Source organism: Musca domestica, unplaced genomic scaffold (assembly GCF_030504385.1).
Source record: "Musca domestica strain aabys unplaced genomic scaffold, Musca_domestica.polishedcontigs.V.1.1 5, whole genome shotgun sequence".
In the NCBI taxonomy this organism is placed as follows: domain Eukaryota; kingdom Metazoa; phylum Arthropoda; class Insecta; order Diptera; family Muscidae; genus Musca; species Musca domestica.
The window spans coordinates 7,867,532-7,933,186 of NW_026712346.1; the positions used below are offsets into that span (position 1 = coordinate 7,867,532).

At 35.0% G+C, this 65,655-nt stretch overlaps 1 protein-coding gene and 1 long non-coding RNA gene across 5 annotated transcripts; one reads left to right on the plus strand and one right to left on the minus strand.

Moving 5' to 3' along the window:
- Nucleotides 1-20,510: 20,510 nt before the first annotated feature.
- Nucleotides 20,511-24,737, plus strand: LOC131804853 (uncharacterized). 4 transcript variants are annotated; one of them, XR_009343361.1, is made up of 4 exons: nt 23,588-24,096; nt 24,150-24,274; nt 24,351-24,533; nt 24,599-24,737. It is a non-coding gene; the product is annotated as an uncharacterized LOC131804853 (long non-coding RNA). The 4 variants fall into 4 exon arrangements; XR_009343362.1 differs by having other exon boundaries at nt 23,588-23,941; nt 24,002-24,096; nt 24,150-24,533; XR_009343360.1 differs by lacking the exon at nt 23,588-24,096 and adding an exon at nt 20,511-20,904 and having other exon boundaries at nt 24,150-24,533.
- A 5,076-nt stretch (nt 24,738-29,813) lies between these two features.
- Nucleotides 29,814-30,526, minus strand: LOC101894677 (mediator of RNA polymerase II transcription subunit 11). The gene is made up of 2 exons (XM_005191056.4): nt 30,367-30,526; nt 29,814-30,314 (listed from the first exon to the last, which is right to left on the minus strand). Exons 1-2 carry the CDS (start codon nt 30,455-30,457, stop codon nt 29,875-29,877), a joined length of 531 nt encoding a protein of 176 aa, XP_005191113.1. The 5' UTR covers nt 30,458-30,526; the 3' UTR covers nt 29,814-29,874.
- Between the last annotated feature and the right edge of the window lie 35,129 nt (nt 30,527-65,655).

Consider the following 65,655-nt stretch of genomic DNA (forward strand, 5'->3'; position numbering starts at 1 on the left):
ATGTATTATAAACTTTAAAAGATTCCCCATTGATTTTGGCTGGCTATTACACGTACGTAAAAAATAAAGATTGCTGCTTTGTTGTGCACGAATAGAAAATTAAAAATACCTGCACTTTTTGTGCACGTAAGTAAAATTACAGAAACCTGCTTCATTGTGCAGATAAATGCAATGAAGCTACCTGCATTTTGGGCATTGCTGCACAAGATGTCGTGCAATTTTTGATTGTGCAGGTAAGCAAAAAATACTGTATTAAATCTAGAATAAATTTATTTTTAAACAATTAGGATACATATTTTATTATTTGACAAACTACCTGTTGAATTAGATTCTGTATGTATGTATGTATGTATATATATATATATATATATATATATATATATATATATATATACATACATACATACATACATATATATATATATATATATATATATATATATATATATATATATATATATATATATATATATATATATATATATATATATATATATATATATATATATATATATATATATATATATATAGACAAAGCTTATAGAAGTGAGTTTTTTTGTGCAAAAAGAAAGTTCAATTCATTACATTTTTACGCAATGCCGAGAGTTTCGGTGTAATAGCGGTGCAAAGTAATGAACACAATACTGAAAAAATACGCCGGAGGAATTTAACAGTTGCTTCGGACCGAATTCCTGTGCCTGCCCCTAAAATATTAATTAATGATTAATTGATTAAACAGCATTCCACAATACATATTTCACACATTTTAAAATTCCTACATTTTTGTACAAAATCCTTTTTTGTGTGTTCTTTTTGTTTTTTCTCTTTGCTTCAGTTTATTATTCTTAATACCACATTGTTTGGTTTTCACAGATGAATAATTTTTATTTGGCGAAAAAAGTGATATTCCAGAAAATTTACTAATTATTTTGAATAAAAAGATTAAAAATGTAAATTTAATTGTGTATTTGTCATTAAGACAACATTTTTATTACTTAAAGCTATTTTGAGAGTGTTCAAAAGTCACAAGTTTCCATAAAAATACAATTTCACTTGCATAAACAAAAGTGGTTTCTAATCGAAAAAATTTTGCGATTTACATTTTCTGATGAAGCTAAATAAGAAATTAAAATCACTTTCGTACCGAACTCATTCTTATGACATGCCGATATATATTTTTTGACTATTCATTGTACTGTGGATGCGCTGATGCTGCTAATGTATTTTTTGCAATGATGAATGCAACACATATGCTCTGTATCCATAATAAACTACTAGTTTTGCAACTATCTTCGACTTCATTCTTGTAGTTCTGGAACAGACCAATAATTTGTTTTTGTCTCCATTCCCAAAATTGTCTTTCTGTATAATTACAAGTAGAAAGGGTCCGCCATAAAACGTTTTCTTAATAAATTAATGCATATTTCGTGAATGATAACAGCACAGAAAACCCGCACGCAAATATTGACAAGCCGATGCACCCAAAACGCGTCGATATTTGCAGCTGATTTTGTTGCAGGGGCATTATTGTGCCATTTCGTAGGAGGTTTCCAGAACCAGTTTTCCGTCTTGACCACAAGTGGAATATCAGAAAATTGGAATTTTGCTTCCACCAAAAGCTGATTTGGAGAACATGTTATATGCCGAAATTCTCGTTAGGACTTCTAATTTCATTTGACATATAGTTCCTTTTGGACGTTTTTTAATGGAGATGATCAGGTGCCGTTTAATGTTCCTTGGGGAAGTCAACATATTATTGTTAAATATGTTTATGTTCAACAATTTTCGTTTGCGATATTATGTGTGGTATTTATAACAGGTGTATCAGAATTAATTATCAAACAACATTTATTTATTTTATGGATATTTTCAATAATAAATTTATAAATACTTTTTTTTTCAAAATTTTAATAATAAATTTATAAGAATAATTCTTCATTGAAAATTTTCAATTCCAAAATATATTTGACAGTTCATTGTACCAGCAGCTGTGTCGATGAGACTACCTGTATACTTCTACCATGGTAGTACCAAGGTAGATCTAACAGGTAACCGCATCGGCGAATTGCTACAACAAAGCAACTTTTGTTGTACCCTCAAATGTCAAAATTGGAATCTAAGGCGAAAAACATAGATTCGCCATGACAAAGTTGCGGCAAATTTGTTTCAACCAATCAGAAACGAGGTGTTTGTTTACATACTATTTTGTGTGCCTCTCGTCGTAAACGAACGTCGCACTTTATATTCAATAAAAATATACAAAAAATGGTTTTTAAAGAAAAAAAAAACATAGCACCAATATAGTTCTATGCAAAATCATAGACATTCGCTTCATATTCAATAGAAATAAACCGAAAGGATATTAATTCAAGGCACATTAAAAAAAAACGCCTAAACGCCGCAGTTCTGGAACTGCAAATGGCAAGAGTCGAATTCTTGCACTACTTCCCGTGATGAGCTTTGGATGAAAATGGTCCACACAAATCTTATATGTTGGGGCTAACTTAATTCCTCAAGCTGCACTCCATTCTAACCTCCTTCCTTCATCTTTAGGAACAATAAATAGTGTTAAATTTTCATCACAATATTTCTTATTGCAAATCGAGCACTTTTTAATTTTCTTTTATTTTTTTACTGGTTTCACTCTAAACTTGCTCTTAAATTATTTGAAATATTATAAAAAGGTACTTTTAGGGAAGAAAACATAAAAAAAATTGTTGTTGCATTCATTTAGGGCAAATTCATCATTGCAACAATTTGCTTTGATATTTAATGGTGCCGTCAGCTGGGCTGATGCGATTACCTAGTACATCTACCTTGGGTTGTACCATTTCACCAATGATAATCCCCATGGTATAATTATTATAGGTATATATTATTAGCAGGTAGCAAACCCCAACTGATTTGAGTCTATAGTAATACTACCGTCAAATTTTATATGGCGTTTTATGATTTACACTGTACGGCAATGTAAACATATTTATTTATTTATTTCTTCCTGCACAACAAAAAGAAAAAACAAAAAGAACACACAAAAAAGGATTTTGTCCAAAAATGTAGGAATTTTAAAATGTGTGAAATATGTATTGTGGAATGCTGTTTAATCAATTAATCATTAATTAATATTTTAGGGGCAGGCACAGGAATTCGGTCCGAAGCAACTGTTAAATTCCTCCGGCGTATTTTTTCAGTATTGTGTTCATTACTTTGCACCGCTATTACACCGAAACTCTCGGCATTGCGTAAAAAATAATGAATTGAACTTTCTTTTTGCACAAAAAAACTCACTTCTATAAGCTTTGTCTATATATATATATATATATATATATATATATATATATATATATATATACACATATATATATATATATATATATATATATATATATATATATATATATATATATATATACATATATATATATATATATATATATATATATATATATATATATATATATATATATATATATATAGACAAAGCTTATAGAAGTGAGTTTTTTTGTGCAAAAAGAAAGTTCAATTCATTATTTTTTACGCAATGCCGAGAGTTTCGGTGTAATAGCGGTGCAAAGTAATGAACACAATACTGAAAAAATACGCCGGAGGAATTTAACAGTTGCTTCGGACCGAATTCCTGTGCCTGCCCCTAAAATATTAATTAATGATTAATTGATTAAACAGCATTCCACAATACATATTTCACACATTTTAAAATTCCTACATTTTTGTACAAAATCCTTTTTTGTGTGTTCTTTTTGTTTTTTCTTTTTGTTGTGCAGGAAGAAATAAATAAATAAATATGTTTACATTGCCGTACAGTGTAAATCATAAAACGCCATATAAAATTTGACGGTAGTATTACTATAGACTCAAATCAGTTGGGGTTTGCTACCTGCTAATAATATATACCTATAATAATTATACCATGGGGATTATCATTGGTGAAATGGTACAACCCAAGGTAGATGTACTAGGTAATCGCATCAGCCCAGCTGACGGCACCATTAAATGTCAAAGCAAATTGTTGCAATTATGAATTTGCCCTAAATGAATGCAACAACAAATTTTTTTATGTTTTCTTCCCTAAAAGTACCTTTTTATAATATTTCAAATAATTTAAGAGCAAGTTTAGAGTGAAACCAGTAAAAAAATAAAAGAAAATTAAAAAGTGCTCGATTTGCAATAAGAAATATTGTGATGAAAATTTAACACTATTTATTGTTCCTAAAGATGAAGGAAGGAGGTTAGAATGGAGTGCAGCTTGAGGAATTAAGTTAGCCCCAACATATAAGATTTGTGTGGACCATTTTAATCCAAAGCTCATCACGGGAAGTAGTGCAAGAATTCGACTCTTGCCATTTGCAGTTCCAGAACTGCGGCGTTTAGGCGTTTTTTTTTTTTTTAATGTGCCTTGAATTAATATCCTTTCGGTTTATTTCTATTGAATATGAAGCGAATGTCTATGATTTTGCATAGAACCATATTGGTGCTATGTTTTTTTTTTTTCTTTAAAAACCATTTTTTGTATATTTTTATTGAATATAAAGTGCGACGTTCGTTTACGACGAGAGGCACACAAAATAGTATGTAAACAAACACCTCGTTTCTGATTGGTTGAAACAAATTTGCCGCAACTTTGTCATGGCGAATCTATGTTTTTCGCCTTAGATGCCAATTTTGACATTTGAGGGTACAACAAAAGTTGCTTTGTTGTAGCAATTCGCCGATGCGATTACCTGTTAGATCTACCTTGCTACTACCATGGTAGAAGTATACAGGTAGTCTCATCGACACAGCTGCTGGTACAATGAACTGTCAAATATATTTTGGAATTGAAAATTTTCAATGAAGAATTATTCTTATAAATTTATTATTAAAATTTTGAAAAAAAAAGTATTTATAAATTTATTATTGAAAATATCCATAAAATAAATAAATGTTGTTTGATAATTAATTCTGATACACCTGTTATAAATACCACACATAATATCGCAAACGAAAATTGTTGAACATAAACATATTTAACAATAATATGTTGACTTCCCCAAGGAACATTAAACGGCACCTGATCATCTCCATTAAAAAACGTCCAAAAGGAACTATATGTCAAATGAAATTAGAAGTCCTAACGAGAATTTCGGCATATAACATGTTCTCCAAATCAGCTTTTGGTGGAAGCAAAATTCCAATTTTCTGATATTCCACTTGTGGTCAAGACGGAAAACTGGTTCTGGAAACCTCCTACGAAATGGCACAATAATGCCCCTGCAACAAAATCAGCTGCAAATATCGACGCGTTTTGGGTGCATCGGCTTGTCAATATTTGCGTGCGGGTTTTCTGTGCTGTTATCATTCACGAAATATGCATTAATTTATTAAGAAAACGTTTTATGGCGGACCCTTTCTACTTGTAATTATACAGAAAGACAATTTTGGGAATGGAGACAAAAACAAATTATTGGTCTGTTCCAGAACTACAAGAATGAAGTCGAAGATAGTTGCAAAACTAGTAGTTTATTATGGATACAGAGCATATGTGTTGCATTCATCATTGCAAAAAATACATTATCCACAGTACAATGAATAGTCAAAAAATATATATCGGCATGTCATAAGAATGAGTTCGGTACGAAAGTGATTTTAATTTCTTATTTAGCTTCATCAGAAAATGTAAATCGCAAAATTTTTTCGATTAGAAACCACTTTTGTTTATGCAAGTGAAATTGTATTTTTATGGAAACTTGTGACTTTTGAACACTCTCAAAATAGCTTTAAGTAATAAAAATGTTGTCTTAATGACAAAGACACAATTAAATTTACATTTTTAATCTTTTTATTCAAAATAATTAGTAAATTTTCTGGAATATCACTTTTTTCGCCAAATAAAAATTATTCATCTGTGAAAACCAAACAATGTGGTATTAAGAATAATAAACTGAAGCAAAGAGAAAAAACAAAAAGAACACACAAAAAAGGATTTTGTACAAAAATGTAGGAATTTTAAAATGTGTGAAATATGTATTGTGGAATGCTGTTTAATCAATTAATCATTAATTAATATTTTAGGGGCAGGCACAGGAATTCGGTCCGAAGCAACTGTTAAATTCCTCCGGCGTATTTTTTCAGTATTGTGTTCATTACTTTGCACCGCTATTACATCGAAACTCTCGGCATTGAGTAAAAAATAATGAATTGAACTTTCTTTTTGCACAAAAAAAAACTCATTAACAGAATATTTTTCACAAGTTACACTTCTACAATGTTTTCTTATCATGTGTTTTGTTTTGATTCCTCATTCATTCGTTCTTTCATTCCCCTAATGTTGAAATATTGAATATATAATGTTGCCATATTTACACTGAATTGTAGTTCATCAAATCGTACGAAATCGGAAGAAGCTAAAACAAATTCGTACGATTTTTAATTGCGAAATTCAAACCATTTCGATGCGTTTGTGTTACATGCCTGTATCAGGGCATGTGATTATTATTTTCGTATTTAGCTACTTCACAAAACGTAAAACGCAATTTTTTGCGGTTTGAAACCACTTTTGTTTTTGCAAGTGCAACTGTATTTTTATGGAAACTTGTGACTTTAGGTTAGTTTAAATGATGCTCGGTTGTAGAAAAACAACCACTACACGAGAATAGAATAGAAAGAAGAAAAGGAATGAATAGTGAAAAGTGAAGAAAAAAGAATTTGTATAGAAAATAGAGAAATTAGTAGGTTTGTGTCCACGGTGTGTTAACGTATCATCTTTAGCCATTTTAGTTTTCTGACAAACTGAAGAATGACTGCTGACTCGGTGTCGGAGAGGGAGGACAATCCGTCAGAATTTGCTTACCCAGTAGCCTATGTCTCGCTCCTTTGAGAGTTGGGCAGTGGCAGAGTAAGTGCTCCACCGTCTCAGTTTCTTCCTCGTCCTGACAAAGTCTGCAGTATTCAGTATCGTCACCCCCATTTGGATGTCATGGCCTTAATGTTGTAATTAGGCCCACCACAAGTTTCAAGTCCAGCTTCATCATGGCTATAAGTGACCTTGACCTCCTTTCGGAGATCACCGGCCAGATCTTCTTGAAGACATTACATCTCCTTCCAGTTAGCCAGTTTTGCAGTACTTGGAAGAAGTGACAAAGGGGTGGCTTCACTAAGCTCTCAATCTCTAGATCTACTGACTCAGATCCGCGCCTGGCCAATACATTGCCAGATATGTTGCAATGTCCAGGGACCCAACAGAGTTTAACAAACGGTTTAACCTTTTCCAGAGCATTCCTGCATTCCAGAACTACCATAGAGTTGATTGTAAAAGAATTCAGAGCGTTCTGGGCCGCTTGACTATCGACAATATAGTCACCGGTCCATCCAGTTCACTGATTCTATTTGCCAGCAGCTCTATGGCCTTCTTGACAGCAAAGATTTCTGCCTAAAAAACGCTACAATCATTGTTTAGTTTGAAGGATCATTGGATATTTAGATTTTCACAGTAGACGCCGGCTCCCATTCCACTTTCCATCTTTGATCCATCAGTATAAAGGCTATATCGTTAAAAGGTGGAGTGTCACGAATCGAAATGTCTCTGTTAGGTATAGGGAAATCAAGTAGTTCAAAGCTGTACCTACGTGATATATAATCGCTAGCTATAGCATGACTATAATTCCCACATATTTGATTGACCCAGTTCATTGGGTCACAGAGCACACCTAGCAGCTTGTTGTTCTACAAATAGACCTAACGGTTTTTAATTGAGTAGGGTGTCTAGTGCGAATTGGGGTGTGCTCCTAAACGCGCCTGTCATTAGTAGCGATGCAACTCTTTGGACTTTCTCAATACTTTTGTTGAAGGTGGTTTTGCCACCAAACAAGTTCCCCATAGGTTAGAATTGGTGAAGAGTACGAGCTCACTTTTTGATGGGTTCACGCCAAGACTATTGCAGCGTGCCCATTTGGAGAGTTTAACGGGAGCTTCCTGCATAAGATCTGAAACATTTTGCGGAAATTTCCCAGCAATCAGCAAGACAACATCATCGGCGTAAGCCACGACCTTTGTCCCACCCTGTTCCAGTTCGATTAGAATTTCATTTATCACCAAATGCCAAAGTAGTGGTGATAGAACCCCTCATTGCGGGGTGCCCCTAGTGACCGTTTTCCCGACAGAACACTCCCCGATGCTTGAGTTGATGTTTCTGCTGCTGAACATAACATTAATCCAATTAACTAGGAGTGGTGGTATACTAAGTTTTACTAGGAAACTGTGAATTGCCTCGATTGTGACGTTATTGAAGGCTCCCTCGGTTTGGTTTCCCAGCCTTGGGAATATAAGTGACTGTAACTTCCCTCCACAGTGATGGAATGTGAGAGAGACGCAGGCAAGCCTTTAAGATTGCCTCCAGAAATGGTATTATTACCGTCGATGCATGTTGTAGCGTGGCTGGAATAATGCCATCCGGTCCCGGTGACTTGAAAGGTTTGAATGATTTTATAGCCCACAAAATCTTGGTAGCGCTTACAATCCTCTCAGTCAGACTTAAGGGCTAAGTACAAAAGAAGCTTGAAGTCATGGCACGGCCTATTTTGTGACATTTTATAAAGGAATTACAGAGCCGCTCTAAAATCTTGCCGTCGTTTTTCATTATAATTTGGCATTAATATGCCTAGCCATGACTTCAAGCTTTTTATGTATTTGCAGCCTTACATCCTGGACTCAGTAAAGCAAACCCAAGACCTTCGTTTGGTCTTCTTGATCTCACTGTTGTACTTTTTGAAAGCTGATTTGTAAGCCTCCCAGTTCTTATTCTTATGTTCTTATTGGCCCTATTATAAAAGTGCCTGCTTGTCTTCCTAAACTGGGCTAGGTCTTTCGACCACCAGGCAGGTTGGTACCTTTTCCCGGGAAGCTAAGCGGACAACCTCTTCCATATCTCCCAATCACTTTAGTTATCAAATTAATACTCGCCAGTAGGTCTCAACTTCCCTGCAGTATGCTCCTCAAATTTATACCATCGAGCCTTTCTCGGATTCCTATGCGGTTTTTGATGCATAGGCTGTTATGTTATCTGGACTGTTATCTTCCGATGGTCCGAGAAGGAACAATCGGTGGAAACTTTCCAACTCAGTATGAGTGACTCGTCCAAGTTAGTAAAGGTGAGATCAATGACCTCCTCCCTATTCCTTTTTTTTTTGAAAAGTTGGCTCATTTCCCCTGTAAAGAAGTGCAGCAATTGCGGTGGAAATCATACTACAAACTACAGCTTAGCCACAAAAAGGCCTGCAAACTACCGGGTACGGGAGAATCCACAATTTAATATCAAATCAGCTGATTTCCCTGAGCTAAACAAGAGGAATGAAACCACCGCTCCTAATTACGATCTCCCTTCACAGAATATGCAATACTTACATTCTGATACTTTGAGAAATGATTCACCCAACCATAACAATCCAAATATAGAATCATCTATCGAAAAACTAATCGTTACCATGAATTCTTTCATGACAAGTATGCAAAGCATGATGCAAGAAATTGTGAGAAATCAATCTATGATAATGCAAATAGTTTTAAAACAAAAATAGATAAAATTCCTATCTGTTCTTGGAACGCAAACGGCTTAAGCCAACATAAACTCGAGGTCGAAAAGGCCTTCAGACCTGCAAAAACGTCCTGACTTAATTGACTTTGCAGTAACGAAGAATATTAAGAGGGAACAAATGTCCGTGGTACCTTCGTGTGACTTGTCTTCAGACCATTCCCCAACTATAATAACATTAAATGATGTTCAACTCGCAACTTCCCCGTATTATCTGCCAAATAAATATACAAACTGGATGAAGTACAAAAAATATGTCAGTACACATGTAAATCCTAACACTTCTCTAAAGTCCGGAAAAGAAATTGACAATGCAGTTAAAATATTTACTTCAGTAGTCAACACAATGCAGTTAAAATATTTACTTCGGTAGTCAACACCGCTGTAAATGTTGCCACTCCCACTAAATTTTCTAAACCAGAAAAAAAATTCCTACAATCCATCGGCCGTTCGAAAACTCGTTTCTGATAAAAGGAAGGCCAGAAGAGAATGGCAGAAGCACCGCCCACCTAGGTTTTGGGAAAAACTAAAAGAATGTGAAAAACTCTTAAAACAAGCACTCAGATTAAACGGAGAGCGAAACTTAAAAATATTCGTAAATAACCTGGATCCCACAGAGAGAAGTGACTACAGCTTATGGAAAGCCACAAACAACTTGAATAGACCTATCGCTCAGGAATCTCCAATTCGCCTAGAAAATGGGACTTGGACAAGAACTACAGAAGAAAAAGTAAACGCATTTGCCAAACACCTTGAATCGATATTTACCCCAAATCCCGGACTATCGACAGTTGTTCAACCTGTAATTGACGACATTGTTTCGAATCCCATACGATTTTCTCCTAAAGAAATCGAAAGTTTTATAGCCTCGACGAAACTAAAAAAATCCCCGGGTAAAGATAGAATTACTCCAAACATGCTCAACAAATTACCAACACCGGCCGTTAAACTATTGTTATTTGTATTTAACAGCATTCTTCCTGGCTAAGCCTAAGGGTTTTGGTCTTCTCGAGAAGGGCGGACAGCAGTTCACTTTGTCTTTGTATGCTTTCGCATACCACGTCTCCGTACGTCAGCAGAGTCTCGTCCCCACCCACAATTTAAATCTTGTCCGGGGACGTATTCCGTATCGGTGCCTCCGAAGAGGCGGTTGAAGTGTTGTCGGTGTTTGTTTTGTTGTTTGTCGGAAGAGGTGACGAGGTCCGCCATGACATAGCCTCCATATCATGGAAAGGACTTGGGACCTAAGCCTAATACTCGTCGAGGCGCCCAGGCATCGACGAGGCAACCGTTCGAATACAGTCGGTACCCTGACTGCAAACCTTGGAACACTGATGGGCACGGTTTATGTAACACCCCAGTGTTAGTGAGTCCGTTGCGGTGAACATGTCCATTAACTGGATAGTTTAGGAGCGCCAGTGACTTCGCCTCGTCCAGTCCATGGATCATAGGCACTCGGGTATTGAGTCCGAGACTTTCCCTGTAGAAACTGCTGAACTGTTCGCGATTGCTTATTTATCCGTAAACTGTGGACGAGTCCGATATCATTTAGCTATGCTTCCGCGAACGGCGGACATTGTGACTTTAAAACACACTCAAAACACTTTTAAGTAATAACACGTTTAAAAGCAGTAAGTTCGGCCGGGCCGAACTTTGAATACCCTCCACCATTTGGAACGAATATGGACATTTTCAAGTCCTTAAAAAAATCGACATTTACGACGTTTACCTACATAGGCCTTGTTTGTCATAAGCCATTACCATATTCAAATCCTAAACTTGAACGGTGAATAATGTAGCTAAAATCATCAAAAAATGGAGTATAGGGAGGTACCGTTATATCGGAGCTGTGCGAAGACCTGGACCAGCATAGACAATTTTCTGTCACAGGCTATAGCATCCATTACGAACGTCAAACACGACATCTCAAAAAATTTCGGTGGGTATTGGAACTACCGAATATAGGGAGGTACTGTTATATGGGGCCCATACGAAGACCTGTACCTGCATAGACAATTATCTGTCACAGACTGTAGTTTCCATTACGAACTCTAAATACGTAATTTGAAACACTTCCGTTAAATAATGACGCTAAAATCATGGGGGCTATACGAAGACGTGGACCTGCAAAGACAATTTTCTGTCATAGGCTGTAGTATCCATTACGAATCTCAAATACTAAATTTGAAACAATTCCGGTGAATAATGTCGCTAAAATCATCAAAATACCGAATATCGGGAAGTACCGTTATATGGGGGCTATACGAAGACGTGGACCTGCACAGACAATTTTCTGTCATAGGCTGTATTATCCATTTCAAACTTCAAATACCAAAGTTGAAAGAATTTCGGTGAATGATGTCGCTAAAATCATCAAAATACCGAATATCGGGAGGTACTTATATATGGGGGCTATATGAAAACGTGGACCTACATGGCCCATTTACGAACTTAACCTGCCTACTGGAAAAATAAATACGTGTGCAAAATTTTAGCCTTCTATCTCAATTCGATCGAAAGATAGCGTGATTACAACAGACAGACTGACAGACAGACGGACATGGCTAAATCGACTTGGAATTTTATGCTGATCAAGAATGTATATACTTTGTTGGGTCTGACATGAGTATATTTTGTTCTTTTTATTTAAAACAATTAGCAAATTTTAATGGTTTTAATTGACGAAGCCAATTGTTAACATGGTGGTGCCACATCATTGAAAACCACTTTTTTCTGCAAACAAAAATTATTATTCAGTGAAAACCAAACAATGTGGTATTACAAATAATAAACTGAAGTAAAGAGAAAAAACAAAACAAAATTAGCACTCAGAAAAGAATTTTGTACAATAATGTAATTATCTTAAAACATGGTATTCGGCACTAGAAACGATTGTCATCGATTTTATGGAGAGAAACCAGGGGCAGGTTTCTTGTTCTATGAAAATATGAAATGAAAAATATTTCCTTTATAAATTTTTCATTGACATTTCTTTCCTTTATAAAAGTTTTCATTTCACATATTCATAGAACAAGAATTGAGGCCCAGGACCTAGCGAGGGGCTATGTCAAATGTGATCGAGTGGGTGCCGTAACATGTTGGTCACAACTTACCGAAAAACAAAATTCCTCGGGACCCCCACCATAGATTGCAACGGGTGGAAAAATACATGGTCAGACTGGACAATATATGCTAAAAAATTTTTGTCACAATAAAAAGGAAAAAGTGGTGGTGGTTCTTTCAACAAAAATGTGCTCAGTGAAATTGAGGAATCAATTGCATTGATTCTTTTTGCACAAACCACTATTTTTAATAAAATATTTACACTTCTAGAATGTTTCTAATCATGTGTTTTGTTTTGATTTCTCATTCATTCGTTCTTACATTCCCCTAATGTTATTATATTGAATATATAATGTTGCCGTATTTACACTAAGTTCGTGGTTCACCAAATTGTACGAATTCTGAAGAAGCTAAAACAAAAACGAACTATTTTGAATTACGGAATTTAAACCATTTCGATACGATTTTGTGACATGCCTGATAGTACAACGTGGACCTATACAGACAGACGGACATCGTTAAATCGATTTAGAATTTGTTGCTGATAACGATTACTTACACTTTATGGGGTAAACGACTTATATTTAGAGGTGTTTCAAAGGGAATGACAAAGTGGAGCGTGGTTCCAAAGTGGAGCGTATAAATCCCCCTTTTAAAGGTCGAATTATTCCAATTATTCTCAGGAAACAACTAACTACGACTTTTAAACTATTTTTATTCATAGTTAACAGCAATCGTTCCCGTCTGCATGAAAAGAATCTGAAATAGTAATGATTCCGAAGCCTGAAAAAGATCTAAAGGAAGTTAAATCATATAGAACATGGCCCAGAAGGCGAATTACAGAAAATACAACTCTGCAACCCACGTTTATTGTCAACATATGTTATTAAGGCGAATAACTAATAATTCGCCTCGACATAGCGGCGAATATCTGTTTTGACAATAAGTAAATTGTATTTTCGTGCGAAATATAAACAAAAAAACAGGCCTGGAAAAAGGTCTCATATGGATAGCTCCGACAAAACTCTTGCGCAACTGAATGATGGAAACCAATTTAGATAATGAGTAGAGAATGTGAGGGAAAGATATATTTAAAATACTTTAATACAAAGTATTGGTGAACTAGACAACAAAGAAGTAATCAATTTTGACTCCACACAGATTTTGAATCTTTTGATGGAAAGCCTTGGGCATTGTAGAACTAAAAAGCTAAAGTCATATAATCATATGTTTACAATTTTTTTTTAAATTTATACCTTTAACAACATCTCATTGTCAAAATCTATATTCATAAAACCGTGGTATATACACATAATCAGAGATGGGAACTGCATTGAAATTTGACAAGGTAAATTACAGAAAATACAGAGCTGAGAATGCTAATTTGAAATGAGATTACCATTATTTCATGATGATTCATATTTGCCCACAGCTTTTCTTTGGTGTGAATAGAAAAAAGTATAAGGCCTTTATTATGATCAAATTCACAATACACAGCAAATCACAATTCCTTAATTTCATATTAAGTTTTAAAAAGTTATATTTTTTAAATATATGACAAATATTTTTTGACATGTTGTAATTGTAAAGCGAATCCACATTATGTTGACAGCAAATTTAGGTATATTGGGCCACGATACAGACAAATTAATTCAAAACAACAAAACTAATATATACTCAGTTACAATAAAAGCAAGAATCTACTCGTCATGCAATTTTCTTCGATAACATAACGGGAATATAAAAAAGTAAAAACTTTTACATTCTTGTAGTTCTGGAACAGACCAAATTTTAACTCCCCATATTATATCTAGTAACATTAGGCTGGAAATACATAAAGCGCATATTTGGCTGGCTTAAGTCATCGGCTGGCTTCTTCGTAAATGAACAAAGGAGTTTTAGGTTAACCTAGTTCGATTTTGGCCCCAGGCTCCTTTGTTCATTTCCGAAGAAGCCAGCAGATGACTTAAGCCAGCCAAATAAGCGCTTTATGTATTCTCAGCTTTAAGGAGCAAGTACATAAAAAGCTTGAAGTCATGGCTAGGCATATTAATGTCAAATTATAAAGGAAAACGACGGCAGGATTTTAGTGCGGCTCTGTAATTCCTTTATGAAATGTCACAAAATATGCCCAGCCATGACTTTAAGCTTCTTATGTACTTGCGCCATTATTCTCGACCAATTCTTTCATGGTACAATAAAGACAAGGTAGGGCATAGCAATCACCTGAATACAATTTTTTCTTCTGATAGTCTTGAAATGTCAATACAGTTTTTGTATGTGTATGTGTTGTTTTGAATAATAAACAAAATAATTTTGAAAATTTTTAATTCTGTTTTTATTTATATTTACAGCTTTTGGGAGACCATACTTTAGCTTTTTTGGGATGGAAAAGATTTTTTTCTTAAATAAAATATTGGGAGAAAAAAAAAACAATTTTTGCATTTCTTATTGGTAAATTTCATTTCAATTATTAATTATTGTACCATGACAAATCAAAAATAATAAATGTCAGACAACTACTAAAATTTCTGGACATCTTACACCATTTTCATTTCGGAAGCGACAACTATAATTATACACAATTGCCTTTTTATAAAGATTAATTTTTTGTTTTGAACGACATGCTACAATAAGATTTCAGAACTTTCAAAATTGCCCACTTTATTCGCTCTCATGGTATAATTTGGTACTTTTTGTGCCCCTATTCTGTCAAAACATATACACAGTTTGTATAGGTGTGTGTATTGTTTTGAATAAGAAATAAGAAGTTAGAAAAGACAAGTACTTACCGATATTTGGCAGAGCGCATAATGAATTCTACCTTCTTGGCCTAAAAATTTTCTATACTAGAACGGCTATAAAGAACGGTTCTTGTAAGCCAGCATGTACACGAAATATGCCGTTTAATTAACGGCGCTTCGTATAGATGTCAGTGTGCGATAGTATCTCTCTGGCTTTCCATTTCACTGCATTGACGGGGACTACATGCTTAAGCCACATTTTTAAACGGAATTGTTTATTATCCGGTACTAACAACCTAAAATAAGTTCCTCACTCGAATCGTTCGTATTCAAATGTATTCGTTTTTGATTTTTTTTATAAAAAAATTTAAAGCTATCTGTCATTTCATTTACAGGTGCACCATGTTACATAAGAAACGAAAATATCCACAAGGACCTAAACATACTTACCATTGAAGAAGAAATAAAGAATATTTGCCGAATGTACTTGAGTAAACTATCCGCGTAGCCAAATAGTTTGGCCCTCCAACGATAGACTGCGTAGACATGACACTCTTTCTACCACATAGTTTATATTTGTCTTACTATTTCATTATTTTCAGCTCTTGTCTGGTCAATTGAACGTTTTTCGTCGCCCACTGTTATACTTCTATAGGTAGTAGTATGCTAAAATTAAAGATGCTTCTGTGAAGAAATCGCTAAGTTTATTACTGTAGTCCGTGAGATGGTTAGATATAACGGTATCTAAATAAAGCAACATTGTATTCGTAAGACTATTTCGGTAGTCCGCGAATAAATTAGATAAAACTGTATACAAATTAATCTAAATTACCTAGTCAATTAAATCACGGATATAACTGCATCCACCAGCCCACAAAAAACACACATCTATATCTTGAAAACAAAAAAGATAAAAAATAAAGCATGTAAAAATATAGGGTAATTGTATCATTATTATACAAGATATAAAAGCTTATTGTTATTTTCATCAAAATATATGAAAGATTCAATAAATATACAATTATTAAAAGAAAAATATCGCCATCCACAACCATTATGTTTCAATTTTTAATTTCAGATTATTAGGAATTGTGCTACTTGCCCTAATAAACTCCGAACTTTTAATACCCTCCATCATTCGGACCACTACTATTTCTGCTAGGGACATCGGTTGAAAAAGGGCTTAAAAATGCCGTAACGCGGACCTGTATAGACATTGTGTCACAAGAGGTAGAACCCATTACAAAATCTTTCAACCGAATTATAAACTATTCCGTTTAAAAATGTGGTTTAAATTCCTAACATTTTACGCTGATTAAGAATAAATGTTGAGTATTTCGAAGAGTAACAAACTAAATAACAAAGTAAATATACCCTCCATAGTATGGTGGAGTGTATAAAATTTAAATATATAAAGAATATAGTACTGTAATATGAGTCCGCATAAATGTCTTGTCCTAAAACATATATATGTGTATTCCCTGTCATAGACATACCATTTCGGCGCCATTCTGTAAGAAACAGCCAATTTCTTTTAAAAACGATAGGTATCTTATCACAGGTGCCATATCACAGCACCTGCCGATGTTTGCTATTCTTAACTTTTAGCGGAATCTATCAAAACTCAGATTTTGTGTTGATTTTATAGTGGGTTCTTTCTTCGTAGATTGCCTGAATGTGTACATGTTGTCTTTTATACTCGATCATGGCAGAAGAATACCACGCACCAAATATTTGATATCCAAGCATGTCATAAATTACAATCGGAATGGTTTAAAATACGCAATATTTGTTTTATCTTTTTCAGATTTTGTAGATTGTTAAGTGTTTACAACGGTACCGCCCACAATATGAAATTGTGAAGATTTTTGTCTCCTCTATCACATATATAGGTGCTAATCGCTTCTACCACTTCTTCATTTTCGTATTCTACAATTGTCAGGACCACTGTTATTCCATTTTGAGGCCTGATGTCCGATACTGCAGCGGTAAGTCAAAATTCAGATTTTGTGGAGCTTGTTCTTCTTCTAGAAATTACCGGCCAGAGGTCTCAAAGACCTTGCAACCGGCTTTGAAGTTCATCTCTACCTGCTTCTACGATGAGAGACTTTTTGAAGCACCAGATGTAATAACTCCTCGGTGGTTTGAAAGTCTCATCAATGGTTAGATCAATAGGCTGCGGACCACCCCGAGCTAATTCACTATATACTCGATATAGTGGTAACTCCAAATCATGGCAGAAGAATACCATGCACCAAATATTTGATATTCAAGCATGTCATAAATTCCAATCAGAATGGTTTCAAATACGCAATTTTTGTTTTATCTTTTTCAGATTTCGTTGATTGTTAAGTGTTCACAACGGTACCGCCCACAATATGAAATTATGAAGATTTTTGTCTCCTCTATCACATATATAGGTGTTAATCGCTTCTTCCACTTATTCATTTTCGTATTCTACAGTTGTCAGGACCACTGTTATTCCATTTTGAGGCCTGATGTCCAATACTGCAGCGGTAAGTCAAAAGTCAGATTTTGTGGAGCTTGTTCTTCTTCTAGAAATTACCGGCCAGAGGTCTCAAAGACCTTGCAACCGGCTTTGAAGTTCAACTCTACCTGCTTCTACGATGAGAGACTTCTTGAAGCGCCAGATGTAATAACTCCTTGGTGGTTTGAAAGTCTCATCAATGGTTAGATCAATACGCTGCGGACCACCCCGACCTAATTCATCAGCCACTTCATTCCCCACTAAGTTTCTATATTCTGGAACCAACAAATCTTATGTGGCGTTTCCACTGCACTTGATTTGCTCTCTATTCGTTGTTTGACCCTTAACTATGAAAAAACTACCTAGTTCTTCACACAAAATTTCCTGAGCGAACACTCATATTTGTACATTGTTCAAATCAAATCACTCTCAGAACAACGAAAAAATATGTCCCATCCATAAGAAATGGGAACACTTATCGAAAAAATAAATTATGGCATTTAAAAATTAAAAAAGTTAATGAAATGTTACAAATTTTTTTTCTGAAGACTGAAAATTATGTATGAAAACTACAGTGTTAAATGGTGTATGTACATTCAAAGGAAAGTACATATTGTTTTCTCTCATTCGAGGTACGCATTTTGTCCACGAGTTGACATTTCCACAAAAAACTGCAAACAAAAGAGGCGATATTCTCAAAATGTTTGTATCGGCAGAAAAAATGTTTGTCTCTTCAGCAGAATTTAAAAATAGAAAAATACAAAAATATTTTGAAAATGCCAACATTTACACAAAACGCTGAAAACGTAAATGAAAATTGTAAAATTAATGATATTATAAGTCTTTGGGAGAAAAACAATAATTTCTTCTATTCATATTAGTGAGAATTTGATGTATTTTCGTATAAATTCCCATTAAAATCAAGAAACAAAATTTTTGAAAAAAGGAATTATTTTACTATGAATTACGAATCGTGCCGTGTGAACGGGTTAATTCTTGTACATAATTCTGAGAGCGAACAACGTGATTGAAAGTGTAATGAGAACATAACATTAATGAATTCACGTATTATGTTCGTATCTTTTTAGTTTTCATTAAAGTATCCAATTAATCGGGTATAGGTGGTGTTCGATTAAAAAATTAATAAATTACGGGGTTTTTAATTTGATCAATCGATTAAGAGTCTTAAATTGCTCGAATAAAACCTGCGTGAAGAAGCAGCGTGAAGTTAGCAACGACCATGGTAGAAAATACAGGTAAAAGCAAGTGTTGTTGTACAACAATCGTAACAACAACCACATACAAATTTGTTTTTGTACGTAATACAAGCGTCAGAGTTATGTGTCCAAAAATGTAAACAAAATAATTAATTTTCAATAAATTATTTTAATTTAAAATATATATATTTTTGGAATTTGGAATATTAAATTGAAAATGCAGAAGAATAGTTCTTAAAATATTTAATTTTAATGCTTTCAGATCATTCCGCTTAATGTATAGTTGTTAGCTACTGGTCCTAATCTCTCAACACTTCAAGCAATCGCTAGAAAATCGCGGAGAAGGCAACAATCCTTTCAAGTTGAAACCAAACAGCATACATACATAAAGTATTCTACATATTGAAATTTTAGGATACATGAAATATGCGAATATATTATCTAACGCAAAAAGGTTCCGAACCATCGCCTTTGACGTTTTGTTAAGTACAACGTCGATTTTTTCTATTATTAGGCAAAAAATATGTTCACATTGCCCTGCAGTGAAATTTTATATCAAAAAGGGTATACCTATTGTATATCAAGAAATGGATTTGAATCACAAAACGTCATATCCAGTTTGACACTAGTATTACTATACAAACCTCGTCCAAAATGAACAAATAGAAGTAAAGAAGAGGTCTTCACGATCATTTTCGTATCAATACTTAGCCCAAAACAGTTTTTGGTAGAACAATGTTGGAGATTTTCTGATTTCGAACTGATGGTCAGGACAGAAGATCGGCTCTAGAGGCTTCCCTATACAAACCTCGTCAAAAATGAACTATTAGAATTAAAGACGAGGTCTTCACGATCATTTTCGTATCAATACTTAGTCCAAAATCAGTTTTTGGAAGAACAAAATTTTCAAATTTCTCATATTCCACTGGTGGTCAAGAGGGGAATCTGGCTCTGGAAGCCTCCATATAAAAACTTGGGTGGGAGAAGATCTGTCCCTCCGCAACAATGCATCCAGGTTCCCCTATGATTTATTTTGGGATTTTCATATTTTTTAATGTGGTTATTGAGGCATCCACGGTGGAAAAAAATGCCACACTAAGCGAAGCTCCACGCAAAATTTCTTTATCAGCAGGATCGTACCGCGGTCTTGTGGCGCCGGCAACAAATTTGACGTACTGTGCACAAATATGCAACTTCCTCACTACGTCCCTTTAACCCAAATATGTAAGGTCCATATATTAAACCTACCAAGTAATTCTGTTAAATTAAGCATTAAGTCAAGGCTGTAATATCCGTTACGTATACCGAATTTGAAACAATTCCGGCGAATAATATCGCTAAAATCATCAACATACCGAATATCGGGGGGTACCGCTATATGAGGGCTATACGAAGACGTGGACCTGCACATACATTTTTCTGTCTTATGTTGTAGCATCCATTGCGAACTTTAAATACCAAATTTGAAACAATTCCTAAAATCATCAAAAACCGAATATCGGGGGTACCGTTATATGGGAGCTATACGAAGACGTGGACCTGCACATACAACTTTCTGTCATAGGCTGTAGTATTCATTTCAAACTTCAGGTACCAAATTCGAAAGAATTCCGGTGAATAATGTCGCTAAAATCAACAAAGAACCGAATATTCAAAGGTACTGTTATATGGGGCTATACGAAGACGTGGGCCTGCACAAAATTCCGGGGTTTTTAATTTGATCAATCGATTAAGAGTCTTAAATTGCTCGAATAAAACCTGCGTGAAGAAGCAGCGTGAAGTTAGCAACGACCATGGTAGAAAATACAGGTAAAAGCAAGTGTTGTTGTACAACAATCGTAACAACAACCACATACAAATTTGTTTTTGTACGTAATACAAGCGTCAGAGTTATGTGTCCAAAAATGTAAACAAAATAATTAATTTTCAATAAATTATTTTAATTTAAAATATATATATTTTTGGAATTTGGAATATTAAATTGAAAATGCAGAAGAATAGTTCTTAAAATATTTAATTTTAATGCTTTCAGATCATTCCGCTTAATGTATAGTTGTTAGCTACTGGTCCTGATCTCTCAACACTTCAAGCAATCGCTAGAAAATCGCGGAGAAGGCAACAATCCTTTCAAGTTGAAACCAAACAGCATACATACATAAAGTATTCTACATATTGAAATTTTAGGATACATGAAATATGCGAATATATTATCTAACGCAAAAAGGTTCCGAACCATCGCCTTTGACGTTTTGTTAAGTACAACGTCGATTTTTTCTATTATTAGGCAAAAAATATGTTCACATTGCCCTGCAGTGAAATTTTATATCAAAAAGGGTATACCTATTGTATATCAAGAAATGGATTTGAATCACAAAACGTCATATCCAGTTTGACACTAGTATTACTATACAAACCTCGTCCAAAATGAACAAATAGAAGTAAAGAAGAGGTCTTCACGATCATTTTCGTATCAATACTTAGCCCAAAACAGTTTTTGGTAGAACAATGTTGGAGATTTTCTGATTTCGAACTGATGGTCAGGACAGAAGATCGGCTCTAGAGGCTTCCCTATACAAACCTCGTCAAAAATGAACTATTAGAATTAAAGACGAGGTCTTCACGATCATTTTCGTATCAATACTTAGTCCAAAATCAGTTTTTGGAAGAACAAAATTTTCAAATTTCTCATATTCCACTGGTGGTCAAGAGGGGAATCTGGCTCTGGAAGCCTCCATATAAAAACGTCCAAAAAACGCAATGAGGGATTGAGGAACTTGGGTGGGAGAAGATCTATCCCTCCGCAACAATGCATCCAGGTTCCCCTATGATTTATTTTGGGAATTTCATATTTTTTAATGTGGTTATTGTGGCATCCACGGTGGAAAAAAATGCCACACTAAGCGAAGCTCCACGCAAAATTTGTTTATCAGCAGGATCGTACCGCGGTCTTGTGGCGCCGGCAACAAATTTGACGTACTGTGCACAAATATGCAACTTCCTCACTACGTCCCTTTAACCCAAATATGTAAGGTCCATATATTAAACCTACCAAGTAATTCTGTTAAATTAAGCATTAAGTCAAGGCTGTAATATCCGTTACGTATACCGAATTTGAAACAATTCCGGTGAATAATATCGCTAAAATCATCAACATACCGAATATCGGGGGGTACCGCTATATGAGGGCTATACGAAGACGTGGACCTGCACATACATTTTTCTGTCTTATGTTGTAGTATCCATTGCGAACTTTAAATACCAAATTTGAAACAATTCCTAAAATCATCAAAAACCGAATATCGGGGGTACCGTTATATGGGAGCTATACGAAGACGTGGACCTGCACATACAACTTTCTGTCATAGGCTGTAGTATTCATTTCAAACTTCAGGTACCAAATTCGAAAGAATTCCGGTGAATAATGTCGCTAAAATCAACAAAGAACCGAACATTCAAAGGTACTGTTATATGGGGCTATACGAAGACGTGGGCCTGCACAAACAATATTCTGTCTTAGGCTGTAGCATCCATTTCGAACTTCAAATACCAAATTTGAAACAATTCCAATGAATGTCGGGAGGTACCGACAGCGAAAAACATACTTTCGCCATGACATTTAAAGTTTGCTGCAAATTTGTTTCAACCAATCAGGAACGAGGTGTTTGTTTATATTTTATGTTGTTTGTGGAAATTAAGCAAAGTAATAATACGACTCTCAAGGACCATTGCAACAGCCCTAAGTTGATAGTTAGCCCCTGAAATGATTATACAAGCCCACCACTGTTCTACGTCATCGACAAATACCACTAATATTCCAGCCAATGTTGGTAACCGGAGGTTACACCGACTCCAGCACATGGCACAACACAGTGGTGCCGATTATATCTATTTATCACATTTGAGCAAAACTATCTTGGCTACGCTGGAAATTCATCCTATGACATTAGCTCCATGTCAGCCGTAATACAACAACGCATGTCCTTGAATAGTGCATTGAATCCCCATGCCGGTTCGATGCGTGTTGAGCAGGCCTCAACTTCGCGTGCCGTGAATACTTTTTATTTGTCGAACAACTTGAATTCCAACGAAACGATTAACAATACGTCAAGGTGTTTGAAGCTCATTTAATCAGCGCTATCATTTAAAAAAAAAATCTTGGATGTCATCAAAGATTTGCTAAATGAAGGAACCTTTAATTACAGTGATTCTGGAATACAGTTCCAAGCCATGGACAATTCTCACGTTTCATTGGTTTCCATCAAAGCCCAGGATAATGCCGACACATTTACCTTTATGTTTGAATCGCCCAATCATGAAAAAGTCTCCGACTATGAAATGAATTTTACCAATAAATAAAGAGTGTTATTAAAATATATTGACGAATTTTTATTAATTTTTAAAAAAGTTTTTATTCAACCTTATTACGTTTGGCTTAGTCGTATCGAAAATTGTTGACACTTCGTAACGACTAATTGATATTATGTGTGTCATATTCGAGAAATTACAACTCTGTATGAAATTCTGTTACAATTTTTGTACCACAAGAAGCGTTCTAAATCGACAAACGCTGCAGAATTAGTCGTTACAGATTTTGTTGCCGACAACACACAAAAGTTCCTCCAAATTGACATCAGAAGTTGACGTCGTATGCGAGAAATTACAACTCTGTATGAAATTCTGCTACAATTTTCGTACCACAAGAAGCGTTCTAATTCAACAAACGCTGCAGAATAAGTCGTTAGAGATTTTGTTGCCGACAAAACACAAAAGTTCCTCCAAATTGACATTACAAATATTCAAAATGGAGTTGAATAAGAAGAATTTATTAACATTACAAAAAATATGTGTATGTATATCTATAACAATTTCGCCTTTTTGGATTTAAAGTCACACACATTGCTCACAGACGACTGTGATAAACTGACATGATTAGCGTTGCCAGCGCCCTTTTGCGAACTTCCTTCAGCCAGTATCCGAATTGCCCTCTTACCAGCTACGAAGGTCTAGAGTTATTTGAATGTAAATGTGAGATATTTATTTTTTTTCTCCAACAGTATATGCTGATTTAAATCCCGAAGAAACCAAGACCAAGAAAGGTTCTCATTGCCTCCCTGCTCCAAGCCATCAACTCAATGCCAGTGTCAACTCAAACCCAACAACATTATCCAATGACTAATTGGTGAGTTTGAAAAGAGTAACCAAAACTTTTCCAGGCACAGAAGGGATTTACATTTCTCTGTTTGCTCTCATGGTAGAATCAAGGAGGTAAACTCATGCAATCATATGTTTACAATTTTTTTCAAATATTATTCATTTGACAACATCTCATTGTCAAAATATGTATTTATAAATACATTGTACATACACAAATCAGAGATGGGAACCAGTTTTTATGTAGAAAAATGTGACAAGATAAATTACAGAAAATGCGGAGATGGGTATGCTTATTTGAAACGACTTTACCTTCTTAATTTTACCATGGTTTGCTCTATTCATTTTCCAGGTCCAATGCCCTTCCATTGTGCATCATGAAAAACAGGCCTATGTTATTGACACCAAGAATTTGCAATTTTAAGTCGACACTATTCGATTTAAAAGTTTTACAAACAAATGCACACAATAATCTGTTCCATAGAGTGATGTAGGTTTTAAATATTATTATTATTAAATATTAAATATATTATATAATGAATAATAAAATAAAAATAAACTAACAGCATAAAAAATACAATTATTGCTTTTAAGAAATAAAAATGATGTCGTGTTTATGTTTATTTGCAATTCGCCACAAAAAGAAGAAAAACGAAGGCGAAATATTTTTCGCTTCAAAATAAATTTTGACATTTCGAAGGAGTAAATCAGACAATTCGCCCTTTACATGACCTAATAATTGGGCCATGATTGTTTTCTTTCAAAAGAGAATCAAACCACATTTCTGTAGGAAAAGCTGCCAAACAGACTTATTGTTACATTAACTTTCGATTCTCAACCTTTCGTATTTCCATGCAAAACAGTCTTGTTTTCTACACAATTCGTTTATAATTCCGCTTGCAAATATTCGAAATAATTAGTGGAACAACTCTAGTTTAGTACAAACTTTTCGATTTTTTCGAAATTTTTTCCAGAGGCAGTTTTTTACCCTGATTCCGGGAAACAATTTTTTTCTTGGGGAACGGACTCGATATCCCTGATTTTTGACCCGAAAGTCCGGGTTCAAGACCTCGAATAGGACCCGGATTGTTTATAAAAAACCCCAAAAAGTCGAAAAAGGGCCCATTATGGGGGTCAACCAAAATTATGCTAAATTATTGCTGACACTCTTTCCTTTTCAAAATGCTACAATTTGTGCTAATACCTTTTTCGGGTCCCGGGTATGTCCCCCAAGAAAAAAAAAATGGTTTCCCGAAATCAGGGTAAAAATAATATTTGATATATTGATATTTATATTTTCGACATTTTGTAAAGTTGTTCTCCTAAAATAATTAGTCTTGCTAATTCAAAAAAAAATCAAATTTAAAGCTCAAAAAGAAAGGAACAAACGATAGAAAACATCTGATTGAATATCGATGAATGAGAAGAAGAGTTAAGAGATTGCAGGAAGAAATTTGTCCAGCAAGAATTTGCAAACTATCACTGAATCAACTGTCAAAATTTCTCTCTTCAACCGCTCTCTTTTGCAGAACTTTCGGGTTAACAAACGACTTCCAGTAGCCATTATTACAAATTTTGGGGTAACCAGACACACCTATTGTTTATGCAGATTAAGCCAATTATAAGGTCTTCCTTCGAGCGAATTAATCTAAAAACAGCTGTTATTTTACTAGATGAAATGTCAAAATTAATGCTTGAGGCGAATACGTTTGCTGTCAATTTTTTGTATCGACTCAGTTGCTGGGACAATGAACTGACAAACTGACTTTGAAATTAAAAATGTTGAATGAAAAATTTAGGATATTTGTAAAAATTGTTGAAAAATGCATATCATAACAACCTCCGATTGGTGCCGTATAAGAATACTTATAAAATGTACTTATTAAAAAAACATTTTAACAATTTTGACATACCAATGTTCCCAAGCGTTGATGCATCTACCTATATTCTTCTACCATGGTATAAAAGCTTTACTGCATTGTGGATATGTAAAAATTTTTAAAATGTTTTTTTTTTTTTTTTTTTTCAAAAATTAGTACATTTTATAAATTTTCTTATACGACACTAATAGTAGGTTGTTGATATGTAGTTTTCAACAATTTTTGGAAATTTGAATAACTTTTCATTTAAAATTTTCAATTTAAAAATTGGTTTGACAGTTCATTGCCCCAACAGCTATGCGATGCGACTACCTGTATTCTTCTACTATAGTTTCGAAGTTTGTTTTGGTGCAGCGAATTCAAATTTATTTGACAGATCGTGTGTTAAACAGTTGAGTTGGAAAGGGGTCCTTAAGTGCCCTGGAGACGCTCAAATTTGTTGGTCAAGCATCTTATATGCGTGTGTCCAAGGTAGATGTACTAGGTAATCGCATCAGCCCAGCTGACGGCACCATTAAATGTCAAAACGAATTGTTGTAATGAAGAATTCGCCCTAAATGAATGCAACAACAAATTTGTTTATGTTGTCTTCCCTAAAAGTACCTTTTTATAATATTTCAAATAATTTAAGAGTAAGTTAAGAGTGAAACCAGTAAAAAATTTAAAGAACATGAAGGAAGGAGGTTAGAATGGAGTGCAGCTTTAAGAATTAAGTTAGCCTCAACATCTAAGATTCCCAAAGCACATCACGGGAAGTAGTGCAAGAATTAAACTCTTGTCATTTGCAGTTCCGGAAAACTTTCGGTTTAAACCAATAAAATATAGTCATTATAAGTTTCTTTGTTTAAAAAATATCGCAATACTACAATTAATACTTTTTTTACTCTTATTTGTTTTACAATAAAAACTTTTATTGCGACGTTCGTTTACGACGAGAGGGACATAAAATAAAATGTAAACAAACACCTCGTTTCTGATTGGTTGAAACAAATTTGCCGCAACTTTTAAATGTCATGGCGAATCTATGTTTTTCGCCTTAGATGCCAATTTTGACATTTGAGGGGACCACAAAAGTTGCTCTGTTGTAGCAATTCGCCGATGCGGTTACCTGTTAGATCTACCTTGCGTGTGTCCATGTGAGTCTAATCGGCTTTCGTCGGCTACACCCTTTTGTTGTCGGCTCTGCTTGATGGAAAATCAAAATATTTGATATTTTTATTTGCGCAAATCTATTTGAACGTCTCCATTACTGTTTGCCAAGCAAAATGCCATTTGTGTTGTAACGTTGAGGAGTAAACATGAATAGTAAGTGCGCGGACGAAAAAAAAAAATTACAATATATTGAAATGTACCAATGCCTTGATGCATTGTGGAATGTGCGGACAGACGCGTACAGTAATAGGGATGAGAAGAAAAAACAATATAATATACTCCTTGATTTTTATAAGGAACAGTACTAAAAATTTAAAAATTTCTGTAGTCATCAACACTACTAACTCGCAGCTCCTTCAAAAGGTTTTCATGTGTAAATCTTTTGCGCTGTTCATACCACTTTTTCATCCATATTTTCTTTTTCATTTCCAATTTTTTTAACACAACTGCTGTCACGAAAAGCCACTCATTTTCCGACGACGACACGACTGCACTCAACGAAAATAATTACAAAATGAATGTTTGACAAACTTGTTTGTACGTCTGCGGGCAAAACACGGAGTTACACAGTAATACATACGCACTTGCTTGATAAAAAAAATTTGACCGCCTCCTGGGCACTTTACACTTGGATCATGAGGGGGACCAAGGTAGATGTACTAGGTAATCGCATCAGCCCAGCTGACGGCACCATTAAATGTCAAAACAAATTGTTGTAATGAAGAATTCGCCCTAAATGAATGCAACAACAAATTTGTTTATGTTGTCTTCTCTAAAAAATTTCAAATAATTTAAGAGCAAGTTTAGAGTGAAACCAGTAAAAAAATTAAAAGAAAATGAAGGAAGGAGGTTAGAATGGAGTGCAGCTTTAAGAATTAAGTTAGCCTCCACATTTAAAATTCCCAAAGCACATCACGGGAAGTAGTGCAAGAATTCGACTCTTGTCATTTGCAGTTCCGGAAAACTTTCGGTTTAAACCAGTAAAATATAGTCATTATAAGTTTCTTGGTTTAAAAAATATCGCAATACTACAATTATTACTTATTTTACTCTTTTATTGCGACGTTCGTTTACGACGAGAGGCACACAAAATAAAATGTAAACAAACACCTCGTTTCTGATTGGTTGAAACAAATTTGCCGCAACCTTTAAATGTCATGGCGAATCTATGTTTTTCGCCTTAGATGCCAATTTTGACATTTGAGGGGACCACAAAAGTTGCTTTGTTGTAGCAATTCGCCGATGCGGTTACCTGTTAGATCTACCTTGAGGGGGACCTTATACTTGGATCATGGCGTTATTCTTGAAATTTTAACACTTCAATGTCAACTTTTTTTGTGTGTTGAAAATGGAAACGAATAATACAATACAGTGAAAATATGACAATTTGGGACAATCATGAAAAAGATCTGCCAATAGAACTTGAGTCGAACCTGGAGAGTTTCTAGTGTATAATTCGCATATGCTAATTTGCAATAAGTTCGAAATATATACTACTTTCCAGAGAACGGCCCTTGTAAGCCATCATCCACACCAAATATGCCTGATGAGCCGCTTAACCAACGGCGAAACGCGTCGCATAGTGGTGAGTGTGTGATAGTGTCTATCTGGCTTTCCTTTTCACTGCAAATTCCTGATCATTAAGCTCGTCTCGAAAGAGAAAACAAACACAAAAATCATCAATTTTTACAACGATATTAGTGGGTAGATTTAAATATATGGACCTGGGGTATTTTGGTAATACGAACGTAAATGTTTTACCAAAGTGGGGAAGTTGAATATTTGTGTATGCTACGTCGGATTTTAGGTAACGCTGTTCCGTTTTCATATTGCTCCTACTTTCCGGAATTATCAGAAAGACAACTTCATATTAGACCTAATGTTCGATACTCAAACTTTGGATATTGAAATGCGCCAGATCAGAACATTATTGAGAAAATCCTCCAATCTCGATGGACGCAAATACTTCCGAAACAGCCAACTAATAGTACGTTTCTAAAAATTTCAAAGCGATCATATAGTAAAATGCAGCCATATACATCCTATATGGATATTGTTGTAGCAGTTAAGTCGACGTGATTGTCTTAATTCTAAATTTAAAAGTTCAGCATTTTGATTGGCTGTATCCATGGTACATGAATATAGGTAGATGCATCAACGCTTGAGAACATTGATATGTCAACATTTTTAAGATGTTGTATCAAAAATAAGTATATTTTTATGTTTGTTATACAACGCAAATCGGTGGTTGTTATCATATGAATTTTTCAACAATTTTTAGAAATTTCAATAATTTTTCATTCAACATTTTCAATTCCAAAATCGGTTTCAGCATCTGTGTCGATGCGACTACCCTATTCTTCTACCATTGAGAAAGATGCACCACACTGAACTCCTCGTTTGCAATGAATTGGCTTCGGCCGCAGTGCTGAAGGCGGGGTTTTGAATGGTTTCCCACTGCCTAGTACTGGTACTTGCAAATCACATAGGTGTTTCATAGCTAAAATGTTTTCCTTGGATTTAATACATAAAAAATTGAGATAACGATTTATGAAAACGGAGCATTTTTTATTGATATTAACAAAATTTTAAATATTTAACCTCCGCCACTTTGATTCATCGAAACGTTCAGTAGGGCATTGGTTTGGTTTGTGCTGGTCCCACTAATATTTGTATCATGTAGTAGTGATTGTTGTTGCTGCACCATTTGCTGTTGCAAAGCTGCCGCAGCAGCATGTTGCTGTTGCCTCTGCTGCTGTTGTTGTCTTGCAGCATGTGTGTATTTTGCCTTTGTTTCTTCCAATTCTCGCACTCTTGAACGAACATGTGATATACGATGCCATGCCATCTGAAGGACTTTTGCTGAAGCATATCCAGAACCTTCATGAGGTTGACCGGTAGATACCTGAGTCAGATAATTTATTTGTTCGCTAAGTTTCATTTCTACATTTTGTAAAGACTTTAAAAATTGTGCTGTCTGCGTCTCAGCGCTTTTTTGGGATGACTTTTCTTTGCTCAATTCCTGGAGAGCCTGACCTGTTAAGTTTAATAATTTAGAAATCAACATATATTGTTATTTAAGACCAACCTGCACTTTGTAAACATAAAATAATCTCCTTTTCAATGTCATCCAATGCTTGTATTTTGTCCAATGGATTCATATTTTCTAAAGAATTCATAGCTTACATTGCACTCAAACAATGTTTTTATTGCTGCCGCTGGATATCGAAGTCAGTAAAATTTTAGCTTAATCGGCGGTGAGTATGGTTGAGGTTACTGCGTTACCAAAAATTCGACGTAAAGTCATGGCAGAAGAATACAGGTAGATGCATCAACGCTTGGGACCATTGATATGTCAAAATATTTTAAACGTTTTTCTTTTAAATATAAGTAGATTTTTATATGTTTTCCTATACTACGATTTCTTGTGGTAATTTGTTTTTATATTCTTCTTGCATAGTTGATTTATCTTATTATTTAATCAATTGTTATTTTTGTTCAATTTCAATTTTTGTTAATGTTTAATTTTAATTAAGATTTTTAAGATTAAGAATATTATAAATAATATCAGAGAAGTCATGTATAGAAGTTTTTGGAACCGTCCATGATAAGGATATGTAACTGTATAAATGGAAATAAAATAAATAAATAATTATAAATGAAGCAGGAATTTTTTCGATGATAAGCCTCTCTCACATCAAATCAGCGGATGTCGTTTATGTCGTTTCGGGGATATGAGTGACAATATTGAAGTTACTCAATTCTCAAATGTTAAAAATATCATACGTGAATTATAAAGTGACATTTTTGAAAAACGATGAAATGTATTTAGATTCGAGTAGGTCGTTAGCAATCAATCAATAAAAAAGGACGAATCTACTGAGTAATAACAAAAAAAACCTATGAAAATTTGTAAAAACTGCAGAAGTAATCAATTGAGTATCTTAATTGTAACATAGAACTCATATATTTTGATTTTTTTTTTTCATTCTAGAAAATATTTTGAACCAAAACGCTTGTCTTTTAAATAAAAAAAAATAAACTATTTTTTAAATAATTGAATTTTCCCTTCAATTTGTTGACCCTAAAAAACTGAAATGAAGGGAGAAAACGTTCGTGCAACGCTGTCATGTAGCGACTCAGATCTAGTTCGAGATTAACATCAAGAGAATGCTCCAGCGCAATTTTTTTGCTGCAAGTCAACATGAGTCATTGTTATTGTAGCAGTGCTTATGTTTGGATTCTGCTAAAATGGTTCGAGCTCCAGGTTGAAAAATTCGTCTACCTTAATGGGATGTAATCAGAAATCCCAATTTTACCTTTAGTTTCTTAATTGTAGCATAGAGCGGTTATTACATAAAAAAGTGATGTCAGACACATAAATCGTTTTTCGTTATTACAAGTTTCATTTAAGTATGAACTGTCCGATAAGCAAAAGTTCAGACCAAGGTAAATGATATGGACCTACAACTAACAACTATACATTCAGGGGAATTATATGAAAGCATTAAAGTTTCAAAAATTAACATCAAACGTTCTGCATTTTAAATTTAAATATTATAAATTAAAATAATTTATTGAAAATTAACTGTTTTATTTACATTTTTGGGCAATATAATATCTAATCTTCTACGTCTGGGCCGCCTGGAAATGTCCACGATAAATTAAATTTCAAGGCCAGTGCTGAACATAATCTCAACACCTAGGATTTGAATAAAATTGCACCAGATGGCATGGATTCACCCGCTAGCATCTCCAGCGACATTGCCCAAAATGTATCGGATGTTAACAGTGTACATATGCAGCAGCAGTAACAATTCTCCAATTGTTCTATGCAAAATCAGGGCACCGACACTCCAATGCATATGGCCATACATACACCACATATTCAGCAGCAGAATATGAATATCAGTAATCAAAATCTTAATAATTTGGCCAATAGCCAACAACATAATACCAAACAACAAAATCTTTTTCTTTTTAATTTTTTTTTACTGGTAATCAGGTCAGAAAAAAATACTTTTAGTGAAGAAGACATAAACAAACTTTGTTTTTGTGTTGCATTCATTTAGGGTGAATTTAGCATTGCAACAACTTTTTTTGACATTTAAAGGTGCCGTCAGCTGGGCTTGTAGATCTACCTTGGTTTCAATCTTTTCTGTGTTCGCACCATGGTAGAAGAATATAGGTAGACGCGTCGAGACAGCTGCTGGGACAATGAACTGTCAAACCAATTTTGGAATTGAAAATGTTGAATGAAAAATTATTTAAATTTGTAAAAGTTTTTGAAAAACGCGAAATATAGTAGCCTCCGAATGACGTAGTATAAGAAAACATATAAAAATCTACTTATATTTGAAAAAACATTTACATTTTTTTTTGACATATCAATGCTCCCAAGCGTTGATGCATCTACCTGTATTCTTCTGCCATGGTTCGCACGAACATTTGACACAGTGGGTGGCAGTGTTCGCTGAACATCAGTTGAAAAATATTTTTTTAAAGTGAAGACGTATTTAAAATGTCACAACAATTTCTATCGGAATTTATTAATTGCCTGGAAAATGAACCAGCATTGTGGCAAACAATATATATATACGACTTAAGCATTTTAATTATTACACCACATGTTTCGAAAACTATGCGTCCAAGACTCTGGGGAGAAATTCCATTTAAAAATTTTAAATCTTCATAGCTTTGGCCACTTGCCAAAAAGCGCAAAGTCGCTGAAAGCCTTTCATTTGCACTTATTGCTTCTCTCATTGTAGTATCCTGTCGATGAATTTCTGGAGCTACCAAATTTAATAGAGCTGCATATGTTTCAGCGTCCATTCTAAGAAAATTCTTTAAATCCACCCGAGAACTTTCTTTCAGTTCCTTTAAGAGTTTTGCATGTGTGAACTTTTGGCGCTTTGCGTACCATTCTTTCTTCCATATACTGTGTTTTCTTTTTTTAACTTCCTCCTTATTTTCCTTTTCCTCCAAAAAAACATGTATTGCCATCAAGACAATGACTGTGTCGCGGTCGCTGTCCGATGACATGTTTATGCTAGGAACACAATTGGAGCGAACGACGAATTTCGCCCTACGCGGCGACAAAATGAGCCGCGAAAATTCGTCGTATGGAACACAATACCGACGAAATTATAAAACAGCTGATGAAGTTGTTTACTTTTTGCTCATTTGTTGACTACAATGAATTATACAAGAACACATAATTCTTTACGTTCTCTATTATAATTTCACTTATGTCCATCTTCTCTATTATAAATTCACTGATATCCATCTTCACTCAGGCGCAAGTACACAAATAAATAAACAAATTAATTATGTTTTTTTTATACGAGTAACAGATAGTAGAGTGACCATAACAAATTTTAAAGTAAAAAGTAACTTTATTTACTAAAACACATAAAATTCGTACAAGTATGGCCACCTTGTACTGTTTTGTTCGCCGGTCGCCGGCGTATGAAATAGAAATAAAGCTAATTGAGTTCGCGGCGACCGACGAAATTTTCGCCGGTGCCGTGATTGTGTGCACTTCCATATACACATATGTGTTTTATTTTTGACGACGAACATACGCCGCGAAAAAATTCGTCGTTCGCTCCAATTGTGTTCCTAGCATTACTCGATGAAAATTGTTTACAAATGATGTTCGCGAGCATGTTCGCACTCGTTGGTGGGCAAATGAAATTTTTGTTCGACGAACAGTTCGTCGAACAGATTCGCCTGTTGAGCGAAATAATTATAAGTTTTTCTCTTGATGAAAGGTCGAAGTATTGTTCTTCGTTTTCCATATTCTATTTTAAACAAATTTATTTTTTTCTTGCTACATCATTCAGACCATCGCCAAACATAAGAAAACATAAAAATCTGCTCACATTTGAAAAGACATCTAAAAAATTTTGCGTTGATGCATCTAACTGTATTCTTTTACAATGGTAGAAACATAGGCGATAATTCCAACAAAGCAGCTCTTGGTGTGCCAAATTCAACATTAAGTGTCATAATCAGTGTACGAAAATAAACTATTGCAAACGTTTGCCATCGTTTTGTTCTGTATTTTCCCGAAGTACGAAACAAAGCCAATACTCAGCTAACGGCACTTGTTTTTTGTTTTGTACTGTTTGTGTATGTGAGTGGAAACAAAAACCAAACTTAAATGTACTCTGCTGGATGATGCAACATTGAAAACAATCTCTCCACGCTTACTTGTGTACATGGAATCGATAAAAAATGAATGCAATTGTTGTTACGGTATTGTTTTCAGTTGTCCAGTAGTCTATAATATTTACATTTATTGCTAATATGGGCTGTCTTTCATAAATTAGGAGGTCACGTTCAATATTTTTATAAGTGGCTCACTGCAGGAAGGTCTATCACAAGTTTTAAGGTAAGCTTCAAGTGCATCTTCAGTATTACTTGGTTCGGCACAAGAGGTTGAATTAGAAAATTCAGATTTAGAAAAATATGTAGTGTACAATTATTTCCTGAAAAATATATAAAATCTTTAATGGCCGGTCTTCTGTCATACGAATGGTCTGCCATTTTTAGTAAACAACTCCACTATAGCATTTTCCACACTTTTCTTATCAATTATGCATGACATTTTTAATGCATTTTTATTAACTGGCTGTTCATTTCCCATTTTTATATAGTTTTGATAAAGATTAGGGTGTGCAGTTTTTAAGTATCTTTCTAAATTACCTTCATGTCAGCATAATGTTTTACAGTAGTCTTCGTTTCTGCGCATAAATCGTTTATTTTGATCGTCGAAATCAAAGATTTCTAGTGTTATATCATTTTTTGGACGCAGCATGGTCTTACAAATTTTCAGCTGCTAATTGTCATCGTAGATAAATATAGGTAGATTTATTAGTGTAAACAAATGTGAACAGTTTAATGTGAACATTGAAAATTAAAAAATGCTATAATGCTTTAAAAATAAATAGATTTTTAAATAATGTTTTGTACAATGTGATTGGTGTCGTTTTTATTATAGTTAAAAAAGTTTAACAAACAATCAAATTTTTAATTTAAATTTACATTTTTGACAGTTCATTGTATCACTAGCTTTTTGAATACACTCAGTGTTGCCAGTATTGTGCAAAAATATATAGGCAGTTTTGTTTGGCAATGGTCTGAATGATGTAGCAAGAAAAAAATAAATTTGTTTAAAATAGAATATGGAAAACGAAGAACCATTATCTTTATATAGAAAAATCACAAATTAGAATCGGTTTCGAAACGTTGAAAATCTCAAAATTGAATCAAGTGAAGCAGAATCATAAGGAAATACATGATGTTGAAGGCAACCCTATTGATGATAGCAAGTGTTTAAATTTATATATTATCGTAAAGTGCAAATTATTTATTGTTAATTTTATATGTATTAGTGAACAAACAAACGACAAATCTTCCTCTTATTTTACACTTGCCGCCAGTGCAAATAAAAGCCCATATTTATATTTAAAAAAAATCCTTGTATGTATTAGTGAACAAACAAACGACAAATCTTTCTCTTATTTTACACTTGCCGCCAATGCAAATAAAAGCCCATATTTATATTTTACAAAAAAAAACCTTGTGTCATTACTCTAGAAGGAAGTATGAAGAAAGTCGACGTTTATAGATTTGAAAAGCAACATCATCTTATATGATGTCCTACAAATTTATTAAAAGTTAAATCCAAATTTGTTTAAAGTTTATGTGAATTTATGTAAGTATACGTCTTTTTTATGTTGGACAACAGTAGCCGGACGGGCAGATTTTTGTGTTATCTTATTGAAAACAATTGAGCCAATTCATATCTTCTTGTAATATTGCTAGTATGTTTATTTTATGTCAGATTACAAAGAGTCAAGAAGTACAAACAACCGATGCATCCAAGGAATACCAGCTCGTTTTGATCCAGAGACTTACGACATATTCGCCACCTCCCAACAAAAATAACCTTTCGGTCAGTATATTTTTTACTAGTAAAGCTAATCCGTCTTTTCTTCAGGGAACGACACAAAAATTTTTACTAATTCGCTAGCCAAACATCAAAATCTCCTAAAGAAATAGCCGAACATAATAATAATTTTGCAAATTACAAATGAATTGGGTACAAAAACAAATGCAAACAATGCTGACACGGTCACTTAATAATTCTCAGGTGTTAGCACAATTTTTGGAAACAAACAGATACACAGTGACATTGCCTTTATTACAACAACAGTTGCAAATATTGTAAAATCAAGCATCACAGCCACAAGTTAATATGCCACAAACTATGCTGGCGCAAGTAAGTAAAAAGCAGCAATTGCCACAACTTGTGAATCAGCTATCATATACACAACGCAACATCCATGGTACAATGAATTCAAGGTAGGGCACAACTACCATATGATTTAATTTTTTTTATTTTTCTGGCTTAATATGTCAACTTCATTTGCTTATGTGTGTGTCTTCTTTTCAATAATAAAAACATTGTTCAGAAAATATTCAAATTCGGGTGTTTTCAAAATGCTTATTGCAACGAATGCATCGACAAAATCTACAGTTTTTGTCGCGAAATAAACCATAAGAGATATATAGAACATGATTTTGAAAAGAAATTTTGACTTTTCAATCAGTTTTCGCGGTTTTAAATTATTTATTCAAAATCAATGCAACAGGTTGTTTGTTTTTTTATTGTTTTGATTGTAATTCTGACATTACAAGCCAAACAGGTAGACCTCTATACTTGCAATTTTTTCAAAGTTAGCCTACCTTGTCTTCATTGTACCATGGCAACATCTATGCCACACAGGATATACCCACTGCTAATTTTTACGGGTTTGCCGGGAAAATGGTTCAGCCTTTTTGAATCTTTTGAAACAACCAACGCCGGATTTGGATATTGAAACCTGGGTCGTTGTTAACCATAATAAATAATATGTAAACGAACATAAATGTCCTTACCCTATATTATTTTGTGCAATATTGCAATAATTCAATTAAATGCTTATAAACAGAAATTTTTTGCAATTATGCAATTAAAGACATTTACTTACTAACTGAAATTTTATCATGCATTGTCTTATTGTTAATCCAAATACTGCATGAAGGAATTTTGATGATATTAGAGACATAACGTACGGGGCATAGGCTGTAGTACCGATTCCGAACTACGAAATTTGAAACAATTCCGGTGAAGAATGTTTCCAATATAATAAAAATACCGAATGAAGGTATTTTAATGACATTAAAGGCGGTACGTATGGGGGCTATACTAAGACGTGAACCTGCATAGATAATGAATGACGATGAATAATGTTGCGAAAATCCTTGAAATACCGAATATCACGGGGTAGCGTTATATGATTGATATACTAAAACTTAGACCTATATCCCCTCTTCCAGGAGGTAAAATACTCAGACAGAACTCATTGTGTGGATTTTCAGACTATTGCATTGAAAAAATGTGGCTAAATCAATCTATCGATCTACATAACACCGAGGGGATATACGAGATCAAAGGCCTGTATAGACAATTCTCTTCCAGGGAGTAAAGTACCCACAAAAACTCCTTTTGTAGAATTTCAGACAATTTCATTCACAAATGTGTCTAATATCATCGAAATACCGAATACCGGAGGTACCGTTATATGGGGCCATTCGATATCGTGCACCGACACACAAAAGACTGATATGTGCAAAATGTTAGCTTCCTAACTTAATTCGTTATGACTCCAGCGTGATTGCAACAGACGGACGGACGGACAGGTCTAAACCGTCTTAAGATTTTACGCTAATCAAGAATATTTTGTTGTGGCAAAATGGTCAGGCTTAATCCCTTTATTGTTGTTTTTATAAAAACAACGTTTGTTTATTAGTGAAGAACGATGGTAATGTTTGCCAGGGGGTAAGGCAGGGAATACCTAGGTTTCGGAAAGAGCCACCAATCCTCAGCAGTTCCCTTGTTTTGTCTGGGATATTCTCCCCAGAAGTTATTTTAAAAATGACTTCTATGACAAAAACTTTTTATCCAAGTGACGAGATCGTAAGCTCAATAGAAGAGGAACCAAAGAATTGCATAAAACTAAAATTCTTTTGGAAACCTAGTGTTCCCTGCCTTACCACCTGGTAACACCTCCGATTGGTGTCGTATAAGAAAACATATGAAAACCTACATATTTTTGTAAAAAACTATTTTAAATAAGTTATATATGTTCCCAAGCGTTGATGTAACTACCAGCATTCTTCTACCATGGTTTCTACCTATGCTAAACAAAAACAATACAAAAAACACATTGCGATCTTTAAAGGAAAACTTTAGTGTTCACACTATTCGACACATTTGAATTTACATTTGGTGTCACCGAAGGCACAGGATTGTAGTTGAAGTTTTAAATATTATTAGTTTCCTTTAGTACTAAAATTACGCTACAAGTAGCATTCTAAGCCACCCACAATTAATATTTTCAGGACGACGGACCTGTAACTAGGCGCAGAATTGCATCAATGGGACCTTTAGTACTAAAGTTACGCTACATGCAGCGTTCTAAACCCTGCAAATTTTACATTTTGTAATCCCGGAGGATTGCATCAAACTAAGTTTTAAGTGTAATAATTTCCCTCCAGCAAGGGCTCTTTTGTACTTTAACCACGCTACACGAAGCGATCATCAATGCGCCAAAATTTACATTCAGTGGTCCAACTATCCTGTAACTTTGCACAGGATCAGACATTAATCAAGCCACAAAAACATTTAAATGAAGAATATCATAAACATCAACCTTGGTAACATTTGAAGATCTACTAGCAGATGAGCAGTATCAACCAAACCTGCAAAAATTCAGATTCCAAAAAAACTGATAAACCATTTGCCAATTGCAACAACAAATTATGCAATCGCATAGGATATTCTGGTCATTAGATACGATAACAAATGGCTCATTGTGAAATGAAACGGCATTCCTCACAAAGGAATGCATCCATCGCTTAAAGACACAGGGACTTCCGATGGATGAAAAGCTTGATCCCTCAACTCAAACCTTGTTTGAGCAATCACTCGATGATAACAAGAGCCTTGTAAGTCTCGATGAACTGAAATGTAAAGTGCCACGATATTATGTTCCGACATTCAACATAAATGATATTATAATAGAATAGCACATAAATAATGTAAATAATGACAAAATTGCGGTATTTGTTATAGGTAAGAACTGTACAAAGCACAAAGATATGGTGGCAACGCAAGTAATTTCAATTATACCTAAAATTAAAAGTTTCTCCAAGTACTAATAGATTCAAGACTGTACGTAAAAAATTTGCTGCGCAAAGTGCGTTTACCTATAACGTCTTCGACTATTTTGGCGCTGTTAATGTCAGAGGGAAAATATGGACAGCTCTAGTCGTCGAGGTAACAGCAAATCACAGCTGATTTGACTCTATAGTAATACTAGTGTAAAACTCGATATGACATTTTTTTTATAAATTTACTTTTCTTGATATACAACAATAGGTATACCCATGGTACAATAAGGAGGTAAGGTGGAGCTGTTAGCCGATTACAAATTTTTTCTAAGTGTGCCCCACTTTGTGCATGTATTTGTTGTTTTGAAAAATAAAAACGAAATATTTTCAAAATCAATCATTGGAAGAAACATTTAATGCGGAGCACGCATGTTGATGATGATATTTACCAGATTTGCCATCGAATTGAAAGACTGAACACTTAGGATCATATTTAAAAAAAAAAACATCCGGGTATTTTATTCATCTGGCTCATTTTAAAAATGGACAAAAAATATAAAATAAATGAAAACAATATATGCCTATAATTTTGAAAAATTCCGACAGGAAGCGGGCATAGCCTCAGGGCTGTAGTTCTGTAGTTTTACGAAGCTGTTCTACCTCCTTATTGTACCATGGGTATACCCTTTTTTGATATAAAATTTCACTGCAGGGCAATGTGAACATATTTTTTACAAAATAACATAAAAATCGCCGTAATACTTAACAAAACGCCAAAGGTGATGCTTCGGAAACTGTTTTTGAGGTTAAGGAACAGTGACACCACATTAAATAATATATTCGTATATTTCATATTTCTTAAAATTGCAAAATGTAGAATACTTTATGTGTTTGGTTTCAACTTGAAAGGGATGTTGCCTTTTCCACGATTTTCTAGCGATTGCTTGAGAGATTAGGACCAACAGCTAACAACTATACATTCAGGGTAATGATGTGAAAGCATTAAAATTAAATATATTAAGAACTGTTCTTCTGCATTTTCAATTTAATAATCCAAATTCCAAATATGTATATATTTGAAATTAAAATAATTTATTGAAAATTAATAATTTTGTTTGCATTTTTGGAAACATAACTCTGACACTTGTATTACGTACAAAAACAAATTTGTATGTGGTTGTTGTTACGATTGCTGTACAACAACGATGTAAAAGCATAAAAATTAAATATATTAAGAACTATTCTTCTGCATTTTCAATTTAATAATCCAAATTCCAAATATGTATATATTTGAAATTAAAATAATTTATTGAAAATTAATAATTTTGTTTGAATTTTTGGAAATATAACTCTGACACCTGTATTACGTACAAAAACAAATTTGTATGTGGTTGTTGTTACGATTGCTGTACAACAACACTTGCTGATACTGTATTATTCTACCATGGGTTTGTGTCCAAAAATGTAAACAAAACAATTAATTTTCGATATATGACTTTATATTAAAAAAAATATAATTTTGAAATTTAGATTAAATTCAAAATGCTGAAATATAATTTTTAAAATATTTAATGTTAATGTTTTCGTATCAGTCCCCTGAATGTAAAACTCAGGAAAATTGTGGAATAATCAACATCCCTTTCTAATTATAACAAGCTGCATACATAAATAAGTATTCTACATTTTTCAATTTTAGAAAACATTAAACATACGACTATATTACCTAATGTGACGTCGCTGATCCTTTACCGTGAAAAATACATTTCGACATCATCGACGTTGACGTTTTGTAAATTACAACAGTATTATTTTCTTTCATTATATCACCTATTGTATATCAAGAAATGGACTTAAATAAAAAAAACATCAGATCAAATTTGGCACTGGTATTACTATTGAGACAAATCAACTGGGGCTTGCTGCTACCTGTAATAATTATACAATGAAGTTGAATGTACTTATTTGAATTTTAGATTAAAGGAATATTACGAGTATAAAGTTTCAAATTAACTATTTATACTAGTTTTCCATTCCGATTATAAATAATGTAATAAATGTCATGACCGACTTGTGTGCGTGGGGTGAATATGCATTTATATACTACAAGCATTATTAAGTAAGTGCATGTGTAAATTGGTGTTAAAATATATTTATTAATAAAATGAGTTCCCTTCGAGCCACGGAAAGAGAAACATAATTTCGCTGTGTTTTCTTTTTTAATTACACTGCGTAGTGGTGGGGTTAGGAGTCGACTTAATCATGATAGTATCGAAGTGATAGTACAGTAGCAAATTTGTCCGTAAATGAAGCGATTCGATAGATTGTTCGTGAAATTATTAGTTTATGTGAAATTAATAACGTGATAGTCGCACATTTTCGTAGTAGTGGAGTGTGTTAAGCTTTTACGTTGTAGCTATGCAAAAGCAAAGACAGTAATAGATATTTTCGTTGTGTAAAAAGTCTTGACTCTGTCGATCTTTCCGTCCATAAAATAACGCAAGAGACGCGTAGTTAAATGTGACTACTTTTGGTTTATTCGTTTCATTTTAAGACCACATATATTTAATCAATAAGAATTTTGGGATAACGGTTAAACTAATCGATGCATGATTTGAGAGGGGATTAAAAGGGGTATTTTCTTAATAATAATAAGCTTCGATATAAGTTTTCAAGAATTATCTTCACAATACGTGCGGTATTTGGATGTAGTTGGGAAACAGCATTTTCAGAATCATTTTCTGAAAATTTGTTACCACATAGTGAGAAGTGGCAATAGTACAGGCTACGAAGAAAAATTTGCAGTTGAAAAAGAGCTGCCATAACGGAATAAAAATAATGCATCCAGAGAAAAAATACAGGAGATGCAAAAACCCATGAAATTTCCACGGAGCAGAATCGATAACGAAAATTGCTTCTGAAAAACTAGACCGTATTTTGACTGCAGAAAGCCCTAACCGGATGGTAGCAGTCGCTGGCCCGGTGGTTGACGTTCAAAATTACATACTTCAAAATCTCCAGAATCAACGACATAAACTGTAACCAAGATGCTATTACTGATGATCAGTATTCAATTTACAATTTCTGAGACAAAAAGTTTTTATTAACTTATCGAAAATCTTAAAAAAAATACAGCAATAGTCTCTTATTCTCATTATATTTTTTCTCAACAGTATTGAGTCCTTAAAAAAAATTCCTGTATTGACAAGCCTACAAACCATTGATCCTACTAGACTAGATCTTTGGTTTTTTGCAACATTATCAAATATGTCCTTAAATTTCCCGAGTGCAGTCAATAACGGATGCTGTTCGGCAGCACAAAAAAGTGATTTAATAAATTAGCAAATTGTTCAGAATTAAATACTAATACTCCTTATGCTCTTATTTATTTTTTTTTTCTGAACCCTCAACATAATCATTGATCCTTCGAGCCGGATTTGTGAATTTTCCCTGATTATTATTTGCTGAGTTTTCCTTTTCACAACAGTGAATTTCGTCCCAGAATTTTGTGTGAGATTTATCTATTTTTTTTGGAAAAAGAGACGAAAAAAGTTGAATAAGTTTATTGTTAATTTTTTTTCGCGCCTTTTGTTCATCCTATATTCTCTTGTGTGTTGTCCCAGCAAGAATTGTTCCCGGATGTAGTAGATCGGGAAGCAGAAGTGGAGATGACGGCTACAAGGAATAGAATTTGCTACCACCTCAACTGCACCTAATTTTGAGGTCAACCTACCAATACCAGCGCCGAAGAAATTGGTTCTAAGTTTGGTGAATCCCCACCCGCAACGGCTTCGGTTTCCGCCCAAACGTCTAGATCTTGGTTAGTTAAACCGCCAATACCTTGTAGAGTATATTCCCAAGTTCATCCGGTATATAAATGCGAAACTTTAAAAAAAATATTGTTCCAATTATTTACGTGCCGACAATGAACCTGAGCCACACCACAAACTGTTGCATGCAGACAAGGTGGTCACATTTAATCATAATTTGCTAGCGTAATCAATGGTTTCTAATTCTATCATACCAACCCCCATGTATTGGTAACTTTTTACCATGAAGGATGATTAACACAGGGGAGTGGGGGGAAAGGTTTCGACAGCGGTAGCAATAACAAGAACTCCCCAGAGTTATTATGTGATGTGAGAATGAGGTATGCGATGTGTAGGTGAGAGGTTTGGTGAGGTGCGGATGATTCGCGCGGGTGGTGTAGGATAAAAGAAAGACAAAATCAAGAAATGAAACAAAGATAAATTAGTATTTTTCTAAATATAATTTATGCTTTATTGTGACTCTTTCTTTTCAAAGAACAAAATTACCTCTTTTCAAATATGGTGTTGGCGACAGTGGCCGTGTTGGGTTTCGTTTCAAAGACTAAAGACAAAGAGGGTCCCATGTATGTCTACAATTACAACTACAACTACTTCCAATGAGAGCAAGGTGAGCCTACCGACAACAACCAATGCCCAGCGACGATCCGCTCACTACGGTCTCCGCCAGGGGAGTTGTAGAAGAGATGCCTGTGCGCCAATCGGCATCCGTGATTGATCGAGCATTGGAAAGTTGTGGTGGAACGTATCGAACTTATACATTCCGGCCCCCTTGCTAGAACTACGAGTCTAGCAATTAATATCACTTTATTATAAGTTAGGAGAGAACGTAAATTCAGATTCCTAAGTGAGCTATAGTTGCAGATTTTCGTATTTTAATCAAAGCGATTACCGATAGATTCGGTCTACAATTTCAATATTGAGCGCAAATAATGTTTTCAGCAAATGCCAATTATAAATGCTACGATTCTTTTCTAAATTGGTCGATTTCAATTCTTGGTTCAAGATTAAGTTACAGTCGAGGGAGGTACTGAACCGGTGAGAATGTACCCAAAAATAGACTTTTGGGCCAGCAATGAATCCAAAACAATTTTTGGAGGTTCAGCTTTTATAATCTTAGGGTATAGGTCAGCGCCAAGTAGCAAATCAATTGGGCTGTCATAGAAAGAATCCGCCAATTCAAGATCAGGAATTCGAGTCTTTAAATTACAAGTATATGGTGACGAGAACAACTTTCCTTTGACCTTAGGCAAGATTAACGCTTTTGTTTCCACAATTCTAGATGCGTTTCTAGGGGAAGACAACTTAAGAGAACAGACTTCTCTCCGCGATGTAGATTTAGATTTGTTTGTCAAAGAACAAGTTGAAATACCAAGTGCATTGTAAAGTTTCTTACTTATAGTAGATGCCTTTGAAGAAGGGTCTATTATAGCACGAGCAGTATAACTTTTCCCATTGTGAACAATATTTACTACTGCAGTTCCCAAGAGCACGTGATCTTCAATAGTGTTGGGAGACTGGTCATTCGAATTATTTTTTGCAGAGAGTGGGTGCGTTTTAGAAGGTTTAGGACCTCGACTTTTGACCTTCTTAAAAGTAGGAGGGGACTTTGTACCTTGACTTTTGACTTTAGTAAGAGCCGGAGGTATTTTCTTAGATTTCAAAACTACTTTTTGCGATGTTGAAACAACTCTACTAATTTGTGGCCGGTGAAGGAGGCTGTGATGCCTTTGTTTGCACGATTTGCAACTATTTGTGCTGTGACAATTTTTAACCGCATGACCACGAGATAGGCAATTTATACAACACTTATTCTTCTTGACAATCGAAAAACGAAAGATTTATAAAGGTTTTGCAGAGTCGAAGAACATGACTCTGGTTAGAACAAATGGGACAATTACTATTCGACAATGAACTAGTAGAACGAGGGACACGCACAGATTTTGGCCCATGTGCCAATGGCTTTTTAATGGTGAAACTTGATGTACAAACATGCTCTGATGCCAACGATCTAGTGGAGCAGCAAGAAAGTTCAACGCTTTTTGGCAACAACGATTTCTTTGTAGATCTAGAACTAACATTCTTTGATGACAACGAGGAATTGGGAGAAACAACGTTGGTGGATGGATTTTTACACAAATTTTGAATACATTGTAAAGTTTGTATTCTTTCTGTGAGAAAAGCATCTAGGTCTGGCCAGGAAGGCAACAACGACTTATTTTTGATACTTTGCTCCCACAAAGTCAAGGTGTTTAAGGGCAAGCGCTGCAAACAAATTTGTACAATAATTGGATCCCACTGATCCGTGGCGACGTCATAGACGGCCATTGCAGCAAGACAACTATTTATTCCATTTTGAATAATTTTCAAACAATATCAATTCTCTTTTTCAAAGGTAGGAAGCTCGAATAAACGTTTAATGTGACTATTTACCACGATGCGCTTATTATCATACGTATCCGACAAAGCTTTCCAAGCTAACTGGAAACTACTATTAGTGAGTGGGAATCTGCTAACGATTTCTCGAGCCTCACCGGTAGTCTTCTGTCGAAGATGACAGAGACGTTCAATATCTGAAAGGCGTGCATTTTTCACAAATAGGGTGGTAAATAAATCCCGAAACATGGGCCAAGACACAAAATCGCCTGCAAAGACTTCGATATCTAGAGGTAGCAACATGTAACATTGATTATGGAAGGATGGATTGGAGCAACTATTATTGGGAGAAGATTTGGAGAAAACATCAACGGGTGGAGAAACAGACTGCACAGGAACCGATAAGATAGGATCGCTCGAAAGCAAGCCTGAAGGTAATGTCACTTTATCATTATTTAGTGCAATAGTGGACTTTTCAGGAGGTAAGGTCTGAGGAGCCACAGCAGGGGAACAATTATCACTGATTGGGGACTTAAGGCGGTCAAGATGCTTTTTATGGTGGTCAAACACCAATGGTATGCCATAAATGCATTATTGTATTTATCCTCAACGACATCAAAAAGGTCAGCCTGTGCAGTCTCGGATGCCGTGAGGTAGTTTTTACACCCAGTGTAAGTGTTCTGAACCTTTTCCCATAATTCTCGAATTTCAGAAAGACGAATTTCGAGGCTGCAAATAGTGAACTGTGTGGCATCAATTTGTTCGAAATGTGCTACGCTTTTAAGAACAATGTCAGCGGCTCTCATGAAACGTGTGAGCGGAGTGATCGACATTGTTTTGCTAAATTTATAACAAAAACAATACAAACGGTATGCAAAACAAAGAAAATTCGAACAAGGGTTGCTATTGTTGAAAGGAAAAGAGAAATTTTGCAAAACTAAAAACCTCCAAATACTTCAAGAAAGTTATAAATATTGTTCAATAGGAGAGAAATTAAGAAAATCTTTTCCTGTGTGACAAATATTACTAAAATTGCTCCAATATCAATAAATTAAGAAAATGAATGCTTTGGTTATGCCAACTGGTATTTTGCAAAATGTATTTACAGTTTTCAGAACTATCTTTGTACAATTATTTACCAAAAGTCTTGCAAAATTGAGTATTTTTTACAAAATATTTGAAGCTGAAGTTGGTAAACTTTTAAAGTTTATGCCGAAAGTAAGGTATATTCTTCCAAAAAATACAAAACTCTGCGGAGAATCACAATCAGTATCAACAACTATTAATAAATTGCCCAAACAATTAAAGAAAATAGCCACAAACTAAAAGTTTCAGCGAATATATTTTGCTGGAATATGTGCAATGAATGCCGAATGTAGGGTGAATTTGTCCAAAAATTCCAAAAACCCTACAACCACTTGATAATATTTCAATAAATTATCAAAAAAAATAGATTCTAAAATAAATTGCAAAAATTCACAATTTTTACTGTTTTACCCCACTGTGCCAAACCAACAACGGATATCGCACAAAGAGGAATAAAACACAAGCGACGTCGACAGAGAAATGACTATGCGTAAGCAGCTACGCACCCACACAACAAGCGACGCCACAAACGATCCAACAGTGAGAGTTGGAGATCAAAACAATTTGTTGGTGTTTTAACTAAATATCAAACCGACGCTTAAAAAGGGCGCGTGGAATGATGGGCTACTGTTGTTGTAATGTTTTGCAATGTAAATTCCAAACTGAGTATCGATCGACGTTTAGAGAAACGAAGGTGATTTAAAACAAAGTGAGGACGACAAAATAACCAACGACTGTTATAACAAGTGTTTTGTTTTTGCAAAGGTAGAACAACAAATTCTCATTACAGGGCTCAGCCTTTAGAGGGGAAAAGAAATGTTGGAGTTAGAATTACAGCACAATTTCGTTGGTGAGGATTGCAAAAACAAATAAGCAAAACGACCGAAAGTGATGAAATATGTATGTGTGCTGCAATAACAAATGTGGTGATGCAAATCTCAACCTTTGAAACGTGAAGGGGGATAACAACAGCGACCAAATGTGTAATATGTATTTATGTTATGGACAAAGCAATGATGCAAAATTCTTCTCCAACTAAATTGAGGGGATAGAGAACGAATAAAAGTACATCAACAACTCGATGGAAGGAGGTTGTTGAGAAAACTCTGTCCGTAACAAAGAGATTACAAAACGAAATAGAATAGAACAACACCAAATATTTTTTGTATGATCAACGCGACGACGGATGATCAGTACAAGAGAAGCTAATTACGAGTATTTCACAACAATAAAGCTACTTGGTGTAGGGGAATGTCCTTAATTAACACAAGAAGTGTTAATACGAGTCGACCAACTGACTTGTTCTTAAACGAAAAGCAAATGTATGAACACCGCGACGTAGGATGATCAGTACAACGAATAATATGTGGGCTGTTTTTTTGTAGCAATTACACGCGCGTAAAGCAATTGCGATTCGACCAAAACTAAACAAATTAATATGCACTAAGAAACGCGAGTAGCTCACTTCAAATAGAAATCTGAATTTACGTACCTGTTTCTTAGTCAAATATGTTGGTGATGATGAGAGTAATCCAGTGATTTCTTCATCCAAACAAACGACAACAAATTTTGGCTCGAATCCGGCTCGAAGGACCAATGATTAACTCAGGGGAGTTGGGGAAAGGTTTCGACAGCGGTAGCAATAACAAGAACTCCCCAGAGTTATTATGTGATGTGAGAATGAGGTATGCGATGTGTAGGTGAGAGGTTTGGTGAGGTGCGGGTGATTCGCGCGAGTGGTGTAGGATAAAATAAAGACAAAATCAAGAAATGAAACAAAGATAAATTAGTATTTTTCTAAATATAATTTATGCTTTATTGTGACTCTTTCTTTTCAAAGAACAAAATTACCTCTTTTCAAATATGGTGTTGGCGACAGTGGCCGTGTTGGGTTTCGTTTCAAAGACAAGTGAACGCAATAGTTCTGAGTGACCGCTGAGGGTCCCATGTCTGTCTACAATTACAACTACAACTACTTCCAATGAGAGCAAGGTGAGCCTACCGACAACAACCAATGCCCAGCGACGATCCGCTCACTACGGTCTCCGCCAGGGGAGTTGTAGAGGAGATGCCTGTGCGCCAATCAGCATCCGTGATTGATCGAGCATTGGAAAGTTGTGGTGGAACGTATCGAACTTATACAAAGGAAGTCTTCTAATGTTATCCCATGATAATAGGTGTGTCTGGTTACCCTAAAATTTGTAACAATTGTTACAAATTGTTACTGGAAGTCGTCTGTTAACCCGAAAGTTCTGCAAGAGAGAGCGGTTGGAGAGAGAAATTTTGACAGTTCTTTCAGTGAGAGTTTGCAAATTCTTGCTGGACAAATTTCTTCTTGCAATCTCTTGCAACTCTTCTTCTTCTCATTAGGTGTGTCTGGTTACTTTTCCAGCAGGAATTGTCCAGCAACTTCTTTCTGAGAGAGTAAGGTAGTTTTATTCTCTTTTGCTAGGAAATTGCGAAAAGTAAACAGACGGTATTCCTGCAGAAGCTTGCAACTAATCAGCTGATTTCTCAAAACAAACCAATTTGTCCCCCATTAAAAGAATTAAACGAAAGGAACCACCACAAATTTCACAAGTTTTATATATAACAAGTAAAAAAGCAGTAAGTTCGGTCGGGCCGAACTTTGAATACCCTCCACCATTTGGAACGAATTAGAAAATTTTCAAAAAAATAAAATCCAATAAAAATTCTTTAAAAATCTTTAAAATATCTAGTATAGGAAGGTACCGATATATGGGGGGATATACGATATTGTGGACCTATAAAGACAAATCTATGTCTGCGTGTAAAGTACTCACAAGGAACTCCGTGTTTGGATTTTCAGACAATACGATTGGATGTGGCTAAAATCATCAAAATACCGAATATCGCGGGGTACCGTTATATGGGAGCTATACGTTATCGTTAACTTATATAGAGAATTCTCTGTCGGTGGGTAAAGTGCTCACAAAGAACCCCTTGTGTACAAAGAACCCCTTGTGACCATTCCGTTGAAAAAATGGCTAAAAACATCAAAATACCGAATATCGGGGGGTACCGTTATATGGGGGCTATACGATATTGTGGACCTATATAAATAATTCTCTGCCGAGGTATAAAGTACCCACAAGGAACTCCTTGTGTGGATTTTCAGACAATTCCGTTTAAAAATGTGGGTAAAATCATCAAAATACCGAATATCGGGGGGTACCGTTACATGGGGGCTATACGATATCGTGGACCTATATGGACAATTCTCTGCCGAGGTATAAAGTACCCACAAGGAACTCCTTGTGTGGATTTTCAGACAATTCCGTTGAAAAATGTGGGTAAAATCATCAAAATACCGAATATCGGAGGGCCCCGTTATATGGGGGCTATACGATATCGTGGACCGATATAGCCCATCTTCGAACTTGATCTGCCTGCAGACAAAAGAGAGATCTGTGCAAAATTTTAGCTTCCTATCTTAATTCGTTTAGACTGTAGCGTGATTACAACAGACGGACGGACAGGGCTAAATCGTCTTAGAATTTTACGCTGATCAAGAATATATATACTTTGTTGGGTCTAAAATGATTATTTCGATGAGTTACAAACGGAATGACGAACTTAATATACCCTCTATACCTTTTTTGGTGGAGGGTATAAAAAGGAAATTGACAATAAAATAAAAATATGAGCAATAAAAGGAAGATAGATTTGATGTATTCCGCGGAATCCTTTAAACCTGTTGCTAATGGCATTTGTCTAAAATTGTTGGAAAGAGTCTTTTATTTTCTTATTAAATATTAATATTTATGTTTTTCACATTTTGTAAAGTTGTTCTCCAAAAACAATTAGTCTTGCTAATTCCAAAACAATATTTTCAAATTAAAATCACAAAAAGAAATAAATAAACAATAGAAAACATCTGATTGAATGTCGATGAATGAGAAGAAGAAGAGTTGCAAGAGATTGCAAGAAGAAATTTGTCCAGCAAGAATTTGCAAACTCTCACTGAAAGAACTGTCAAAATTTCTCTCTCCAACCCCTCTCTTTTGCAGAACTTTCGGGTTAACAGACGACTTCCAGTAACAATCTGTAACAATTGTTACAAATTTTAGGGTAACCAGATACACCTATTCATCGACATTCAATCAGATGTTTTCTATTGTTTATTTATTTCTTTTTGTGATTTTAATTTGAAAATATTGTTTTGGAATAAGCAAGACTAATTGTTTTTGGAGAACAACTTTACAAAATGTGAAAAACATAAATATTAATATGTAATAATAAAAAATAAAAGACTATTTCCAACATTTTTAGACAAATGCCACTAGCAACAGGTTTAAATGAATCCGCGGAACAAATCAAATCTATCTTCCTTTTATTGCTCATATTTTTATTTTATTGTCAATTTCCTCTTTATTTATAAAACTTGTAAAATTGGTGGTGGTTCCTTTCGTTTAATTATTTTAATGGGGGGGCAAATTGGTTTGTTTTGACAAATCAGCTGATTAGTTGCAAGCTTCTGCAGGAATACCGTCTGTTTACTTTTCGCATTTTCCTTGCAAAAGAGAATAAAACTACCTTACTCTCTCAGAAAGATGTTGCTGGACATTTCCTGCAGGGAATGTAACCAGACACACCTAATGATTTCAAATAAGCATATCCATCTCTGCATTTTCTGTAATTTAACTTGTCAAATTTCACTGCATTGAAAACGGGTTCCCATCTCGAATTCTTGTACGTCCAATGGATTTACAAGTATAAATTTGGCAATGTGATGTGGTCAAGTGAATAATATTGAAAAACTTGTGAATATGATTGCATGATTTTACCTTCTTTATTCTTTTGATTCCACGCAAAAATATTTGGTAACGACAAATATAAACCGAGGTACTAGAATAGGCAGACCCATGGTAAAATGAAGACAAGGTTTGTCTTGTAATGACAGAATTACTACCAAAACGATAAAAAAAAACCAAGCAACTTTTTGCATTGAATGAATAATTAATTGAAAAATAAACGATTCATGACCAATTGCAACGGTTATTGGTCCTGAAATATAAGCCAAATCATATCGTCTAAAGTGATATCGCAACTAGGTGTTTCAACGACCCAATACACAGCATTTAACTCACTCCAGCCATGGCACAATTTCCAAGGTGTTCCTGCTGGCTATTTGTTTATCTTTTGTTTTGTGATTTCATCACAATAATGAATTTTGACAAATATAAGTTAACGACATTGGCGACACTGTCGCTTCTGCAACTTAAGCTCATTTCATTTTGATTGCAACACGCGCTTCCGATCCAATTTCGATATTGCAAGCGATGAGAAATTCTTTCTGCAGTATCAGCACCTGCATACTGGCGCGTGTTGGTCGAACGGAATCAATCGAACCATCGAGTCAACAAAGTTGGAAGGCAACCGGCAGTCTTGGCTTTGGCTATTTCGAGTACAGTTCATTAAATATTAATATCTTCTATGTAATTAATTATTTTGAGTATCATTAAAGTGTGAATTAATTATTTTGAGTATCATTAAATTGTGAATCGTTATAATTGTTAAAGAATTAAATATCCGTGTTTTATTTAATCAGGCGCAGTTGGAAGCGCCTTGGAATTAATTTTTTTATTCGCGATCGTGTAAAATCCTTTAACTGGCGCCCGAGCAGGGACCCTGACTTAAGTGCTTAGTGGTCCTGTGAGTTATAAATTAATTCACAAAATCTAACTCCTCCTTCGCTAATCCGGTATTCCTGATAGTTATCCAACCGAAACATATAACCGTAGGTTACCGAGGCGAAAGTGAAGTAAACCGTACCTCAGTAGGTATCCACGATCATAAAAGTGGATCTCCAAACCGGAGAAATACGGTCCTTCCGTGAGGAGTAAAAGGGTTTTAAACGGTCGCGTCGCGCTGCCTAGCCAAGGCTCACCAAAATATAAAAATTCAAAAAAGAATTGAAAATTAAAAAAGGATAAAATCCAAAAAAAAAAAAAAAAATTGAAAATTCAAAAAAATAATAAAATTGAGAAATAAAAAAGTATATAGAAATAAAAGTATATAAAAAAAGAGAAAGAGTTGAATACAAAAATAAATGGAAAATTAAGAAAGAATAAATATAAAGAAGAATTTTTTTATAAAAAAAGTAAAGTGAAGTGAAAACAAAAAGGATCTTCTTCGTAAAAAGAATTAAAAATTAAAAAATAATAAAATTGATACATAAAGAAGTTTTTTATTTAAAAAGAAGAGAAGAAGTTAAATACAGAAATAAATTGAGAATTACAAAAGAATAAATATAAAGAAGAATTTTTTTTATATAAAAAAGTAAAGTGAAGTTAAAACAAGAAGGACCTTCTTCATAAAGGACATAACAGGTACGTGAATATTTTTATTTTTCCCCCTTGTCAACAATTAGTAATGGAAGAACTTAGGGCCACGGTAACGACCATGACTGGAGCCATAAATCGGTTTATGGAACAGATGAAGTCGATAGAAAACAGGATAGGGACGATAGAAGCTAGTTTGAGCAACAATGCTTTAGGAAATGTCTTGGATAGAATAGAGCGTCTAGAAAATAGCCAGGTGGCCGCGATACCACCACTGGTCACCGACGAAGGATCTCTTCAACGACCGCGGACTGAAACAGAGTTAAAAGATATAAGTCGCCTCCCCGACAGTGTGAAAGAGTTAAGAACCTTTGAAGGCAATCCCACTCAATATATTTCCTGGGTTCATTCAGTGGAAACTATACTGAAGGACTTTGAAATAGTTAGGGACAAACCTATTTATCGAGCAATTATACAAAGTGTCCGTCAAAAAGTTACGGGCGCTGCCGACACAGCCCTGGTATCCTACAATGTATTTGACAGTGATTGGACGGAAATAAAAAGAATACTTTCCCTGCACTACGCTGATAAACGGGATATTCAAACTCTGGAACATCAGCTCAACCAGCTGTCCCAGGGATCTTCAAGCGTAAATGAGTTTTATTAGACAGTCAACCATCAACTTTCACTCATCATTAATAAATTAAAAACAGAGTCCCACAGTGAGGAAACGATCAAAGCCTTTGTAGGAACATACAGGAATAGAGCGTTAGACATATTCATACGCGGATTAAAACCAGAGCTTTCCCGTATGATTATAATACAGCGGCCAGGAACGTTGCCTGAAGCGTATTCCGCTTGTTTGGAGTTACAAAATCTGACCATGCGAAATAACATAATTTATTCGAAGACGAAGGCTAATGATTCAATCTCCACAGAAACGACTTATCGTCCTGGGCCTTCAAGACCTCCAAAATCATTCCCTAAGCGATCGGGATGGCTGAATAAAAATTCTCAGCCTAGAAATTGGGAGCATAATAATAATAATTCTAAATTTCGGGTAAATGAACATGCGAATTATAATAAGCCAGCGTTACCTCCACGGTATCCGGCCATAAAACACGAGCCAATGGATATTGATAGGACAATACAATCTCGTCGCGTAAATTACATTAACCATCCTAGGACAGCTGAAAAAAGAGGCGCTTATGAAGAAAGAACAGGGCATAAACAGGCAAAACTTTATCACATAGAAACTTTTTCTGACGAGGACCTCATGGCTGAAAATGGGCTGGAGAGAGACTCTTGTCAGGAAGAAACTGTAGGCGAAGTAAATTTTATGGGGGAAGGCCATCAAGCTTACCCTATATAGAATACCCTTCTGTTAATGGCGGTACTTTGTGTTTTTTGATCGACACGGGTTCTAACAAGAACTTTTGCAACCCACACTTATCACATGGTAGCATACTATTAGAAAAACCAATAAAAGTTCGATCAGTGGGAGGAGATATTAACATAGATAGGAAAGTAATTGGACCATTTTTTAAATTTTTAGGGATAAGTGAGCCCGTTGAGTTTTATGTTTTGCCAACGCTTAAAACCTTTGATGGTATAATAGGAGACGACACCCTTAAAGAGTTAGGTGCTTTAGTTGATAGAAAGGAGAATGTTTTAGTTTTGAAAAATTGTTTTAAAATTCCATTAAAAGAAAAAGTAACAAATGAATCAAATTATGTATTAGGCGAAGAGTATGCACCAGAGGTCAGGAAAAGAATAGAAAGCCTCATTGATAAATACAAACCACTTTTTGGACCACTTGATGGTAGCGAACTTGCCTCGACAAACGTTCAAGCAGAAATAAGGACAACTACGGAGGAACCAATATATACTAAAAGTTATCCTTACCCAGTCTGTATGAGGGAAGAGGTAGAACGACAGATACAGGAATTACTTTCGGAAGGAGTTATAAGACCTTCAAAGAGTCCTTACAATTCACCTATTTGGGTAGTGCCCAAAAAACCTAAACCTAATGGTGAAAAACAATACCGAATGGTAGTGGACTTTAAACGCCTAAATTCTGTGACAATTTCAGATACCTACCCAATTCCGGACATTACGTCGACTTTAGCTAGTCTAGGTAAATCAAAATATTTTACAACGATAGACCATACATCAGGCTTTCATCAAATATCCATGAAATCAAGGGACATACCAAAGACTGCTTTTTCAACGGCAAACGGTAAATATGAATTCTTAAGATTGCCTTTTGGCCTTAAGAATGCGCCTGCAATATTTCAGAGGATGATAGATGATGTCCTCCGTGAGTATATAGGAAAACTCTGTTTTGTATACATTGACGATATAATAGTAATTGGAGAAAATATAGAAAATCACTTGAGGAATATAGAAATTATTTTTGGGAGACTTCGCGAGGCTAATCTTAAGGTGAATCTTGATAAAACACATTTCATGAAATCGGAGGTGGAATTTCTTGGCTATATCGTTGGCTCTGAAGGAATCAAACCGGATCCAGCCAAAGTAAAGTCCATTGAAAATTTGTTACCCCCCACGAACTTGAAAGAGTTGAAAAGCTTTTTAGGAATGACTTCCTACTATAGGAGATTTATTCGAGATTATGCTAAAGTCGCAAAACCCCTTACAAATCTTACAAGAGGCGAATATGCCCAAGTAAAAGCCAGTCAATCCAAAAAGGTGCCAATTACACTAAATAACGAGTCCTTGAAGTCTTTCGATAGACTGAAATCTATGTTAACTACAGCAGAGCTACTATCTTTCCCTGACTTTGAGAAGCCTTTTAACTTAACAACGGATGCCTCTAATACCGCGTTAGGTGCCGTTCTGTCACAAGGCGAAGTGGGAAAGGATAAACCCATAGCATACATATCTCGGTCTCTCAATAAAACTGAGGAAAACTATGCCACGAACGAGAAAGAGATGCTGGCCATTGTATGGGCCCTTGATAATCTCAGAAATTACTTATACGGGGCAAAGAAAATCAGGATCTATACTGATCATCAGCCTTTGACGTTTGCACTAGGGAATAGGAATTTTAATGCCAAATTAAAAAGGTGGAAGGCACGTATAGAGGAATATAACCACGAGTTGATTTATAAACCTGGTAAATCAAACTATGTGGCTGATGCTCTTTCAAGGTTAAAGACCGCTTCACATCATTTAAAAGAAAGTTAATACGGACCTCATGCAGTTACTTAAAAAACACATGGCAATGCAAAAATGAATAAAAGAAGGCAGTGCCCAAAAAAATATAGAAAGGGAGATAGAATATATGTAGCTATTAAAACCATCAAAGGAAAAAACAAAGCGCTATATAGGAAAGAAATAGTTGAAAAAGACAATAGAGTAACGGTGTTGACAAGGAGTGGACGAAGGATTCACAAAGAACATATAAAAAATTTGAATATTAAAAGTCCAAAGAAAAATCTAACTTTATAATTATTTTTGATCCTTTTTGTTTCGTTCACGTAAAGTATACATCTTGCATATAAATACACAAAAGATTACGTACTAAAAATGAATAAAATAAAATGGAACAAAGTAAAATGGAACAAATTGTACGAGTCAAATTGAGAATTAAAAAAAATTGTACGAATCCATTGAGGAAAAAATAAAATGGGACAAAATGTATGAGTCCATTGAGAATTATGAATATAAGACAATAATGAATAATTGAGGATAACTACCATTAACAAGAGCTTTCCTGTAAGTGGGATGGATAAATCGTACCCTAGTAGGTTGGGGGAGGCATGCTTGCTCCCGACTAAACCGGACCAATACGAAGTCCCCATGGTACGTTCGAGAAAAAGGTCAGTTTCCAAAACTAAAGGCTACTTCTACAGAAATCTCGGCGGAAGTGATTGATACTGATCGTAGAATGCAAACATGGTCCATGGCTTAAGAGACCATTGATTGCTCATCTACTAGAAAGTTGATAATAACTCTGCTATTGAAGATTGAGAAAGAAATAAGCACATTAAAAAAAAAAGAGAAAATATGAAAGAAATAACACAAAGAAAAGAAAGAATGAATAAATATACTAAATGCTACTACTACAGAAATCTCGGCGGTAGTGATTGATACTGATCGTAGAATGCAAACATGGTCCATGGCTTAAGAGACCATTGATTGCTCATCTACTAGAAAGTTGACAATAACTCTGCTATTGGAGATTGAGAAAGAAATAAGTACATTAAAAAAAAAGAAAATATGAAAGAAATAACACAAAGAAAAGAAAGAATGAATAAATATGAATATAAAAATTGTATATACAATACAAAAAAATATAAGTAAATTAGCTCAGATCGGTTAGCTTCCGGATGATGCACTAAACCATGGTCTGGCGAGTTGCATCACGGGCTACAGATGCGACGGCGGCATGGTATTAGATCATCATTTAGCGTTCAAAGTAAACCAAGGAAGTATCCATATTCTGGTTCATAAAGAAATCTCACATATTACTGCATAATTGCAACAAAAAATATAATCGCATCTAAAAAAAAAAAAAAAAAAAAAAAAAAAAAGAAGTATCTCATATACAAAAATCTAAATTTAACTAATTATCATTAACACATTCCATTGTCATATCACCGCCTCATCCCTCTTGACATAACTACCTTATACTATTTTCAGAAATTATATTATAGAAATTATAACCATGCATCTCGGGTCATTTTTTCTCATTGCATTCAACCTGATTGGTTTTATAAACGGTTTACAAATCTACCAGTACAAAACATCGCTGGTTTCATTAAAAATTGGTAATGGATGGATAGTCGATGGTAACTTCAAGATAATACATGTCATCAACTTGGAACAATACATGGATGCGGCAGCAAATATCTCAACTCTTATTGAACGACACATCCCGCCGAGTAAAAACAAGGAATTCATCTTATACCACATATTGCAGATGCAGGAACGCCTTAATGAGTTGATGAATGTACAAAGAAGAACGCTTAGGTCAATCGATTGGATCGGATCAGCGTGGAAATGGCTTGCTGGAAGCCCCGATTCAACACACTGGAACAATATACTACGGAGCCAAGAAAATATCATCATAAATAATAATGAACAATACAGAATTAATGAAGAGCTTGGGCAGAAGACGAACCAGGTTATCAAGAAGATCAATGAATTAATTACCAAGATAAATAATATCACGAGTGGTAAAGATTATACCCTTATAGAACAAGGAACCATCAACGAGGTCACAATCTTGAAGGATGAAGTAAATGAAATTGTTCGAGCCTGTCAGCTGGCTAAGAGCGGAATTATCAATACAAATTTGCTAGACCAATCGGAAATAAATAGTGTTGCATTGGTTGGTTGTGGTATCAGCAAACGAGGAAATTAAATCTCCCAAAGCTACGTGTCCAGCTACCCTCTATAGATTCGCAGATCTGCGGGACGCAGATATTTAAGGAGGGAGGAGTTAACGACATTGGCGACACTGTCGCTTCTGCAACTTAAGCTCATTTCATTTTGATTGCAACACGCGCTTCCGATCCAATTTCGATATTGCAAGCGATGAGAAATTCTTTCTGCAGTATCAGCACCTGCATACTGGCGCGTGTTGGTCGAACGGAATCAATCGAACCATCGAGTCAACAAAGTTGGAAGGCAACCGGCAGTCTTGGCTTTGGCTATTTCGAGTACAGTTCATTAAATATTAATATCTTCTATGTAATTAATTATTTTGAGTATCATTAAAGTGTGAATTAATTATTTTGAGTATCATTAAATTGTGAATCGTTATAATTGTTAAAGAATTAAATATCCGTGTTTTATTTAATCAGGCGCAGTTGGAAGCGCATTGGAATTAATTTTTTTATTCGCGATCGTGTAAAATCCTTTAACTTATATAAATGACAAATATGGTTAATTTCAGCAATAAACAAGTAAAAAAAACATTAAGTTCGGCCGGGCCGAACTTTTAATAACCTCCACCTTAGGGTAAAGGAAACATTAGAATCCATTATGACCCACAAAATATCAATTTTTAGACATATTCATGGGAAAATGTGCCAAAAATTGTCAAAATACCGCTATGTGAGGCTATACAAAAGTGTGGACCTATACATACAGTGTTTCGCCAAAGTAGCTAGAACCCATTAGGACCAACAAATATCAATTTTTAGACAAATCCGCGAGGAAATGTGGCGAAAATCATCAAAATATTGAAAATCCAGAGGTACCGTTATATGGGAGTTATACCAAAGCGTTGAAGTATACATACAATGTTTCGCCACTGGAGCTAGAACCCATTATGACCAACAAATACCAATTTGTAGACAAATCAGTGAAAAATGTGGCAAAAATCATCAAAATACCGAATATTGTGATGTAACGTTATATGGAGACTATACCAAAACGTGGACCGATATATATCATTTTCAATACCAACCATCCTAAATACAATATAAATTGTTCTGTCAAATAATGTGTGCTGTATCGTAATTTCAACAGACAGGCAGACAGACAGCTTGACATCTCTAAATCGATTTAGAATTTTACGCTCATTATAGGTGTGTCTGGTTACCCTAAAATTTGTAACAATTGTTACAAATTGTTACTGGAAGTCGTCTGTTAACCCGAAAGTTCTGCAAAAGAGAGGGGTTGGAGAGAGAAATTTTGACAGTTCTTTCAGTGAGAGTTTGCAAATTCTTGCTGGACAAATTTCTTCTTGCAATCTCTTGCAACTCTTCTTCTTCTCATTCATCGACATTCAATCAGATGTTTTCTATTGTTTATTTATTTCCTTTTGTGTTTTTAATTTGAAAATATTATTTTGGAATTAACAAGACTAATTGCTTTTGGAGAACAACTTTACAAAATGTGAAAAACATAAATATTAATATGTAATAAGAAAATAAAAGACTATTTCCAACATTTTTATTTAAAAAACTTGTAAAATTAGTATTGGATCCTTTGTTTTAATTCTCCTTATGAGGGACAAATTGGTTTGTTTTGACAAATCAGCTGATTAGTTGCAAGCTTCTGCAGGAATAGCGCCTGTTTACTTTTCGCATTTTCCTTGCAAAAGAGAATAAAACTACCTTACTCTCTCAGAAAGAAGTTGCTGGACAATTCCTGCTGGAAAAGTAACCAGACACACCTTATGAATACATATACTTTATGGGGTCTACGACGAATATTTAGGGATGTAACAAACGGAATGACAAAGTTAATATACCCTCCTATCCAAGGTGGAGGGTATAAAAAAACGGATGGTAATGGTGATTTTGAATTGTTGTATTATGACTCTCATCCTGGTCCATACATGGTTTATGTTGATGTATTCAGCGAAACAATCATTTAGTCTATTTTTTCGCGTCACATTGCTTTTCTTGATGTTAGAGACGTAATCTGTGTTACAAAGATTGGCTATGGTAGGGGAAAAATAGTATTTAAAAGTGCTAAAGCAGCCAAAGCCTTCGTCGCGGATGAATTTTAAATGCGAGTTATCAACCGAAAATTTTTGCCCACTTTATATCTAGGTCGTGAATTATTTACCCTGTTGAGGAGGCCGTTACTGAGGATGAAATGAGACAATACTTTCAAAGCGAAGTGTCTATACTCAAAATACAGAATTCAGAGAAGGGAGATGGATGAACTAATCAATACTAAAGGGGTGATTAGTTCATCCTTCGCAAGTAATCAATACTTGCGAGGGTGATCACAAACCAACTGACAGGCACTGTCCTGTCAGAAGAAGAGCTCACAATATTAAAAGCGTCAGAACGATGGAAAATTTTTCGTATAGCGAAGTGAAAACAAAATACCCCTATATCTGTAAAATTGGTTTGTATCTATTACACTAGGAACTCAATGGTCCATTTCCAGCTATTTCGGAGCCTTAACAAACTTCAGGAACGGTATCTAAACCTTTACAAACAACATTAATGAATCTGCTAGTTATTTTCACAAAATTATATCTTATGCTAAAGTTGCAAAAGTTAATAAAAATAGAATCCGTGAGCAGGGGAATGCTAGATTGGCACAACAACAGTATCGTGAGACACTAGCGGAAGGCGAAACCTACGTACTGCCGAATGGCTACACGCTTAGTTTCTCTAAAAGCCATAAAACCTCTGAATTCGAAAAAGTCCTTAGTGCCATCACTGATATGTTGAATAAAGTTCCAACTATACCAAATTTTATTTTATCTGAGAAAGAATATATCTTTCTCTCTGGTTTATATCAACATTGATGTTCAAATGGATGTGCTAGGTGTTAAAACGTTAAACTTAAGAAACAATTTTACCTTTGTAGTGACTTACATTCCTCCAAACACTTGGTGAAATACCTTTGAATTAAAAGTTAATAAACTTTTTTTCTTTTTTGAAAATTTCCAAATGTAAGTTGTGATAGGAGATGATTTCAATGTCATATAAGTAGCCTGGGGTGATACGATATCTGACTCTCGTAGACTTATTTTAAGTGATGTAGTACCAAGAAGTGGCTTTTCTTATCTAAATAATGGCGAACCTACCTTTCGTCTACAGGATAGACATGCTTACTAAAACACCTTCTTGGTCTGTTAACGCAACAAAACTTACTAACAGTCATCATCTGCCCATTATTTTGGATTTCGGTGGAAGTCCAAGTCCTCCTAGGGCAACGAAAAGGATTAATAGAAGAGTAGTCTTGGAAGAGATGGCTTAAGTTGATGTGGGTAGCTCGATTCAGGAATTCAACAATAGAGTTCGTGAGATCATCATTAGAAACACTATTAGGTTAGATCCCAGGAATAAATATGTTCCGAAAATGTGGTGGAATGATAAAGTGCAGAAAATGTTTAGAATAAGGCAGGCGACAAGAGCGAAATATTTTAAGAGCATAACGCTTCAAGACCTAAGGGCACACAGGAAGGCTGAAGATGCACCGGACTAAAGGTACAATAATGTAAGATCCAAGGCTTTAACCGTATAGTCCATGAGACCTCTCAGAGCACCTCATCCAAACATTCCTGGAAAATCATAAAAAATATAAGAAAATATAAGCAACACAAAAGTATAAAACACTCTTGGGACGAAGAGCAAAAGGGGAAAATCCTCGAATTATTAGTCTTGTTAAGGGCAACCCGAGTTCAATATATACCACGTCATCTATACCGTAGCTGAGGTTGAAAAGAGAAATAAATTCCCCAATATTTTAGGTGGATGCGAAAAATGTGTCGTCCATCGCAAATCTCTACAACTTTGTAGGGCATGTTGTGTAAAGTAGAGTATGCTTCTGCTACCCTAGCTAATGCGGATAAAGGCTCAGGTAACCGAGTCAAAAGCTCAATTAACAATTTTTTAAGGAAATCACTTGGCTTAATCCGATCCACACCTGTTCCATGTCTATTTCATCTGGCTGCGGAGTTACCACCCAATTACAGATTTCGTTTGGCTGCTCCTAAAGAGTTAGTTAAGGCTTATGCATACAAAAGCCCTATCGTAAAAACGCTAAGAAACTTAACCTACCCCATTAAGACGGGTAACTATGCTGTAAATGCCAGATTCAAGGATATTCTTCAAAGAGTAGGGAAAATCACTCCTTAGGGAAGGAGCGCTAGTAAAATTTTCGTTGACGATTTCTTAAGGGCATTGTTTTTTAAAATGAAATGCGAATCATGGGGTAATAATACAGAAATTTAATGAAAAGTTTGAACGACTTAAAAGTAGAGGTTTCAAAATTATTTTTTCTCATGGTTCAGTCTTCCTCAATTTCTCTGGTTCGGCCTATATTCACGAAGGCCCTGGTATTGTGTTTGCATTTTTCAACAATACAACGGTCTCCTCAATGTCAGCTGAGCTTATTGCTATCATGCTATCATAAAGTCATTGGAATACGCTATTGATAATCAGATTCCCAAAATAGCCATTCTTTGTGATTGTCTGAGTGGGCTCAAAGCAATTAAATATCACCATAAGGGTCACTTGTAGACAGAATTAAGGAATGGTGATTGGAATTCTCGAAAGAAATGTAGCTGCATCACATAGAGTTGGATGGTTGGTATTGAAAATGAGATATATCGGTCCACGTTTTGGTATAGTCCCCATATAACGGTACCTCCCGATATTTGGTATTTTGATGATTTTTGCCAAATTTTTTTATGGATTTGTCTGAAAATTGGTATTTGTAGTCATAATGGGTCCTAGTTCGTCTGGCGAAACATTGTATGTATAGGTCCACATCAGAGGGCTGCAACGAGTATGCAAAAATTCAAGCATACTCGGTTTCTTACCTGATTTTTGTTGATGCAGTCGTTTAGTTTGATCTGAATGAAATGACCGTTTTCGCTTCGGATCGAATCGAATCGAACGCTCAGTTTGAATCACTTCACTCACAATCAAACATGAGCGTTCGAGACGGTTTGATGTGTTCAGCAACGTGAGTTGATCGAACACATGAATGTAAATGAGCAATCACAACCGTGATTGTCTTCTTTGAATCGAGTTCGCTCAGCGTCATTGTTTATTCAACCATTTAATCAAGTTAGGACAGTTTATTTTGACTTTTTTAATATTTGAAATGGAAGAATATTGTGATAGTGCGAACGAAATTGTTGCAAGTAGAAACTACACAGGTGTAGGTAAACGAAGAGGTGGAAGTTTGTGAAAAATCTTGACCAATATTGTAAAATAAAAAAAAATATTTAAACATTTTTAGTTTTCTAAATACCAATGATGTGTTTCTTTATTAAAAAAATTAATTTTGTTTTTTTTTTTTTTTTTTTTCAAATAAGTCACTGACGTCTAACCCACCAAAAAACCAAATAAATTTAAATACCAAATAAGTTTAAATATAATTTGCACCAATTTTTTTATGGGGACAGCTTTTAGTTATGAAATCCTTTGTAAAATTACAATCATGATTTCGCTCATTTTCGAACATTTGTGTTTTAATCAAATCAAATCACTCACTTAACTGGGATGAATCAAACCGACAAGACTCCTCATAGATGATCGACCCGTTATGAACAATTCAACATAAGTTCGTAAACAAATAACTCATGTGAGCTGTTTGATTGCGATCACAAAACTTCGATCAATACATGTTTGATCACAACTTTTTCGTTTGGCTTGAGTAACTCGAATGAACATGTTGCATCTGACCGACTGATTGAGTTTGATTGTATTTCCAATGTGTGTGATCAAGCCTACTCGATCATACTCATTGCAGCCCTCTGGTCCACATTTTGGTATAGCCCCCAAATAACGGTACCTCCCGATATTCGGTATTATGATGATTTTTGCCACATTTTTTCTACAAATTGGTATTTGTTGATCATAATGGGTTCTAGTTCCGGTGGGGAAACATTGTATGTATAGGTCCATGATTTGGTGTAGCCCCCATATAACGGTATCTCCCGCTATTCGGTATTTTTATGGTTTTTGTCATATTTTTTCACGGATTAGTCTAAAAATTGGTATTTGTGGGTCACAATGGATTCTAGTGTTTCGTTTACCCTAAGGTGGAGGGTATCAAAAGGGAACAACTCTAGTTTAGTAAAAACTCTTAGATTTTTTCGAAATTTTTTCCAGAGGTAGGTATTTTTACCCTGATCCCGGGAAACTATTTTTTTCTTGGGGGACGGACCCAAGACCCCAGATTTTTGACCCGAAAGTCCGGGATCAAGACCCCGCCTGTACCCGGATTTTTTATGAAACCCCCAAAAAGTCAAAAAAGGGCCCATTATGGGGGTCAACAAAATTGTTTCCAAATTATAGCTGACACTCCTACCTTTCCAAAATGCTACAATTTGTGCTAATACCTTTTTCGGGTCCAGAGATATGGGTCTTTCCATCCGCATAACGCGATTCTAACCAGTTCATTAAAATTATGTTTTCAATAAAAAAGTGTTTATTTCGAGTAGCAGTCGTCGGAATAACAAAAGTTTTCTAAATTTGGCACTTTTTGTAAATAGCCGGTGCTTGAGATTTTCACCTATGGGTATGTCCGACACCGGCTAACGCGAACAAAAGGTTCATAATTTCGGCACTTATTGTAAATAGCCGGCCTTCGGCCGGGGCTTGAGATTTTCTCCTCTGGGTATGTCCTACACCGGCTAACGCGAACCAAAGTTTTCTAAATTGGATACCTTTTGTAAGTAGCCGGCCTTCGGCCGGGGCTTGAGTTTTTTTGCTCTGGGTATGTCCTACACCGGCTAACGCGAACCAAAGATTTCTGAATTTCATGCTTACGCAAAATATACCTTTTTTTTATTGAAAACATAGTTTTAATGAACTGGTTAGAATCGGGTTATGCGGATGGAAAGACCCATATCTCTGGACTCAGTGAAGGTATTAGCACAATTTGTAGCATTTTGGAAAGGTAGAAGTGTCAGCTATAATTTGGCATCAATTTTGTTGTCCCCCATAATGGACCCTTTTTTGACTTTTTGGGGGTTTTATAAAAAATCCGGGTCCAAAAAATCGATAATTTGACTATAACTTCCGAACCGTAACATCTTATCAACATGTGACCACTTGTTGGATAGGTATTTTTATAAGCTTTCCAACGATACGATATTGT

Excerpts from the sequence above, each read along its gene's own strand:
- LOC101894677 (XM_005191056.4), bottom strand. The coding sequence starts at position 30,457 with ATGAATTCTTTAGAAAATATGAATCCATTGGACAAAATACAAGCATTG. Across the intron at positions 30,315-30,366 it reads TTTATGTTTACAAAGTGCAG|GTCAGGCTCTCCAGGAATTG; the intron begins GTTGGTCTTAAA and ends TAAACTTAACAG.